A 60,948-nucleotide genomic window follows, 5' to 3' on the forward strand; every position below is an offset into this window, starting at 1 on the left:
CAATGGAAGCTCTGTGGGATAACCTGACTCACCTAGGGTCAAGGCAAGCAGTTCCAGAACTCAACCCAGTGCTCCTGACGCCAAGCCCCTTGATGCCACCAGCATCCAGAATTCTCAAAGACTCTCCTTCTGACTCCATCACCAAAAAAGCTACAGAGAAAATCGGCATGTCAAAATATCTAGATGACACATTTAGAAAAACTAGAAAGTCAAGCTCAACTTTTATTTTTTTTAAAGATTTTATTTATTTATTTGACAGAGAGAGACACAGCGAGAGAGGGAACACAAGCAGGGAGTGGGAGAGGGAGAAGCAGGTCCCCCGCGGAGCAGGGAGCCCGATGTGGGGCTCGATCCCAGGACCCCGGGATCATGACCTGAGCTGAAGGCAGACGCTTAATGACTGAGCCACCCAGGCGCCCCTCAAGCTCAACTTTTAAACAGTAAAAGGCTGCTTTGAATAATTTTGATTTTTCCCTCGACCCTAATTGTAACTCTTCTGATGAAAAGACTAATCAATTATGAAACATCACCTTTGACAAATGACAAGACATCATCCAAGTCTGTATCTGACGACAAAAAGCCAACTAACTCTAGATGCTGGCCACTCAACCATATCCTAGGCCCAAATGAATAAACGCTGTTAGATGAAGGAACAAATGATATGTTAAAAACACACAAAGAGTATAAATTTCACCTTCCCTTTCTAATAAAGGTTACTTCTAGGAAACAGATGATCAGAATCTATTTTGTAAGCAATAAGTGAATAGAGAAAATGGGATCCCCTGCACCTGCAATCTTCTACCTGCAGGGAAATTAACTAACTCCTGCACCAAATGGAGAATGCTGACAGCTACTGAAGTTTTACTTCGTGGCTCAACTAGAGAAAAGAGGAAAGCCCAGGAGGTTTGGGGTTCACGAGAGGTTTTACCTCCTGTCCTGACATGAAGATGACACTGTGCCAAATGGACCTGCTGCTTTCTCTGAACGCTGACGTCCTGTGACAAGCTGCATCACTGACTCACATGCTGATGTTCAGAACTTCGGGTCTCCTGGAGCCAGAGCAGAGAAGTGCTGTCAGGTGGGGATGAGAAGGCACCTCCGACCTTTGGCCTGCACACCTGCTCCGGTTTCTGGGAGGAGGGGAAACTCATGCTTGTTTTTTAAGTAGTCATTATCTTCATTCTAAAGTAGACCAATGACTTTGACATTTTTGGAAAAGCGAAATTACTCTTCCAAATGAACACCTCAACTCATCTGTTCCTCATGCAACTTGAGTGGGGTCTGGTTTGCTCCAGCCTCCAGGCCCCCACCTGGAAGACCCTCCTGCACCATCCTGTCAGCCCATTACCACCATCCCCGGGGGACAAGGGGCACAATGCTGAAGTTGGGGGATGACTCTGGGGCTTGTTGCCACCGCACCTGTGCCTGGGGGAGCAGGAACACGGAGGGCCCTCCCAGACGATCATAAGGGGCCATTACCACCATCCCCCTGAGGACATGGGGCACAATGCGGAAGTTGGGGGATGACTCTGGGGCTTGTTGCCACCGCACCTGTGCCTGGGGGAGCAGGAACATGGAGGACCCTCCCAGACGATCATAAGGGGCCATTACCACCATCCCCCTGAGGACACGGGGCACAATGCTGAAGTTGGGGGACGGCTCTGGGGCTTGTTACCACCACACCTGTGCCTGGGGGAACAGGGGACACCCTGCTGAACTCGGGGTGCTGCTCAAGGTCCATTACCTGCACTGTGCCAGGGGACAGGGGGCACCCCACTGAAGTTGGGGACTGTGTGCGGTCCTTACGTGCACTCTTCCAGGGGAACGAGGCAAACCCTGAAATGTCCGCAACCCATCCCCCAAAAACTCGGGTGAGCGGGGCCCTGGAGTTCACGGGGCTGGGGGATACCGCCAGTTGAAGGGCTTTCAAGGGAAAAAGAAAACTCATCTGAGTTCGCGGGATTAGCTCGCTCCCCGCCGCCTTCGAGAACCCCCAACTCCCACCCAGGGCGCACCCTGCCCCCGGGACCCCCACCCCAGCCCACAGCGCGCTCTCACCCAGCCGCGAACGCCACAGGTGTACTCTCTGGGAGCGGGCCCAGCTGCCCGACCTCTGCAACCCCCGGGGCAGCTCCCGATCCTCCCGCAGAGGTATCTCCACCCCCACGCGGTGACTGGTCGGGGAGGGTGGTGCCCCGAGCCCATTGGATGCCGCGCCTGCCTCTACCGGCCAACCCGCCCTCACGCCCGGGGCTCCCCGCGACCGCAGGTGGTCCAGGAGGCCCCTCCTCAAGCCAGCACCTGGCTCGGCGGCGCAGGCATGGGCGGGGGTTATGGGCGGGGTCCGCCCCAGGCACACACCCGGCCCATTCCGCGGACGCCTCGGGCTTCAGACCACCCCCAGAGCCCTGCCCCTTCCCTTCCTGCACCAACCCTGCCTGCAGAGCTGTTCCTGGCCCCCCGCAAGGTCAGCCCCACTCGGACCTTCCGAGGCTTTGGGCTTTAGGAAATGCAATGGTTTCACGCATTTCCAAGGCAGTTTTAAACCCAAAAAGTAATTCTCTAAGCGGGAAGAGCTTCACTTTCTGGTCTCACCCATGGAGTGGATAGTGCTTCTTGGACCTTCAAAGCATCCTTGTAGGATGAGCTCTTTTATGCTGGAATATATATATACATATGCTTGGTTCTGCAGGGAAGCTCCAGGATGAAGAACAGCCGCCCTTCTGTGCTGTTGGAGTCGTGAACCAGGAACATTTATTTTTCACTTAAAAAGAAAACGTATTGTTATTGTTGACACTGAATGAGCAAACCCTTTTAAACAGCTGAGAGAGGAAGGAAGAGAGTTTTATTCAAACCCACCGCAGGACAGCTGCCTGGGAGACACAATCTTCAGAAAGAAGGGAGTGCTCCGGGGAAGGAGCATCTGGGGCAGGTTTATATATTTGTTCTGTGCTGTTTTACATACAGAGTTACACATCGTCATGAGGGAGAACGTTCCAGAAACTTATAGACTTTTTCCTATGCTTTCCGTTTGTGCAAGTCGGTATGACTTTAATCTTATGGGAGCCAGAGAGGTTCTTCCGTTTTTCTTATCTTTATGTTTGCAATGGCATTTTGGGTTATCTTTCTCTTCTCAAACCAGATGTACAATATGTGCTCGGGACAGAAATAGGACACACGCTCTGAGGTTTTGCCCATTCGGAGCTTGGTAAAATGTTAAAGGATAGCTTCTCTGGGAGCCCAGGATCCGGGCCCATGGATGGTAAAAGATAAAAATTTCCATTATCATTAGAACTACTACTCAAGGGAGGAACTTGAGACATAAGTACCTTTAACGATAGTACCAAGAAATCAAAATGATGCCTACAGAAGTTTACCTGTTCCATGGTCCACACAGGTAACAGAGGGGTTCAGAGACGCTGGGCTCCTCCCCTTCTCCTGCCCAAATCTCTGAAGCACACAGATAACTTAAAGTCAGAATTTTAGAACGACTAGACATCTTAGGGATGTCTGGCACCATTCCCTTAGACTACAGAATAAAACAGAGTAGCTCATTTTCACAGCACTAATGGAAACATGAAGTGCTCCTAAAGCTTGGATACACTGTCTCAGTTCTTTCCTTGTTGATTTCGACTAATGTAAGTCTTAGTCATACCATATAAACACTACGATGGTTGGGAAGGAAATAATCGTAGCTAAGGGACTATTTCAGCTGTGTTTATAAGCACTGTCTCACTTTGTAGAAGAGGCTGAGCTGAGTGTTTTTAAATACTATTTCAGACCTGTCTTACGGTACACTCTGATCATACCAGAGCCTGAATCAACTAAAAAAAGATAGTTCTTTCAGTAACTGTAATATTAGAAAAATATTATAATGTCTCTATTCCTAGAGATCGTGGAGTATCTCACTCAAAGATCCTTCAATTACGATGGGCAGAGGTTAAAAGGCCAACTGAATTCATTCCAGTTGGCCACACAACATAAAATTCCTGATCCTTGATATGTTTCCAGATAGAGAAGACCAGAGATAAGAGGGAAGTATCAGGGCACCTGGGTGGCTCAGTTGGTGAAGCGACTGCCCTCGGCTCAGGTCATGATCCTAGAGTCCCAGGATCGAGTCCCACATCGGGCTCCCTGCTCGGCGGGGAGTCTGCTTCTCCCTCTGACCCTCCCGCTCTTGTGCTCTGTCATTCTCTCTCTCTCTCAAATAAATAAATAAAACCTTAAAAAAAAAAAAAGAGGGAAATAGTACCGTGTATGGAATAACAAGGGATTTGGAGTCAGTTTGGAGATCCCACTTAGGTCTCTGACACTCAAATCCTCTGTGACTCGTATCGTTTCTGAGCCCCTGACTAACCATCTAGAAAATGTGACTAATAATACCTACCTCATAGTTTAGAAGTTCAAGAGGGAGAATTCCACAAAGAGCCAGTGTGACGGCACTCAACGGCAGGTGCTCAGGAAGCCATAATTACTATCTGGATCTATTTCTTTTCCAGATAAATGAACACGTGTTGAAACCCTATTTCTAATAGATGACTTACAAGATGATTTTCAAACCTTAAGAAGGTCAAGAAGCTGCTATTGTGTCGTATTTCACTCAGAAATCATGTTGTTGGACTGGTGAGGACAATACAATAGCACCATCGTCACTAGGAGTGTGGAGCTTCCCATTTCCATATGGCCATGTTGTCCCCCTTAGCTCAGGGCCGCCAGAAAGGGCAGCTTGGGTGGAGACACCATCATCACTAGGAGTGTGGAGCTTCCCATTTCCACATGGCCATGTTGTCCCCCTTAGATCAGGGCCACCAGAAAGGGCAGCTTGGTGGGAGACACCATCATCACTAGGAGTGTGGAGCTTCCCATTTCCACATGGCCATGTTGTCCCCCTTAGCTCAGGGCCGCCAGAAAGGGCAGCCGGGGGCGACCACATACCAAGGCTGCCAGGTGTGGCTGAGGCAGGCAGAACTCGGACTTAAGCCTCAACTCCTGTCTACCTTATTTATAGTGCTCTTCATGGATAGAATGCCGTTGTCTGTGAGCTCTGATGTAGGAAAGATCGAGAATTTCCATTATGATTCCCTCTCTGACCCTTAGGATATGTAGCAAAGTTACATTTAAGTTTTAAACATTGAGGGACTTCCTGGTTTTCTTGTCATTATGACTATGGCTGAATTCCCTATGGTCTAAGAATATACGTAGTTAATTTCAGGCTTTTAAAATGTGTAGACTTGATTCATGGCCCAACATATCGTCTATTTGGATAAATATTCTAGGACCATTTGAAAATAATGTATTCTGCACTTACTATGTAATGTTCCATATATGTCAATTGGGTCACATTTCTTACCAATGTTTTGTCTGCTTTTCTATCAGATATTGAGAAAGGTATATTAAAATCTTCAAACAATGCTACTCTAGTCAACATTACTTTGGAGAATCTCCCAAGTGTTATAAGCCAAGAGAAACAAAAAGAATACCCATTGAGGAGATGATTGTGACTATTCACAGATAAGATGATGGTGTACATAGAAAATCCAAAGTAGTCTATAAATACACTATTAGAATTAAAAATGGAAGACTTGCAAATCTTAGAACCAAGGAAGCAATACAGAAAGCAGCCAGGGGGAAGAGATTTCTTACGTACGGAGGGAGGAATATCAGAATAACGTCAGAATAATACCAGGGAACTGGCAAGCCAGAAAGGGCTGGAAAGACATGTTCACGGTACTAAATGAGAACATGCAGCCAAGGATACAGAGCCAGGGAAATGTTGCAAAAGAAAACCAAACTTGGGGCATCACAATGCCTGACTTCAATCTATATTACAAATCTGTGACAGGATGGTATTGGCACAAAAACACAGACATCAATGGAACAGAATAGAGATCCCAGAAATGGACCGTCAACTCTATGGTCAACCAATCTTTGACAGATCAGGAATGAATGTCCAATGGAAAAAAGACAGTCTCTCCAATAAATGCTGCTGGGAAAAGTGGATAGCCACATGCAGAAGATTGAAACTCGACCATTCTCTTACATCATTCACAAAGATAAACTCAAAATGGATGAAAGACCTCAAAGTGAGACAGGAGTCCATCAAACTCCTAGAGGAGAACAGAGGCAGTAACCTCTTCGACATCGGCCACAGCAACTTCTTTCAAGACATGTCTATAAAGGCAAGGGAAACAGAAGCAAAAATGAACTTTTGGGACGTCATCAAGATAAAAAGCTTCTGCACAGCAAATGAAACAGTCAACAAAACTAAGAGACGACCCATGGAATGGGAGAAGATATTTGCAAATGACATTACAGTTGAAGGGCTGGTATCCGAGATCTATAAAGAACCTCTCAAACTCAACACCCCAACAACAACAAAATAATAATAATAATCCAATGAAGAAATGGGCAGAAGACATGAACAGACATTTCTCCAAAAAAGACATAAAAATGACTAATGTTTACCATCACTAGCCATCATGGAAATTCAAATCAAAACCACAATGAGATACCACCTCACACCAGTCAGAATGGCTAAAATTAACAAGTCAGAAAACAACAGATGTTGTGAGGATGTGGAGAAAGAGGAACACTCCTTACACTGTTGGTGGGAATGCAAGCTGGTGCAGTCACTCTGGAAAACAGTATGGAGGTTCCTCAAAATGTTAAAAATAGAACTACCCTACTAACTAACAATTGCAGTACTGGGTATTTCCCCAAAGATACAGACGTAGTGAAAAGAAGGGGCGCCTGAACCCCAATGTTCATAGCAGCAATGTCTGCAATAGCCAAACTGTGGAAGGAGCCGAAATGCCCTTCAACAGATGAATGGATAAAGATGTGGTCCATATATACAAGGGAAGATTACTCAGCCATCAGAAAGGATACATACCTACAATTTGCACTGACATGATTGAACTGGAGGGGATTATGCTAAGTGAAATAAGTCAAGCAGAGAAAGACAGCTATCATATGGTTTCACTCATATATGGAACATAAGGAATAGTGTGGAGGACCACAGCGGAAAGGAAGGAAAACTGAGTGGGAAGAAATCAGAGAGGGAGACAAACCACGAGAGACTCTGGACTCCGGGAACCTAACTGAGAGTTACAGAAAGGAGGGGGGTGGGGAGATGGAGTATCTGGGGGTGATGGGTATTAAGGAGAGCACATGTTGTGATGAGCACTGGGTTATATGCAAATAATGAGTCATTGAACACTACATAAAAAACCAAAGATGTACTATATGTTGGCTAACTGAACGTAATTAAATAAATAAATAAATAAATAAATATGCTTTCTACATGAAAAACAAATAATAATGAGTACAGAATTTCAGATTTGGAAATGGAATGTTCTAAAGATATGTATCACAGCAGTGTAAATAGACTTCACACTACCGGACTTTATACTGAAAATGTTTAAAATGGCAAAATCAATGTTATGATTTTTTACAATTTTTTTCCTTTTTTTATTATGTTATGTTAATCACCATACATTACATCATTTTTCCCTTCCTACTATCTTCTTCTTTCTTAACATATATTCTATTATTTGTTTCAGAGGTACAGGTCTGTGATTCAACTGTCTTACACGATTCACAGCGCTCACCGTAGCACATACCCTCCCCAATGTCTATCACGCAGCCACCCCATCCCTCCCACCCCACCCCCACTCCAGCAACCCTCAGTTGGTTTCCTGAGATTAAGAATTCCTCATATCAGTGAGATCTTATGATAGATTTTTTTACCATTTTTAAAAGTACATTCTGTATGATTCCATTTTTTTAAAGATTTTAATAATTTATTTTAGAGAGAGAGCATGGCACGACAGCGGTAGTAGACACAGGAGGTGGAAGAGAGAATCGTGAGCCCGCGCTGCCCTGAACACAGACCCTACGTGGGGCTCGATCCCACACCATGAGATCACATCCTGAGCCGAAATCAAGAGTCGGCGGCTTAACGGACTGAGCCACCACCCATCTCCTTGGGCATTAGTACTGGTGCATTCACTGCTCTCTCCACCACCGCTGTGCTGAACACTCCTGAAAACACATCTGTGAAAAACCGGCCAGAGTTTCCGGGGGGGAGTCTGAGGCCAAGCACTGCCAGGTGATGGGTGCACCTGCGGCCTGGGATGGGTGCTGCTCACTGTTTTCCAGGCCTGGGGTGCCCAACACACTTCTTTCCAGGGGACCTGCAGGGGACTCCCATGTCCTCAGGTACCTGAGGGCAACCCGGCCCAGGAATTCACTTTCTCTAGCAGAGGACAGATGGGACTTCTTTCTCTGGCCAGGAGTGTGAACCCTGATCCCGGGAAAGGAGAGCTCTCCTGGACTCCTCGCCCAGCCAGGCAGCTGTGGCCATGATGTATGTGACGGAGCCAGAGCGGCTGGGACTTGGAGGGAATGAGTGCCTTAAACCAGCCTTGTGCGGGGCATGCGGGAGCAACAGCCCCTGCTTCTTGGGGAGCAGTGATGTGTGCGGAAGGAGGCTGGGGTGGAGCCTTCCAAGCCACACCACAGTCTCTCCCTTGGTTCTGAAACCAGCAGGAAGGGACCTCCAAGGGCAGAGACCAGACTCCAGGAGGATGCCTATCCAGGGAAAGGGGGTCCGCTGGAGGGCACTGAAGCAGCCAGCCCCACCGACCCACAGGTCATTTGCACAGGATCACCTCCCGCACTTCCTCAAAACGTTGTCCGTCTTCGTGTGTGGACAGTGACTGGCCCACTCAGGGCTGGTGCACTTCCAGAGGAGGACTAGAGACTTTTCAGGGCTTGCTCATGGGTCAGAGGACCACCGCCAAAGAAGCAGAGGATATCCCTCTTCCTCCAGAGCTGAGGAAGGCAGCCACCGTCCTGGGGCGGGACCGGGTCCAGGAGTGTGTTCTTTCTGAAGCCCCTGCCTTCCGTGGGCGTTGCTATGCCCCCTCAGCCCCAGAGTCAGGAGCAGTGAGGAGCTGTCTCCAACCCTGGCCCAGGATCACGACCCGAAACCATCCTGTCTTTGGGAGGACAGGTCTCCTGCAGGAGCCAGGGAGGGGACTGGCCCCTCTCCCCTCCCCAGGTCCAGGACTCCCGGGACCTGCAAGAGCTCTTCATCTGAGGAGGAGTCATGGAGAGCAAGTGTGTCTCGTCAGCCCAGCAAGTGAAAGAACCAAACCCCAATGCTCAGGTTCTAACAGAAGCAGAATTTCAATGTACTGTTTGGGGGCAGCCTCTTCCCTTCTTACGTGGCCTTGGGGGTCCCCAAGGAAAGTCTTCTTTGTTCTCCTTCCCTCAGAGAGAGAAGCTGGCCCCAAGTCCCGCGGTCCCCACCGTGTCCCAGTGCTGAGGAAGAGCCACACGCAGGGGCCTGGTGTCAGGAGTGTGGTCGGCCACTGCTCCTGGGCTCCCAGCCAGGGGCCTGGTGGCTGCATCAAAGAGCTAAATTGTTTTTGGGGGAAGGAGTGCTCACTGCCCACACCGCTCACCATCCCCCTCTGCACTCTGCAATCCAGGCTCTCTGCCCAGCTTACGTCGATCACCAGCACTCCACATGTTCCTGCCATGGGAGGGATCATTCAGCATCACCCCATTGCACAGAGGAGGAGAGCGAGGCCCAGAGAGGGGAGGTAAATGGCTCCAGTCCCAGAGCTGGTCAGCAGAGAAGCTGGAAAGCAGGCCTCTGGAGCCCCTGCTAGACCAGCCAGAGACTCCCTGAGTTGAAAGTGAGCCCTCCCCTGCCTGACCAGCCACGCACTGGCCCCTGACCTTCATGATGGCCTGTTCTTGACCGTGAAGGTGAGCTGGCCGACTAGGAGGGGGAGTTCAGCTGGTGGGACAGGCTGTAGCTAGAGGACAGAGTGACACATCTGAGCTAGCAGGAGCCACACTCTGGTCTCCCTCCGGAGCCTGACCAGGAGCTGGAATCTGGGTGCCCTAGGGGCCAGCACACAACAGGGTCTGCACTGACCAGGGATCCATGGCCCCCAGGGAGAATCCACTCTGCCCTCTCCCCGCTCCTGCCTGGCTTCACCTCTCCTCACTGTGGGGCTGCAGGACTCGGAACCAGGCCCAATAGGGATGGCTCGGTTCCAGCTTCTAATGATTTCGCAGCCCGTGGAGCCCCTGGGGTCGGAGGGAGGACTGGCTGTGGACCAGGACTGGGCTGGGGAGGATGCAGGGCCTTGTGGAGAGTGAAGGATGGGGCAGGGGCCGAGTCCTGGGGCCACTGCTCATGTCTAAAGAGGGCTGAAATCCCTGAATGCCCATGGGGTCCCTCATTACAGTAACGACCCCCTTCACACTCGGGCATCCTGCTGGTGGGCCCCTCCACCCCGGCCTCCATCCCGCCCCTCTGACTCCAGCCGGGGCTGCCGCCAAGGACAGGCTGGACCTCTGTCCCGGCTCCTGCCAGGAAGACAAGGCAGAAGGAGGAGAGGAGAAGGGGAAGGGGCAGACTGATCTTCTCCCTGTCCTGAGTTGGCCTCCACTGATGCCTCCAGGTCCTCTGGCCCAGCCCTGCACTTAGCTGGACCCTGAGAGGGAGTCTGCATTCCAGCCCAGCTGGGTGGGGGGTATTCAATGACCTGTGTATCCCCAGGTGTCCTACCCACCTGGCCTTGCACCCTAAGGCCTGCCGCCCAGGGTGGGTGTGATTGCAGGGCCCAGCGGACTTTGGGGCCACAGAGCAGTTGGCTGTGGTGAGGAAATGTGGGGGACCAGTCAGGTGCAGAGCCATGGGTCTCATGTACATCTGCTGCAGGGCTGGTTCACCATACAGGTGCTGCGTGCAGGTCCCCTTTGCACACCTGGCCATCACACACCTGTCTGGCCCTCTCGGTGGGGAGGCCTGGGTGGCTGGTGCACCTGTCCCCCACCTACCCCTGGAGGACCAGCCACGTTCAAGCCTTCCCATGTCCAACCCTCAGGGACAGTTGGGAACCTGGGTCAAGAGAGGCAGGGACTGGCCCAAGACAAATGAGGGGTGCAGAGCCCAAGGAACAGGGCTGCTCTCCAGTCGTAGACCAGCCCCAACCCTCCTCTGAGGTTCGCTTTGGGGGTGAGAGCCCCTCAGATCCTCGGGGAGAGCTACCCACCATGTCCCATGTGGGGACATGACCTTGGCATCCCCAGGCATGTAGAGGCATGTGCACCTGCAAACCCACCCACACGCACCACTCTGACTGCCCAGCTGGGGGTCAGAAGGGGAGGACACCCCGGGAGCGAGGTGGGGGACAACGGGGAAAGAAGAAAGAGGTTGGAGACAGCTGGGCCATGGGGCAGGGCATCAGGACTCCTGGCAAGGACCCGGATCCAGAGCATGGAGAGGGGAGACAGGCCAGGCTGATGGTCAGGGGTCCCCAAGGGCCCCAGGGGGTTGCCAGGGCACTGGGAAAAGACAGGGTCTAGGTTCCGGTGACCACCACCACCCTGGGCACTTGGGAGTAGGAAGAGATACCCACGCCCAAGTCCAGAGGGCTATAGCACAAAAGGCCTCAGCTTACTCTGCTGTCACTTGGGCTGCAGAGATGCAGTGTCCCAAGGGTCCCACAGGCTTGTAGAAGAGCCTGTTGGCCTTGGATCTCCATCCCCGACCCCCTGTGATCCCAGTCTGGGGAAAATGTTTTCTACCCCCTCAAGGTCCTTCTCAGCAGAGGACAGACTCGGGGCTTGGGAGGCTGAGGACCTGGCTACGCAGAACGGGGCAGAGCACAGGGCCACCAGTCTGGATACCAAGGTCAGGGCCCTCCTTGTTGCAGCCTCAGGGTCCCCATGTGGAAGAGGATCCAGAATCACTGCTCTGGTCAGGGTGAGCAGGCCTTAGGAAGGACTGGAGCACCGGGACCGGAGAGGGAAACGGGGACAAGGGAGGCTTCAGAGGTTTCTCACATCGCCCATGGAACCCACAGATCCTGCTCCTGGGAGAGACACAGACACAGAGACAGAGAAGGAGACAGAGAATGAACACAGGACAGAGGGAACCAGGAGAAGTCACAGACTTTCCTCCACCAGCTTGGAAATGACATCCCGGCATTTTGTGCCATTCTATTCCGGAGAGCGCCGTCACATAGGCCATCCACCCTGGAGGGGAGGGGATTCCACAGGGATGTGTGACCAGGATTCAGGGGTATTAGGGGCCACTGTGGGGACTGCCCAGCACACGGGCACAGACGAGGCCCTGGGATCTGAGCCTAACCCTAATGGGAGCCCCTGGAAGTCTGTGTTGTGAGAGGACAAGGTCAGAATCAGTTCATTCCTACCTTCCCACGGGGGCTGGGACACAGGCAGGAGGGGGGTGGCTTTGCCTGGACCCCAGAGCACACCCAAGCCCCACTGAGCTGTGCCCCATGCCAAGCCCAGCTACTTGGCTCATCCTTGCATTGCCAAGTATGCACCAGCCTCCTGTGATAGCAGGCACGGAACATGTGTAGAGGTCCTACCCCTGATGGCATCCCTAGAACTAGAAGCCAGAATACCCCGATGTGCAGATGGGGAGCCTGGGGAGGCCCTGAGAGGCACGGGGTCTGTCCAGGGTCATAGCCCTGGGCATGCGCAGGAGTCTGGTCTGAACCCAGCTCTGTGTCCTCACAGCAGGGACACCGGCTGCACCCAGGCCTCCCGGGGGCTGTGAGGGTGTCACTGTATGGATGGGGCATGGGGGGAGGGTGAGCATTCCGCAGCGGGGGAGGGGGCCCCTCGGGGGGCTCTTGTGTGAGGAGGAAGTTGGGTAAGGGGACCCCAGGCAGTGGTGACCTCACTTCCCTGACAACAGAGCCCAACAGAATTTGGAACCCCGGTAACCAGGCACCCACATTCCACAGACAGCCCCCTGCCCAGCTCATTTCATTGGAGATCTTAATGGCAAAATGTTCACGTGTTGCCTGCCGAGGTCCCGAGGCTGCAGGTGGAAGACGGCGCGCCTTGAGGATGCTGTCCCCCGCTGGGGATTTCATGTCAGGACTCCCCACCGCCTCTGGCCATTTGGTCGGAAGGACAGAAAGGTGACAGCAGGAGGCCCAGAGCCGGCCACCCAGCCCCACTTGCTCTGATGACCTGTGTAGCCCCAGGTGCCCTCCCTGTGTGTGTGTGTGAGTGTGCACATGTGTGTGTGCGTGTGTATGTGAGTGTGTGTGTAAAGAGGGGTCATGGGGGTGGGGACTGGGCAGGAGGACAGTGCGGATGGCCGGGCAGGGCTGTGATGCCTTGGGGCCGGCTACCGGTCCCTGTCTTTGCAGAAGGCCACGGAGGACACGGAGAGGCAGCTGGCGGACGTGCCCTCCTCCCTGACAGAGGGGGTGACCCCAAAGGCATCCCAAGAAACAGGTGCTGGGGATTGCGAGGCAAGACCTCCGACACCACGCGGACCACCGTCCCAGGTGGTCGTCCACTGGACAGTGGTCCAGGAGCCGGAGCCCATGGAGGCCGAGGCCGAGGGTGAGAAGGCTGGGGCTGGGTGTTTGGGGTGTGTGGGGACGGGTCGGTGCGGCCCCACAAGGGAGGAGCTCCCAGAGGCTGGTGTGGGGCCACGAGCAACGACTGGGCACAGAGCACACAGCGGGTGGACTGCAGTTGGGGAGACGTCCCTGTGAAGGTTCCTTCCCGGCTGTGGCTTCTCTGGGAGGCCCTGGGCTGGGCTCTGTCTCTGCAAAGGCCCATGGAGAGTAAGCACGGGGGTGAGCTTTTCTCCTCTCACAGCTGCTCCACCACCTGAGGAGCTAGAGCCCGATCTGGAGGGAGGGCTGGTGCCTGCAGTGACTTCAGGAGGAGACCAGGAGCCGGCAGGTGACCCGGCACCTGCCCACGGAGAGCCTGGCGCTGTCCAGGAAGAACTGGCACCTGCTCCTGCCCCAGCCCCTGCCCCTGCCCCTGCTACAGTTCCTGCCACTCCCCCTTCCCCCACCCCAGCCCCTGCCCCTGCCTCGGACCTAGATCCTGACCTGGCTCCTGCCCCTTCCCTTACCCCTGCCTCTGCCCCTGCCCCAGCCCCTGCCCCTGCCTGTGCTCTTGTTCCTGCCCCTGCCCCTGTTCCTGCTCCTGCCCCTGCCAGAGCCACTGTCCCTGACCCAGATCCTACCCTTGCTCCTGCCCCTGTCCGTACTCCTGCCAGAGCCACTGCCCCTTCCCCTGCCCCTGCCAGGGGTCCTGTTCCTCCCCCTGAGCCAGATCCTGTCCCTGCTCCTGCCCTGGATCCTGCGCCTGCCACTACTGCTGACCCTGTCCCTCCCCTTGCCCCTGCCCCTGTCCCTGCCCCTATCCTGAGCCCTGCCCCTACTCCTGCTCCTGCAGGGCTCCCACAGCCACATCCAGAGCCCACAGCCCTGCAGGGAGAGCTCCTTGTACAATCACCCTTAGTTCCATCCCTGGAACCCGAGAGCCCGCCCGATTGTTTCATCCCCTCCCCCTGTGTTCTTTCTCTCTGGTACATATTAACTGTTATTTTATCCTTCCATGTCCTATATACTGTTTATTATTTGTTTTAAATAAAATTACTTGTTTTCAATTGAACACGTCTTGAGCATTAAGTACATGCCCAACGCTGTGCCACCACAGCCCAGAACATTGCTGCAGAATATCTCATTCCCCAAAGGAGTCCCCGAACCAGAAGCCCTCCCTGCCCATTTCTCCTGCAGCCCAGACCCCGGTGACCCCTAAGCTGCTTTCTCTCTCTGTTCCTTTACCTATTCCTGATGTTTCTGTAAGTGGAATCACACAATAGGGGCCTTTGTGTCTGCCCCCCTATTTTCAAAGGGGACTCGTTTTCTTCTGTGTTTATTTGTCATAAAATTTCCCTTATTTGATATTGAAATCCCCGCTGGATGACACATCAGATGTAATCAAAGAGGCCACTTTAGGAATTATGGGCACAATCTCGGGGCCGAGACCCCTGGTCCTGCTGGGACACCACAGCCTGAACCCAGACAGGACAGGGCTGGTTCCTCCTGAGACCCACACAGAAACCAGGGAAATGCAGAAAGCTGGAAGACACACCACAAAGGGCAAAAGCATTGCTCACAACCCAAGGCCAGAGAAAGGTTTCACCTGACTCTGGTCCAAACCATGCTCCAAGTCACTGGGTTCCACAGGGACGGAGACCAAACACATGCAAGTCCAAGGTGGAAGGATAGGCACGCAGGGAATATGGGTCAGAGATGCGGGAGCTCCTGGGCAAGGACTCCGGCAAAGGAAACCCTATGGAGGCAGCGCTGCTCACCCTCAGACTGGCAGGTGTCTGGTCTGGGGACCAGCAGCCCTGGGGAGAATGTGAGGAAGTAGAGGTCCCCTGGAGAGAAGGGTGACAGGCACCCCTGTCTGGGAGAACAGTGAGCAGCACCCATCCCAGGCCACAGGTGCACCCATCCTCAGCCTCGGACTCAGCCCCGGAAACTCTGGCTCGGTTTTTCACACACCTATTGTCAGGAGTGTTCATCACAGCGGTGCTGGAGAGACCAGGGAATGGAACAGCACTAATGCCCAAGGAGATGGATGGGATCCACTGTCCCAGTTCTCATGATAGAATGCCCTGCAGCTACTGTCCCGGTGTCATCCGGGGCACAGGATCCGGGAAGCCCCTCCTAAGACCCAACCATCCTACCACCCTGCCCTTGGGAACATTGGGAATTGTTTGAGGAGGAGGGGGAGAGGATCCAGGATGACAGCGGGTCCAAGCAGAAGGAAGGTCAGCACTGGGAGGACAGATGGACGTGCCCTGAGCCACCATCCAGGGCCCGGGTGGGCTGTGATGCCCTCGGACTTCACCCCAAATAAGGACTCCTGACTTATGGACCCAGCTTCTGTGGTTTTACTCCCTCCCTCATTCATTCTCTCCCTCATTCATTCCCCACCTCCAACCCTCCCCTCCCTCCCCCTCCCTCCCTCCCTCCTTCCTCCCTCATTCAGCAGAGGATCTGGGGTCCCTGCTGTGTACTGAGCACTGGGGCTTCATCAGTGAGCACCCCCCAACCCACATGGTCACGTCCACTGTGGGAGGTGACGGGGGCAGTCCTCAGGGCTAGCACTGGTGATGAGCACCAGGAATCTGCTCCTGAAAACACCGGCCAGTTGCACAAAGAATGGAGAGACCCATGCTTAGCACTTCCTCTAGAAAAATCTAGTCCTGAAAAGTGATGAAAAGTAAGTATATCCTAGACTTCATGCGATGTGAGTTCTAATGGCAGGTACCTACTGATTCCTAGAACCAACAAAGAGTAAATCATCCAGTGTCGACTGGGGTGTTGTGACCCAACTTTTCTGACCAAATGACACGTTTCAGCCAACATCTCCAGGGCCTCTGAGTTTTCCCAAGGGTCTCTGCGATTCTCTGATCCTTTCATCAACCTCCTTGGGAAGCTCTGTCCTGTCGTCTCCCTTGTCTCCTGCCTCTTCTGGGACCCTTCCATGGCCTCCCCACCAGGATTCCCTGTGCCCCCTGCCTGATGCCCACATCCCATGCTGGGTCCCGTGAGCCTGGTGCTTTTTGCAAGGACTGTGTGCTCCCTCTGGGGTCACTTGCCATCTCCCTTGCAGTGGCCTGCGTCTTCCTGCTCTGGGTCTCCTCTGAGCAGTCTGTGAGGCCGGACTGTACCCATGTCACGGGCATGGAAGCGAGAGTCCAGAAGGTCCAGACGACCTGCTCCCAGTCCCAGCGTGTGGAGCATGGGTCAAGGATGGTCCGCGAGCAGAGGAAGACTTGGGCCCAGGGAGACTGAGGGAGGATGTGGCACAGTGAGCCTGCAGGAGGAGAGTGAGCACTATGTGGGCCTGGTGCTCAGACCTGCTGGGAGACCGCATCTCACCCACAGCAGCTCTGTCCCCAGGGCTGGAGGGTGTCAGGGTAGCCACCCTCCGAGGCTGTAGGCTGACAGTGACTGGCAGGAGAGGAGGTGCACCTGATGCAGGAGAGAACCCTCAGGCAGAGAGGACAGGGCAGGTGCTCCCCCAGCAGCTGGAGGATCTCGGGGTAGCCACCCTCCCAGCTTGCAGGATGGCAGTGGCTGACAGGGGAGGAGGCACCTGGTGCAGGAGAGAGCCCTCAGGCAGAGAGGAGGGGGCAGGCTCTCCCCCAGCAGCAGGTGCACTGGGGCAGGCTGAGGGGGCCTCCGTGGACAGCGGTGCCTGCAGCTGGGGTCTCCAAACAGACCCCCTCCTCAGGCTCAGCACAAGCTTGTCTGGATGGCCTTTGTCCCCCAAATACAAAGTCTGGCCCAGGACCCACCTCAAGCCCCGACACCCAGTCCTTTGACCTCAGCTCAAGTGACAAGAAATGGCCAATAGTTTAGGTGGGGTTGGGTGCACAGGGACATTTGCTTTTCTGGCCCATGCTGTAACATTGCTGGCATTTTAAAGATCTCAGGGCTTTGATTCAAAAACGGTAGGATGCCGGGGACCCCAGTCGGCTTTCGGGAAACCTGCCTCTGGGCCTTGCAGCCCTCCCATCCCACCAGTTCTGCTCAGAATCCCTCCAGGTCACAGACCCACAGTCTTGGCTCCTCAGATGGCCCGGACGATGCACCTTCACAAAGCGATCCCGGTGGGGCAGCAGGACACACTGTGGATTCCAGCAAATACACCTCCCAGAAACTGAGGGTGCTGCTGGACGAGCTGTCTGAGAACAGCCATGTCAGGGTTCCAGGAAGATACCAGAGGCACAGGAGTAACTGAGGAGCATCTGAAGGTCAGGTAGGGGCAGTCAGAGCTTCCAGACCCTTCTTCCCTAAAGCTCCTCATTCCTCAGCCTTTCTTCCGGTGATTCTGCCTGGTTTCTATTTGCCCCAACTGTTATCCATTGCCTTAGGCAGCAGAGACTCACGTATGCCTTTAAATGTTTTGGACATTGAATGTCCTCCAGTAGCCACTTCACTGCTGGGAAAGTTGGTAGCAAGCAAGAAGTCCCAGAGGACTCCAAGGGTCTGGACTTGGTGTTTCCCTCTCCTGAGATGGGGACACCTGTGGGAGGTGCAGGTGGTCAGCTGGGGGAGGGGGCAGGCACCTGACGTGGACAGATGGGGCATAGGTGAGGCCCGAGGCCCCCGGGGTATGTGCCTGGCATGCGGACTGAACAGGTCTTCAGAGCTGCAGACTGGCTGGGATCATCTTCAGGCTGAGGAGGAAGGTGAGGGGAGCAGAGGGGACTGAGGAGGTTCGGCTCAGACAGGAGAGGGCTGAGCCACACTTTTGGGGGGAAAGTGGGTCAGGTTCAGGCTCACAGGGACAGACCTTGAGGCCATTATGCCATGTGAAATAAGCCAGTCCCTAAAGGACGGACACCGAAGGACCCCACTTGGGAGGGATGGAGAGCACTCCCATCACAGAGGTGGAAGGAGCTGCTGGGTGCTGGGGCTGGGGAAGGGGAATGGGGGGTTAGGGTCTCGTGGGTAGAGGTTCAGTTTGGGATGATGAAAACGTTGTGGCGATGGACAGAGGTAGCCGGTGCAGAACAGGGAATATACTTATTGCCACTGAAACGCGCTTCATGGTATCAACTGTATGTCCATTATACCACAATACAAAAGAAGTGAGTCAGGACGTCGGGGCCGTCACAAATCCCTGGAGGGCCCAGGAGCAGGGAGCCTGGATCTTAGTTCTCGCTCTCACGCTCTGCCCCTTGTTGGGTGACTGAGCTCAGTAAGTGCTTGCTAAGACACAGTGCAGGCAGCTGGTCCAGAGAAAGTGCACAAGCGCAAACCCACTGGTGGGCACTGAGGAATCCCAAGGGGACGTGCATCCAGACGGAGCGAGTGCCCACATTTCACAAACACCAGCACAGAAATAGCCATTTAAAACTAAGGCAGGAACCTTATATAGCCCAGAGGGCTCCACGCTCCTGGAGGCCGAGCTAGTGGCCACAGCCAAGGCCTCTGGTGGTGAGGGCACTGGGGGTCTGAGAGGTGACTCGGCGCACCCTGACCCTGAAGCCCCATGGCCGCGGTGAGGTGTAAGGACTGGGAGGGAAGACCCGGCCAGCACCTGTTCTGGCTCCATGGCTGCTACAGGACTGCTCCCAGCCCCAACAGGAGATGTCTGTTTAGAACCATGGAGAAAAATTTTTCCCTCAAGTGTTCTTTTTAAAGATGGTTGCTCAGCATTGACACAGAAAAACATCCGACATAAAACTGGAGCCGTTCACAGTTGCAAATGACCCCGAAATGATCAAAATGTAGTGACCACAAAGAGAGGAACGTGTGCCCCCAGGCAGGCCTCCTGTGCACAGGGGTGCCTGGGGCGTTGGCGTGCCCATGCAAGCAGTGCTGGGCTCCACAGTTTCCCTCAAGGGGACAGAAGTAGGAATCTGCTCTGACAGCTCCGCTCAAGGCAGCACCCCCTGATGGAGACGGGGGCAGTCCCTCGTGACTTCCAGATGTCCTGGTGATACTTGGGCACAGCCAGGGATCTCAGCTTCTTCATGACCCAGGGAATGATGGGGGGCCAGCCCAGCAGCCGTGGGTCCCACAGGTCCTCCGGGGACAGCACCTTGGTGGGCCTGTGGTCCAGCAGGTACCTGTTCAGGTGGCTCTCATCGGGCCACGAGGCCTCAATCCCACTGGCCCAGTTGACCACCATCGCCTGGTGACAGGCCGAGGTCAGTCGGGGAACTTCCACCACCAATCCCCCAAAAAAGGCCCCCATGTAGTAAAAGTTGCCCTGGTCCCTGGGGATGTGGGTCTGGGACTGTGGCCAGCGTGCGTAGCTTAAGTCCTCATGGGCTGCCCAGTAGAAACCGGGGTGTGGGGTGCCAAAGAGGGGAGGCAGGATCTCCATGCCCACATGGTCCCAGAACTTCATTCCCGCATCCACATCCACGCACACCAGGTCTTCCACGTCACAGAGGAAGCGCTGCTCGCAGAAGCGGCTGATCATCGCTATGTGCCACATGGACACATCCTGCCAGAGCAGGACGCCGAGGACCTCGACGACCACCACCCTCCGGCCCTCCTAGAGTGGCCCACGGGGCACAGCAACCAGCTGGTCGGTGAAGACGTAGTAAGTGACCCTGTGTCCACCATGAGGACCACCACCCTCCGGCCTCCCTGGAGGGGCACACGGGGCCCGGCAGCTGGCTGATTGGTGAAAACCTAGTAGTTGACCCCGTGCCCCACCATGAGGTGCTTCTCTGCTGTCTGCAGGAATAGCTCCAGGAAGACCACGTATCCACAGGGGTAGTGGACAGGGCAGGAAGAGGGTCACAGCCAGAGGCTGGCAGCAGGACCCCAGAGTTGGGGGCCATGGACATGTGCACCTTCTTCAAGGGGGTGGGCCCTGGGCTGCTTTAAGCAACAGCCACCTCCTGACCTTCCTGAGGGAATCTGCCAGCAGGGCCTCCCTAATGTCTGTTCCCAGAGATGGGGGCCATCAGCACCCCGTCTTCCAAAGGGGAGCCTGAGGCTTCGGAGGCTGGAAACCCATGCAGCCCCACAGTCAGCATGCTGGAGCCAGGAACACTCCCCCTGTGCTGAGCTCCTGGGCAAACCCTGCAGGTGCCCTCCACTGGCCGCCCCCCCTGGAGATCCCATCCCCACCTTCCGGGAGGGAAGCACCTTTGGGCACAGCCCTCATTTCTATGTCTTACAGAGTGGGTAGAATCAGCAGGGCCGGACACCTGTCCCACTTTGCTTTGAGTGGGCTGCCGCTGGCCCCCACAGACCTGTCTCCACTTCCTGTAGGGTCCTCCCTGGAAGGCTGCTGGGCATCCTGCTGACAAGGTGCTCAGTAAGCCACTGGTATTCCTAGGAGGGGTCACCCTCAAACTCTGCCACATCAGGAATCAGGTCCAGCCCGTGGACAGGGAAGGCAAAAGACGACACCAGGAAGAAGAGGGGGCTTGCTTAGGCCCCAGGCTCGAATCCAAGGGTGTAAGCTTCCAGGTCCAGGTCTACATCTCCCCAGCCCCAAAGGGTTCAAAGTCTTATCCAACCACGTCCCATGGCTGGTCCCCCTTTAAGGGTACTACCTGCTCCCCCCTGTGAGGACAGCAGCTCCCCCATTATCAGCAAGTGTGCTGAGCCCCTCTGAGACTGATTTTTTTGCATAGGCGCTAAGGCTACTTCCCTGTACCTGCCCCATACCCGGCAGGTTAGTAAATCGCTCACACAGGGAAGGCGGGCACTACATTTAAATAGGGGATAGGCACACTCAACCAGCAGACATAAGTCAGGTCACCAGAGGGCAAGTCCAGACCCAGCCAATGGGGCAACAAGCCCAATATGAAGCAGGGGGATAGAAGAGGGATCCTGACAGGGGGCACAGCAAAAGGAAAGGCCTGTAGTCAGGCCCAGGGCACATGTGGACGACCACACACTTGGGTGGCCCACAGAAGGGGGGGCCGTGGTGGAAGAGGTGAGGCTGGGGAGGTCGGGCAGGAGGGGAGCAGACCACAAAGAGGCCCAAAGGTTATGTTCCGAAAATATCACTCTAGTTACCAGAGGAGAATGGGTTCTGTGCAGCAGAGGACAGGGAGACCCTAATCCCTAACCCTAACATGACCCGTACCCTAACCCGTACCCTAACACATACCCTAACCCTAACCTGCACCCTAACACATACCCTAACCCTAACCCATACCCTAACCCTAACCCCTAACCTGTACCCTAACCCTAACCCGTACCCAAACCCTAACCCATACCATAACCCTAACCTGTACCCTAACCCGTACCCTAACCCTAACCCGTACCTGTACCCAAACCCGTACCCTAACCCTAACCCATACCCTAACCCTAACCCATACCCTAACCCGTACCCAAACCCATACCCTAACCCATACCCTAAACCCTAAACCCCAACCCCAATCCCAACCCGAACCCAAACCCTAACCCAAACCCCTACCCCAGGTCCATAACCCCGAACCCAAATCTGAACTCAAACCCCTAAACCCTAAACCTGAACCCAGAACTCAAACCCCAAATGCTGAACCCGAACCTGAACCCTGAATGTGAACCTGAACTCGAACCCCTAAATCCAAAACCCTAACTCAAACCCTGAACCCGAACTCCCAACCCGAACCCAAACCCTAACCCTAACCTCTAAGCCCTAAGCCCTAGCCCTAGCCCCACCCCAAACCCTAACCCTAACCCCTAACCCCTAAGCACTAAGCCCTAGCCTGAACCCCAACCCTTAGCCCAAATCCCCTCACCCTAGCCTGAACCCCTCACCCCTCGCCCCTCACCCAGGCTCACCTGTGAAGATCACCCTTCTGGCCGATCGCATCTTCCAAGCTTCAGGACCTTAACCCAACCTCAGATATACACATGGGTGAACACATGGACAGACATTTCTCCAAGGATGACATACAATTGACTAACAGACACTTGTATAATGCTCCATATCACTTGGCTTCAGGGAAATACAAATCTAAACCACAATACGGTACCCCAAGACGCCAGGCGGAATGGCTAAAATTAACACAGGAAACAACAAATGTTGGTGGGGTGTGGAGGAAGGGGAACCCTCTTACACTGTTGGTGGGAATGCAAACTGGTACAGCAACTCCGGAAAACGACATTGACGCTCCTCAAGAAATTAAAAATAGAGCTCCCCCATGACCCACCAATTGCACTACTGGGTATTTCCCCAAAAGATACATATCTATAGTGAAAAGAAGGGGCACCTGCCCTGCAATGTTCACAGCAGCAACGTCCACTATAGCCAAACTGTGGAAAGAGCCCAGATGTGCACAGACAGATGAATGCATAAGGAGATGTGTTACATACATACAATGGAATATCATCCAGCCATCAGAAAGGATGAATACTTACCACCCCATCGACCTGGATGCAACTGGACGGTACTATGCTGAGTGAAGTAAATCTATCAGAGAAAGACAACTGTCATATGGTTTCACTCATATGGGAAATAAAAGAAACAGCACAGAGGACCATACAGGAAGGGAGAAATAGCTCAATGGAAAATCATCAGAGAGGAAGAAAATCCATGAGGGACTCTTAACTCTAGCAACAGAAGGAGGGTTGCTGGAGGGGAGGTAGGGGGGGTGGGGGGTGCAATAACTGGGTGACAGGCATGAAGGATGGCACGTGATGCAACGAGCAATGGGTGTTATACACAACTGTTAACTTATTGAACAGCACAACTGAAACTAATGATGTACTGCAAGTTGGCTCACTGAATTTAAACTTAAAAAAAAACTCCAACAATCCTAACATTTTATATGAAACCACAAAAGATAATGAACGGACAATGCAATGTTGAGAAAAAAACAAAGCTGGAAGAGTCACCATTCCAGATTTCAAATTATACTACAAGCTGTAGTCATCCTAACAGTATGGTACTGGCACAAAAATAGACACAGTGACCAAGGGAGCAGGACAGAAGCTCAGACATAAACCCAAAAGGCAGGCAAGAATATCGAAAAGACAAAGGACAGTCTCTACAACAAATGGTGTAGGGAAAACTGGACACCTATGCACAGAAGAATGGAATTAGACCGCTTTCTTACACCATACACACAAACTCAAAATAGTTTCAAGACCTAAATGTGAGTCCTGAAACCATAAAAATCCTACAAGAGGGCGCAAACACTAACTTCTCTGACATAGACCACACCAACATTTTTCTAGACGTGCCTCCTGAGGCAAAGGAGACAAAAGCAAAAATAAGCTACTGGGACTACATCCAAATAAAAAGTTTCCACACAGCACAAGAACAATGAAAATAATAATAAAAAGACAACCTACCGAATGGGAGAAGATATTTGCAAACATCATATGTAATAAAGGGACAGTGCCCAAAATGTATAGAACTGATACAACTCAACATCCAAAAAACAAATAATCCAGTTAAACAATAGGCAGAAGACATGAACAGACATTTCTCCACAGAAGAACTACAGATGGCCAACAGTCACATGAAAAGATGCTCATCATCACCCATCGTCAGGAAAATGCAAATCAAAACTACAATGAGATATTACCTCACAATGTCAGAATGGCTAACAGCAGCAGCACAAGAAACAACAGGTGTTGGAAGGATGTGGAGAAAGGGGAACCCTCGTGCACTGTGGGTGCGAATGCAAACTGTTGCAGCCGCCGTGGAAAACCAGGATGGAGGTTCCTCAAAAAATTAAATCTAGAACTACTCTACAATCCAGCAATCACACTACTGGGTGTTTACCCAACGAATATGAAAATGATAACTCAAAAGGATGCATGCACCCCTGTGCTTCTTGCAACATTACTTACAATATCACAATATGGAAGGAACTAAGTGTCTGTTGATAAACTGATAAATGATAAACTGTTGACAAACTGATAAATGAGATGATAGATGTGTGTATACACACACACACAGTGGAATACTGTTGATAAACTGATAAATGAGATGATAGATGTGTGTATACACACACACACAGTGGAATACTGTTGATAAACTGATAAATGATAAACTGTTGATAAACTGATAAATGAGATGATAGATGTGTATACACACACACACACACATACACACACACAGTGTAATACTTCTCATCCATAAAAAAAGAATGAAATCTTGCCATTTGCAGCCACATGGATGGAGCTAGAGGGTGTTATCCTAAGTGAAATCAGTCCGTCAGAGAAAGACAAATACCATATGATGTCACTCTTATGTGGAATTTAAAAAACAAACATAAATAAATAAAGGAGAAAAGAGACAAACCAAAATGCAGACTCTTAACAATAAACAACTGATGGTGACCAGAGGGGAGGTGGATGGAGGGATGACTGAAACGGGTGAAGGGGATTAAGAGTACACTTTTCTTGATGGGCACTGAGTAATATACAGAATTACTGAATCACTCTATCGTACACCTGAAACTAAGATAGCACTACATGTTAACTCTACTGGAATTAAATTTTCAAAAGATTTTTCTTTCAGGAACCTCTTTGAAAAAGCTTTTGCTACACAATGTTCATAAACCCTACTTGGGACTATTTACTCTACAATAATTATTCACTCTATGCCTCGAATTCAAATTTCACAGAGTTCTTATCCTTTACCTGTTAATCCTAACCCAAGGGAGCCATGGTCCCTTTCTGTCCAGGCTCGGCACCTATGCATTCAAGAGTTTAAGTAGAGACAGATGCCACTTCCCAGTCCAGGAAGCTATTACACTTTCTGTTGTAGTGTGAGATGGTCACAGAGTGTAGGACAGGTTTCAGAGCAGGTTTGTGACGTATCCTGGATCTCTAATTCAATGGTCATTACCTGGATCCATGGGGCAAATAGGTTCCCTGTGGATGGGCTTGCTTCCAAGCCCATACATGGAAGATGCAAAGGTGCGAGAGTTCGGTACGGGACAGGAAGAGGACCAAGTACAGGCAAGGGTATGACCCCTCCCCTGAACCAGGAACTGCCACGGGAGCCGATATGGGAGGCAGAAGTAATGGGAAACCACCAAGATCACCAACTGAAGGCAGGAGGCATAGGTCAAGACTTGGAGACTGCTCTGAGCTACTTCTATGAGGGAGAGGGGGGAGGAATGAGAAGGAGAAACTGCTTGCCCCCGGCCCGTGCCAGCTACCCAACGCTCCCGGCGCACATCAGTCTACACAGCGGACACAGAGCCTGGGCTCAGGATGGGCTCGCTCGGGTCCCTCAACTCTCAGTGGGATAGCTGGCTCCAGGGCTCAGGGACTCATGCTGAGGGAGGTGGGAGGGAAGACTGCCCCTCCCAGATCATCCCCTCTTTGAGCAGACAGCCCTCCGGGACTGCTGAAAACCCACTAACAGGTTGGAAACATATCCCATGGATGAACTAAGGCATTGAGAAATATAAAACAATATTGGTTTTTAAGTTCAGAGCTGTTGGCTCAGAGAGTGGAGAGAGCTTCCCTGAGGAAGACTGAGGGGAGGGCAGGCCAGGCTGAAGAGGGAGACGTGGTTCTCCTGATTGGAGACCTGCAGCCCCCTTCCAGGGCAGGGCATCGTCCTTGCCTCACAGGGGATCCATGGAGGTGTTCCATCAGGGGACTGACAGGGCTGCCTCTCGAGAAGGCTACCCTGGCATTGGGTTGCACAGGGCACCAGGGAGGAGGGCCAGATGGAAGGAGGGCCATACCCCAGAGGCCATGGGGCAAGAGCAGAGGTTCATGACCATGAAGATGATGAAAAGTAGGAGGCGGCAGCATGGGAGCTGGCCCACAAGGAAGTGCCATGGGCACAGTGCCCATAGCTACAGTGACTGGGTGCCTTCTGTGCCAGGCGTGGCTGACTTCAGTGGTGTCCAGACTAGTCCTGACCACAACCCTAGAAAGTGGGCACCACACCGCCCTCCTCTCCCCATGCGGCTGCTAGGAATCACAATCACCAGACCCCCGTCAGTTATGGAAACCAAACAGTAGCTCCCGCCGCACACTGCTACTGAACGACCAACAGTCAAAGAAGAAATCAAAAGAAATTTTAAAAGTACCTTGAGACAGACGAAAAAGAGAACCTACAAAAACGTATGGGATGCAGCAAAAGTAACTCTAAGGGGGAAGTTCATACAAATTCATGTCTTCGTCAATCCACAAGAAAGCTCTCCAATAAACAACCTAATTTTACATGGGAAAAAGAAGTAGAAAAACTACCAAGCAAAGCCCCAAATTAGTAGACATAAGGAAATAACAAAAAGGAATGTGGAAATAAATCCAGTGGAAACTAAAAACACAAAAGATCAATGAAAATAAGAGCTGCCCTTTTTGGAAAAATAAACAAAACTGACAAACTTTTAGCTAGACTCACCAAGAAAGACAGAGGGCTCAACCACAATCAGGAAAGAAAGATGATTGATTCCTGTCTCACATCAAAATCATAGAGGAGAACACAGGCAGCAACCTCTTCGACCTTGGAACAGCAATTTCTTACAAGACACTATCTCTAAAGGCAAGGGAAACAAAAGGAAAAATGGACTTTGGGACTTCATCAACATAAAAAGCTTCTGGCGGCACCTGGGTGGCTCACTCATTAAGCGTCTGCCTTAGGCTCAGGTCATGATCCCAGCGTCCTGGGATCGAGTCACGCATCGAGCCCCACATTGGGCTCCCTGCTCTGTGAGAAGCCTGCTTCTCCTTCTCCCACTCCCCCTGCTTGTGTTCCCTCTCTCGCTGTGTCTCTCTCTGTCAAATAAATAAATAAATAAATAAATAAATAAATAAATAAATAAATAAATAAATAAATAAAATCTTCAAAAAAAAAAGATAAAAAGCTTCTACAAATCAAAGGAAATAGTCAACAAACTAAGAGGCAATCCACGGAATGGGAGAAGATATTTGCAAATGACATATCAGATAAAGGGCTGGTATCCAAGATCTATAAAGAACTTCTCAAACTCAACACCCAAAAAACAGATAAACCAGTCAAGAAATGGGGAGAAGACATGAACAGACACTTCTCCAAAGAAGACACACAAAGAACCAACAGACACATGAAAAAATTTTCAACATCACTTGTCATCAGGGAAATACAAATCAAAACCACAATGAGATACCACCTTACACCAGTTAGAATGACTAAAATTAACAAGACAAGGAACAACAAATGTTGGCAAGGATGTGGAGAAAGGGAACCCTCTTACACTGTTGGCGGGAATGCAAGCTAGTGCAGCCACTCTGGAAAACAGTATAGAGTTTCCTCAAGACGTTATAAATAGAGATACCCTATGACCCAGCAATTGCATTACTGGGTATTTACCCCATAAACACAGAGGTAGCGAAGAGAAGGGGCACCTGCACCCCAATGATCATAGCAGTAATGTCCACAATAGCCAAACTGTGGAAGGAGCCGAGATGCCCTTCAACAGAGGAATGGATAAAGAAGATGTGGTTCATATACACAATGGAATATTACTCAGCCATCAGAATGATGAATACCCACCATTTGCATCGACATGGATGGAACTGGAGGGGATTATGCTGGGTGAAATAAGTCAATCAGAGAAACACAATTATCATATGGTTTTACTCACATATGGAACATAAAGAACAGTGCAGAGGACAATAGGGGAATTAAAGGAAAACTGAATGGCAAGAAATCAGAGAGGGAGACAAACCATGAGAGACTCTGGACTCCGGGAAACAACCTGAGGTTTGCGGAAAGGGGTGGGGGTAGAGGGATGGGGAAACTGGGTGATGGGGATTAAAGAGGGCACGTGATGGGCCCTGGGTAATGAACACTGGGTGTTATACTCAACTAGTCAACCATTGAACATTATATTAAAAACTAATGATGTAGTATACCTTGGCTAATTTAAATCAAAAAAATGTGAAAAACTTTAGAAAAAAGGAAACAAAGATGAGCCATTACAATGAATACCACAAAAATAAAAGACTCATAAGAGCGTACTATTAGCAATTGGAGGCCAACACATTGGACGACCTAGAAGAAATGGGTTAGTTCCTACCAACAGCCTAGAAAGACTGAACCATGAAAGAAAATTACCTGAACAGACCGATCACTAGTAAAAACATCGATTCGATAATCAAAAACCTCCCACCCTATAAACAAATGTCCAAGACCAGACAGTTTCACTGAGGAGTTCAACAAGACAGTAGAAGAATTAATACCAACCCTTCTCAAACTCTTTAAAAATAGGAAAGGAAGACACACGTCCAAACTCATTTTAAGAAGCCAGCATTACCCTGCTACCAGAACAAGACAAGGACACGACAAGAAAAGGAAAGGCCAATATCCCTCAGGAACACAGATGGCAAAATGCTCAACAAATTATCAGCAAAATGAATTCAACAAAAATCAGGAGAATCACACAACACGATCAAATGAGATTTATTCCAGGGATGCAAGGATGATTCCTTGATTTGCACATCAAACAAGAGGATACATATCTTAACAAAATAAAAGATAAAAATCATATGATTGTTACAATACATGCAGAAAGAACATTTAACAACACTCAATGTGCATTTATTATAAAAACGCTAAACCATCTGGGTATAGAGGGAACATACCTCAACACAACAAAGGCCCTATATGAAAAGCCCACAGCTGACATCATACTCAAGAATGAAAAGCTAAAAACTTTTCCACTGAGATCAAGAACAACACAAAGATGCCCACTTTCATTCAACATAGTATTGAAAGCCCTAGCCAAATCATTTAGACAAAAAAAAGAAAGATATGAAATCCTACTAGGAAAAGAAAACTGTCACTATTTGCAGATGACATGATACTATATATAGAAATTCCTAAAGATTCCACTGAAAACCTATTAGAATAAACAAATTCAGTAAAGCTGCACGATACGGCTTTACTCTCATATACAGAGACCTGTTGCATTTCTTTTTTTAAAAGATTTTATTTATTTATTTATGTAACGGAGAGAGACACACAAACAGGGGGAGCGGCAGAGGGAGAGGGAGAAGCAGGCTCCATATTGAACAGGGAGCCTGATGCCGGGCTCCATCCCACGACCCCAGAATCATGACCTGAGCTGAAGGCAGACACCTCACCGATGGAGCCACCCAGGTGCCATAACTTGTTGCATTTCTCTGTCCTGATGACGAACTTCCACAAAGAGAAACTAAGAAAGCAATGCTATTTATAATTCCATCAAGAAAAAATATCTAGGAATAGAAGTAACGAAGAATGAGAAAGACCTGGTACACTGAACACATGGTAGAAAAGAAAGGAAAATGTGTGTTGGGGTGGTGGGGGGATGTATGGGTCAAGGAAATGGAAGATGACACAAATAAATGGAAGCATGGGTGCCTGGATGGCTCAGACTGTTAAGCATCTGCCTTCAGCTCAGGTCATGATCCCAGGGTCCTGGGATCGAGTCCTGCGTCGGGCTCCCTGCTCCTTGGGAGCCTGCTTCTCCCTCTGCCTCTCTCTCTCTCTCTGTGTGTGTGTGTGAGTGTTTCATGAATAAATAAATAAATAAAATCTTTTAAAAAAATAAAAATAAAAAATAAAAAATAAATGGAAGCATACGCCATACTCATTAACTGGAAGAGTTAATCATGTTAACATGTCCATATTACCCAAAGCAGTCTACAGGTGTGATGAAATCCCTATCTGAATTCCAATCGCATTATTCAAAGAGATAGAAGACAGTTCTAAAATTCATATGGAATCACAAAACACCCCAAATACACAAGGTAATCAGGAGAAAGAAAGCTGCAGTCACCACATTTCCGGATTTCAAGCTAGATTACAAAGCTATAATCATCAAAACAATATGCTACTGGCATAAAAACAGACACACAGGTCAATGGAACAAAATGGAAAGCTCAGAAACTGACCCACACATATATGGTCTTAACTGATGACACAGCAGCAGAAAATATACAATGGGGAAAGGACCGTCTCTTCAGTGAACGGTACTGGGAAAACTGCACACTACATGCAGAAAAATGTAACTGGATCACTTTCTTACACCGCACACAAAATTTTTAAATGGATGAATAACTTGAACACAAGACCTGAATCCATAAACCTCCAAGAAGAAAACACAGGTAGTAAGGTTCTCGACACTGGTTTTGGCAAAGAGTCTTTAGGTCGGACACCAAAAGCAAAGGCAACAAAAGCAAAAAAAGTGGAAGACATTAAACTGAAATTTCTACATGGCAAAAGAAACCATCAAAAACTTAAAAGGTGATCTACCTAATGAGAAAAAAAATCTGCAAATCATATCTGTGAGAAGAGGCTAATATCCAAAATACATAAAACACTCATACAAATCAAAACAAACAAAAACCTGTATTAAAAATGGGGAGAATATGTGAACAGATACTTTCCAAAGATGGCACACAGGTGGCCGACACAGAAAAAGTTGTTCAACGTCACTAATCATCGTCAGGGAAACCTAAGTCAAAACCACAATTAGCTATCTCCTCACAACTGTTGGAACGGCAATTGTCCCAGAGACAGACACCAGGTGTGGTCAAGGGTGTGTAGAAAAGGGGACCCTGTGCACTGTTGGTGGGAATGTAAATTGGTGCAGCCACTGTGACAAACAGTATGGAGGTTCCTGAAAAAAATGAATACAACTACCACATGACCCAGGAATTGCTCTACTGAGTATTTATCTAGAGAACACAAAAACACTACCGCCAAAAGACAGATGCACTTGCATGTTCACTGCAACATTATTTGCAGTAACCAGACATAGAAACATAGACCTTGGGAGCATTATGCTAAGTAATTCAGACACAGAAAGACAAATACCAGATGCTCTCATGGACATTCCACATGGAAAAATATACTGAACGCATAGATACTGAGAAGAGACTGGTTGTCGCCAGATTCGGGGATAGGGGGGCAAGGAAGGTGGTCAAAGGCACAATGTTTGAGTGATAAAATCCGTAAGTCATGGAACATTCTGTGCAGCACGGAGACTAAAGCTCACCCTGCAGGATGGGGTACAGGTTCCCCCGCTATTTGAAAGGACAGTGTTCCTAGGAAACCTTTCACAGCAGGAATGGTGTAGACCAAATGAGGAATTACCATTCATTTATACAGAAAAATTAGTGAGCGTGCTCAGATTCCAAAAATGACTTCTTTGGCTTTTCCTAGGCCTCGGGACACAACTTCCTAAGGGATGCCCAAAATAAATGGAGATGAAGCACAGCAGATGCTCACAGACACAATTCAAAGCGCTGGGGGCTGGACACGGAGAGCGGTTCCCAGGAAGGAGCTGGTTCGGGTGCTCGCCGCCTCTGTAATGGCTCCCAGCAAAACAGATGCTGAACGCGATGCTCACTTTTTGACATGTTTCATAAGAAGGAAATGCTCTTCAGGTTTCCTCCTGTTACTGAAGCTGGGTAATGATGTAGATCTTTCAAAAAAAAAAGCCAAATGTCTTATCATGAACTTTTAAAAAGTGGGGGATACTTGTACTTGAAAGTTGCTGAGGGAGTAGATGTTAACTGTTCTCCTGGACACGCACATCAGCAGATCCACCGTGAAAGGCCCCTTACTCAGCATGGGGAACACAGACGACCTCCTACCCCCAGAAACCTCCTCCTTCCCGTCGCTCAGGACAACCAACCACAGCTGGGAGTTACTCCAATTCCTCCTTTCTCCCATTCCCAATATCTAACCCATTGGTAAATCCTGTGAGGTCCATCTTCAATATGTACCCAGAATAGGACTAACCATTTCTTCCAAGGCCACCTGTCTGGTCCACACTGGAGCCCATCTCTTTCCTGAGTTCCTGGAAAAGCTTCATCATGGACCTCCTTTGCACATCCTCAACCTCTGTCATCGGTTCTCAACACTGTAGCCAGGAAGGCCCAGTGAAACGGTCCCATGGGGTCACAGCCCTGCAATGGCTTTCTATCTCCCTCTGTCACCTCCCTGAGGTCATGTCCTAAGCTGTCTTCTGTGGCCACAGGGCCTTCTTGCTGCTCCTGGAAATACCTGGTATGCTACTGCCCCAGGGCCTTTGCACATTCTTTATCTTCCGTTTAGAATGCTCTTGATGTGATATCACTCACCTTTGTTAGATCTTGGCTCAAGGATCACCTTCCTAGTGAAGTCCCACCTCGCCCCTGTGTGAATAGCAAGCACCACCCCCACCTCCCCTTCAGCGCCGCAGCCCTGTCTCCTGCTCTGTATTTCCATAGCATTTATCACAGTCACCAGTCCACCTCGACAGGGGAGAAATGGAGGCCTACATTGATGGTTTCACCACTGACTCCCTCTGATTTCCTGGTCCAAAGCCCTGGGGCTCCTTTTCCCTTGCACAGCCAGGATGCCCAGGACCAGGGGGTCCACCTACTGCACCCTGAACACCATCAGGAAAATGAGCCATATGAGGAATCCACCTGCAATTGAAACCTGAAACCAGACACCTTCCTCAATTACAGGTGAGCACACATACTTTCTTCCCTTGCCCAGGGAGCTCATCCGAGAAAGTTGAGCAGAGACCCATCCCAGGATCCAAATCTCCCTCTGGCCAAGGTCCTGGGAAACAGACATCTCTCCTCCCTGCACCAATCACCTGTGATTGACGTCCAGAATCCTCCTATTGTCAGGCAGAGTGCTGCACCTGTCCCTCTTTCCTGTGACGTCATCAAAAACCAGGCTTTGCTGCACAGTTTTCAGGAAGGAGCCTGCAGGAGGGTCAGCAGGTACCCAGGTTCGCCCTCAGTCTCACACATCAGGTTCCACTTGGAACTAGACCTTCATGGAGACTGGTGTCCTGTGTGGCCTCAGATCCAAACAGAGGAGCTAAGATTTCAGTTCCCAAATGAAAAGTGACCTCTTCCACGCAGCACAGGAACATGGAGAGAGGATTTCTCAGGGGTGTGGTTCTAAGAAGTGCTTCAGCTGTCTGAATTCACAGACACCAGGCAGAGGACATCTGTTGTGCCTCCTCCGAGGAAGCAGGGGGCACACTGGGCAAGAATCGATAATGCTGCCTGTGGGCTGCTTCCCACCAACCACCCTGCTGAGCCGAGGGCTCGAGAACCAAACAGGAAACAACTCTCTTATCACATCTGCAGCAGGAGGGCTGGCCAGGGAGTACAGCCCAGTCCCTGTCCCTGTAGCAAGCTGGCCTGCCCATCATGAGCGACGGTCCACCACCACGGCATCACAACCTCCCAGCTATCTGATCCGACTACCCAGCCAGGCTCAGACCTGCTGACGCAGTGAGTCATAAGACCCAGCGACGTCTTTCCACTCCAGCTCAATGCTTCTCACAGAGAAGCAAACACCAGCCTCACAAATGTGCTCACCATTAGCTCTGGAATTCCCTGGGTGGTGTCTACACTGGCCCACACAGGTGTCCCATCCAGACCACTCCACAAATGCCCTAGGGTTTCAAGCCACTTCCAAGCTGCCCTTAGAAAGGCAGGAACTGGCCCGATTAGGCACACCAGCCAAGTGACTCGATGTGCTGGAAACTCGGACAACATCCTCGCTGAACACCAACGCTTCCAAGTCCGAGCTTCAAACCTTTGCTCACTGGGCATTGAGCACCATGTGAGCATCAACACTGCTCTTACAATTCACTTATCTCCCATTCCTTAAAATCAGAAACCAAGCTCCAGTCACCACTCCATTTTCCCTTCAGAGAAATAAGGCAAATGATAGAATAAAACACTACGTGTGCACAGCACACTTCTATCAAAATATAATTCCTTGGTCTTTCTCATACGGGCAGCCCTACATTACCCATGCTAATGAGAAATAACACAAGTTCAATCATTATATACATATTTGACCTTGTGCTTTTCCTTTTGATATTTGTATCTCGAAGTCAATGTCTATATTGCTTTCTTCAAATAATAATAATAATAATAATAATGACATGGTCACATAAGGCTCTGGATCTCCATAGCTACACAACATGGCTCTGGTCCAGATAAGGATGAAGACACTACCTCAGCCCAGGAAGCGAAGCCCACATCCTCAGGGATCCGGACACACCTCACAGGTGAAGAGTTCCTTTGCTACATGGAGTTGTCTGAGTACAAAGGATGCAGGCACCCTCCAGGATTCCTTCTGTTTTCTTCATAAATTACCCTGTTCAAGTTGCAAGTGACTCACGGGGTCAAGCCTTCCAGAGCCCAGGATGGGCCACCAGGTAAACAGCCCCCTTGGCGAAGGCTAACAGGGGGCTCGATTTCCTTTGGGAGCACAATGAGCCACTCCCCAAGCTCCTGAAGAACCTACACTCCTCCATGTGTCCCTCTCACAAAGGCCACCGCACCCTGTATCAGCTCTGAGGCTGTGTTTACCTTAAACATAATTTCTAATATCGGAATGTGGTTCATGGAAGAGGAAAACATGAACACTCACAAAGGATTCTTATAATATTTCAGAAGATTGCTTTCTCATTGTTTAATTAAAATGGGAAATAAAAACACACAGATAGTCCCTTCCACTAGCAGGCATGATTCACTTTGGTGATTGAAAGAAGAGCAGGAAATTAAAAAGTAACAGATGTTCTGATGACCTGTCATTTCCATCATCTAAGTTTTTAAACTTCACACATATGCAAAGAAAGAAGCACAAACAAGTATCTCAGCCTGGCTACTCTGAGAAGTCCTGAATTGGAGTGACAGGGACAGACGATGAGGTGGTGTGTGTTGGGTGAGGCTGGTGGCACAGAAGAAGGTGCATGGCCAGCTCTCCAACTGCGACTCACAGGTCCTCAGCCAGGAACCTGCTCACGGCCCTCACCTATCACAACTGTCACACAGGAGACCCACAGCCACCCCTGGAGCCAACCCTGCCCACGCCCTCCTGCAGAATGCACTCAACTCTCCTCCGGGACCCGTGTCAGCTTTCCCCAGACCTGGAACACCCCCATCTGCTGCAGAGCTCCAGGACTCCCCCTCTTCTTCCAAAAGGACACTGGCCCAAGGCTTTCATGAGAAAGGTGGAAGGCTACCTAATGAATGGTTCACACCTACTTTCCCCTTCTGTCGTATTTCTCTCCACTTACCTTCCTACCTGGGCAAACTGTAAGTAAAAGATCAATGGAACATGAACATGCTCTGAGATCTAAATCTTTCATCGCAGCCTTCCAAGGACTCCTTGTGCAATAAGAAACTAGTGTATCCTAAAACAGGGTGTTTTAAAACTATCATCTACAGAATAGTACAGCCAAAATCACTACATTTTTACCTCACTCTTCATGAAGCAGAACATTATCTTTCTCTTTTCTTCTTTTACTTAAATTCCAGTTATTTAACATGCAGTGTAATATTCACTTCAGGTGTAGGATCTAGTGAATCCTCACCTGCATACAACACCTGGTGTTCATCCCAACAAATGCCCTCCCTAATACCCATCACCCATATAACCTTCTCCCCACACATCTGCCCTCCAGCAACCCTCAGTTTGTTCTCTAAGGTTGAGTCTGTTTCCTCGTTTGCCTCTCCCCAACCCCATGTTCATCTGTTTTCTTTCTGAAATTCGATATGAGTGAAATCATAGGGTATTTGTCTTTCTCTGCCTTACTGATTTTGCTTAGCTTACTACACTCTAGATCCATCCACATCCTTGCAAATGGTAAGATTTAATTCTTTTTGAAGCTAGGTCATATTTCATTATATATATATATGTACCCCGCATCTTCTTTATCCATTCATCAGTGCATGGACTTTGGGATTCTCTCCATAGTTTGGCTATTGTTGATAACGCTGCTATCAACATCACAGTACTGTACCCCTTCAAATCTGCATTTTTGTATCCTTTGGGTAAATACCTAATAGTGCAATTGCTGGATCATACGGTTGTTCAATTTTCAACTTTTTGAGGAATCTCCACACTGTTTTCCAGAGTGGCTGTACCAGCCTGCATTCCCACCAACAGGGTGGGAGGGTTCCCCTTTAAGCAGAACATTATCTGCCAGCAATTTCATAAGAAGGCAACAGAAACTCTGTGGGATGACCTGACTGACCCAGCATCAGGCAAGCAGTTCCAAAATTCACCCCAGGGCTCCTGATGCCAAGCCCCTTGAAGCCACCAGCATGCCTCTACCCAGAAGAATTCCCAAAGACCCTCCTTCTGACTCCACCACCAAAGAAACTACAGAGAAAATATGGCACCTCAAAATATCTAGATGATACATTTAGTAAAACTTGAAAGTCAAGTTCAACTTTAAAATGGTAAAAGGCTACTTTGAATAATTTTGAATTTTCCCTCTACCCTAACTGTAATTCTTTTGATGAAAAGACTAATCAATTATGAACATCACCTTTGATAAATGACAAGACACCATCCAAGTCTGTATCCGACGACAAAAAGCCACCTAACTCCATATATTGGACACTAAACCAATATCCTAGGCCCAGTTGAATAAACGCTATTAATGAACAAATTAAATGTAAAGAGGCACAAAGAGTAAATTTCATCTTCCCTTTCTAATAAGTTATTTCTAGGAAACAGATATTCAGAATACATTTTCTAAGCAATAAATGAACAGATAAAATGTTATACCTTGCAATGCTCTACCTGCAGGGAAATTAAGTAACTCTTGCACCAAATTCAGAAGGCTAACAGCTACTTAAGTTTTGCTTTGTGGCTCAAGAAGAGAAAAGAGGAAAGCCCAGGAGGTTTGGGTTTCATGAGAAGTTTTACCTCCAGTCCTGACATGAAGATGACATTGTGCCAAATGCACCTGCTGCTTTCTCTGAACGCTGATGTCCTGTGAAATGCTGCATCACTGACTCACAGGCTGATGTTCAAAACATTGAGTCTCCTGGAGCCAGAGCAGAGAAGTGCTGTCAGGTGGGGATGAGAAGGCACCTCCGACCTATGGCCTGCACACCTGCTTCGGTTTCTGGGGGAAGGGGAAACACATACTTGTTTCTTAAGTAGTAATTATCTTGATTCTAAAGTAGACCAATGACTTTGTCTTTTTTGGAAAAGCGAAATTACTCTTCCAAATGAACACCTCTACTCATCTGTTCCTCATGCAACTTGAGTGGGGTCTGGTTTACTCCAGCCGCCAGGCCCCCACCTGGAGGACCCTCATGCATGATCCTGACAGCCCATTACCACCATCCCCCGGGGACGTGGGGCACAATGCTGAAGTTGGGGGACGGCTCTGGGGCTTGTTAGCGCCACACCTGTACCTGGGGGAACAGGGGACACCCTGCTTAACTTGGGGAGCTGCTCAAGGTCCATTACCTGCACTCTCTGTGCCAGGGGACGGGAGCACCGCGCTGAAGTTGGGGACTGTGTGCGGTCCTTACGTGCACTCTTCCTGGGGAACACGGGAAACCCTGAAATGTCTGCAACCCATCCCACAAAAGTTCGGGTGAGCGGGTCCCTGGAGTTCACGGGTCTGGGGGTACAGCCAGTTGACCAACATCGGGCAGAAGAGACTTTCAAGGGAAAAAGAAAACTCATCTGAGTCGCCACGCCCTTCGAGGACCCCGTCTCCCACCCAGGGCGCACCTTATCCCCGGGACCCCCACACTGGCCCACAGTGCTCTCACCCAGCCGGGAACTCCACAGGGTCAACTCTGTCAGAGCGCCTCTTCACCTGCCCCACCTCTGCATCCCGGGGCAGCTCCGGGTCCGCCCGCAGAGGTAGCTCCACCCCCACGCGGTGATTGGTCGGGGGAGGGTGGTGCCCCGAGCCCATTGGATGCCGCCTCTACCGGGCAACCCGCCCTCACGCCCGCGGCTCCCTGCGACTGCAGGTGGTCCAGGAGGCCCCTCCTCAAGCCAACACCCGGCTTGGCGGCTCAGGCATGGGCGGGGTTGTGACCAGGCCTACCCCCAAAGACAGCCGGACTCTTCCGCAGAGCCTCTAGCTGCAGACCACCCCCAGAGCCCTGCCCCTTCCCTTCCTGCACCAACCCTGCCTGCAGAGCTGTTCCTGGCCCCCCCGCGAGGTCAGCCGCACTCGGACCTTCCGAGGCTTGGGCTTTAGGAAATGCAATGGTTTCCCACATTTCCAAGGCAGTTTTAAACCCAAAAAGTAATGCTCAAAGCGGGAAGAGCTTCACCTTCCTTTCTCACCCATGGAGTGGATAGTGCTTCTTGGACCTTCAAAGCATCCTTCTAGGATGAGCCCGTTTATGCTGGAATATATATATACATATGCTTGGTTCTGCAGGGAGGCTCCAGGATGAAGAACAGCCGCCCTTCTGTGCCCTGGGAGTTGTGAACCAGGAACATTTATTTTTCACTTAAAAAGAAAACACATTGTTATTGTCGACACTGAATGAACAAAACTTTTTAAATACTTTAGAGAGAAAGGAAGAGGGTTTTATTCAAACCCAAGTCAGGACAGCAGCCTGGGAGACACAATCTTCACAAAGAAGGGAGTTCTCTGGGGAAGGAACATTTGGGTCGGGTTTATATATTTGTTCTGTTTTGTTTTACATACAGAGTTACACATCATCATGAGGAAGAACATTCCAGAAAGTTACAGAGTTCTTATGTTTTCAGTGTGTGCAAGTTGATATGACTTTAACCTTAGGGAAGCCAAAGAGGTTCTTTCGTTTTTCTTATCTTTATGTTTACCATGGCTTTTCTTAAGTTATCTTTTTGTTCTTGAAGCAGATGTACAATATGTGCTTGGGGCATAAATAAAGCCTGTGCTTTGAGGTTTTGCCCAGTCATTTTGAGCTTGGTAAAATGTAGGTGGACGTGCCATAGAACAGGGAGACCACTGTGATGTGGGACCCACATGTCCCAAAACTTTCCTCTGCCCTGCAGCTGACCTTCTTAAGACAATCTGACTGTAGGAGAATGTCATTAATGCCATGGGTATAAGGAGAATGATTACAGTGACAAAGAAGATATCTGACTCATAAACAGTGGTGCCAACACAGGCAAGCCTGAGTAGCCAGGGGACCTTACAAAAAAAGTGATCTAGTTTATTTCTCCCACAAAGTGGTACAAGGAAGATGAGCACTGTCTGCAGTGAGGAGTTGGCAAAACCAAGGAACCAGGATGCAGAAGCCATGAGGGCACAGAGATGGGGGTTCATCATCACCGTGTACTGCAGAGGCTTGCAGTTGGCTCTGTAGCGGTCCAATGCCATGACCCCTAAGAGAATGCATTCTGTGCCTCCCAACGTTAGAGAGAGGAACAGCTGAACTACGCACCCACCAAAGGAGATAGATTTGTCTGCTCCCCTGAGCTGAACCAGGAGCTGCAGGACAGTGCTGGTCGTGTAACACAGGTCCAGAAAGCTTAGGTTGGAGAGAAAAAGTACATGGAGTCTGAAGACGTGGGTCTAGTTGGGAAAATGCAATGACGGTGGTGTTTCCCAGCACAGTGAATACATAGAAGATCAGAAGAACCACAAAGAACACTAGCTCCAGTTGAGGCCACTCAGAGAAACCCAGCGGGATAAACCCAGTGAAAGAGTGTCATTTTTCTGTTCCATCCTCTGTTAGCACATGTTTCCTGTCAAGACCAAATATTTAGCTCCTTTCTCCTTTTTGCTACCATCCTGGTGTGTGTGGTTGACTGTTCCTCGCATGTCTTCTCACAAGACTAGCAGGATCAAGTGATTCCTGGCCAAGAAACAAAAGCAGAATTGTCCCATTCCCCAGTGGATTTGGATGAAAACTGGTAATAAAATCAGGCACAACTCCAGGAGGAGGCACTGGAGAACCAGGCTGGGTCTATAAGGCATCGCACATCATGAGATGACACACATCATTGGCACACATATTTAAGCTGCATGAAGTTCACGTGTTCCTATCTTATCACTCTGTAAACATCCCTCCTACCTGGCCAATAGACATGTTTTGTCAGGGAAATGATATTTGTCTGTTACTGTGCCTCTACACCAGTAGGTTGGTTCAGTAATAAATGTGAGAACTTTTGGCCGAATAGCTGCTGTGTTCTGATTTGTGAAGTACTGAATTCCCCCTCATATCAGAGCTCACATATCACCGTCCCATAGAACTTTCTGCAGTGATAGAAATGTCCCTTGACAACCAAGTACTTAAAGTGTAGTTGGGGGCGCCTGGGTGGCTCAGTTGGTTAAGTGTCTGCCTTCAGCTCAGGTCACGATCTCGGGGTCCTGGGACCGGGCTCCTTGCTCAGCGGTTGTCTGCTTGTCCCTGTCCCTCTGCCCCTCCCCCTGGCTCATGCTCTCTCTTTGTTTCTATCAAATAAACAAAATCTTAAAAAAAAACACACACAAAAATCAAGCATTTTGGGGCGCCTCGGTAGCTCAGTCGTTAAGTGTCTGCCTCAGCTCAGGTCATGGTCCCAGGGTCCTGGGATCGAGCCCCGCATCGGGCTCCCTGCTCCGCGGGAAGCCTGCTTCTCCCTCTCCCACTCCCCCTGCTTGTGTTCCCTCTCTCACTGTGTCTCTCTCTGTCAAATAAATAAATAAAATCAAGAGTTGGATGCTTAGTCAACTGAGCCACTTAGGCGCTCTGGGTTTTTTTTTTTTTTTAATTAAAAAATGAAAAAAAAAACTTTAAAAAACCCAAACATTTAGCAATTTTTTTCTAAAGATTTATTGATTTATTTTAGATAGACAGCACATAAGCAGGGGATGGGGCAGAAGCAGAGGGAGAGAATCTCAAGCAAGCTCTGACTCCCTGCTGAGCACAGAGCCCAACACGGGGCTCGGTCTCACCGCCCAGAGATCACAACCTGTGCCGAGATCGAGAGTTGGACGCTTCACCGCCTGAGCCAAGCAAGAGTCCCAAGCATTTAGCAATTTTTAAAAGAAATCTTCAAAAAAAAAAATTGGTGGGGGGGTGTGGATTTATCATAAGACATGGCCATGGGATTTCATCAATAACTATTGAATAAATGATGTACTCATTGAAATTACATAGCTTATACTAATTTAGTTCCATGTTATCATAAAAAGGAAATCATTATGGTTTAATATACAAAAAATCAAATAATGGACTTTGTGTTGGCATCAGTCATAGGTATAAAAGACCTTTCAGTCTGAGCTTAACAGGACTTAAAGTGCTATAAAAACACACATACATTTTAGAGAGAATGGGGGTGAGGGAAAAAGAGGCAGAGCAATCAGGAAGAATCAGACAGAGATACCGACAGAGGGAGAGACTTTATCGTAAATATGTATGTCATGATTCTACACAACTGGATTTGCACATACCTCACATGCAATAAAACAGAATACAACATAATCTTGAAGAAAATACATTCAGAGATAGGAAGTTATGACCTAGAATGTACTTATACAAATAATTCAATTACGGGTAAAATATCATCACTAGTTCTTTATATAAACATTGTGTCAGAATTACCTCTAATGTATTTTTGAAAGCTACATGTTTGGTTTTTGTGTTTTTGTGTGGCAGTAAAACAATTAAATACTTGATCAGAGAGAACCTGAAAACAACACCATTCAATCACAGTGCTTGACTTTTGCCCAAAAGATGCTTAAAATTACCATACCAATTTATCAGGAACTGCGAAAATTCATTGGCCCTGCACCCTCAGTTGGAATTAGAACTTTCAAATGCAGTGGCCAACACTTTCCTCTTCCTTTTGCAGATTTCTGTTTCACACATTACCAAAGTAAAGTGCATAAAATTCCTGAGTTTGGATTATTCACTATTAACATTTTTTTTATTTTATTGTGTTAGTCACCATACAATACATCATTAGTTTCTGATGTAGTGATCCACGATTCATTGTTTTCATATAACACCCAGTGATCCATGCAGTACATGCCCTCCTTAATACCCATCACCGGGCTAACCCATCCCCCTACCCCCTCCCCTCTAGAACCCTCAGTTTGTTTCTCAGAGTCCACAGTCTCTCATGGTTCATCTCTCCCTCCGATTCCCCCCCTTCAGTTTCCCCTTCCTTCTCCTAATGTCCTCCATGGTATTCCTTATGTTCCACAAATAAGTGAAACCAAAGGATAACTGACTTTCTCTGCTTGACTTATTTCACTTAGCATCATCTCCTCCAGTCCCATCCACATTGATGTAAAAGTTGGGTATTCATCCTTTCTGATGGCTGAGTGATATTCCATTGTATATACGGACCACATCTTTATCCATTCATCTGTTGAAGGGCATCTCGGCTCTTTCCACTATTAACATTTTAATCAGAATAAACACTTTAACAAGTTACCCAATTGAGTAATCTATGTACAAAGTGTAATATTGACATCACTCTCTATGATACAATAGTTAAAATGGATAAGAACTTGGAAATAAAGACAGATACAGTCTCAAAGCAATGACAGGTCAAAGCGCTATAATGCAAACTTTAAAGTACTATAAGGAAAGGTATAAAGAAAAGGATATTTTGGTATTATATAAATCTCAGACATCCATCAGCATTAGGTTAATCATCACGTTTCTGAAAGCTATCTTGAAGAGTTAGTGACACTGGACTCAACACATTGTCAGCTCTCAGGCGAGTCTGATGACCATTTTCATCCAGCTGCTTAGTGCTGAAGAAGCATAGTCATATACCAACCAAAGAGACGTCAGAGAATTAGCATTTTAAGTATTCTAAGACTTCCAAAATCTGAATTGGGTTTGGGTGTAGACCCACTGATGTATGAAAGAAATTGGTACAAAACTGGCATAAAATAAATGTTCATAAAATGTGAATAGGAGATGTAGTATTTCACACTCTTTTATACCTCCTTTGATTTCCTCTAAGGATGTGCTCTCTGGTATCCACAACAAAAATCTATGCTCAGAAAATTTCTTAATGGGATTAATTATAAAATATCTGAGACTGTCTAAATGTGCAACAACAGGGTATATCCCCTGACTCACACCTGCTCGGTTCAGTGTCACGCACACACACACACACACACATACAGAGATACTTGTTGAAATAACTTGCTGACAGATTTTTAAATGTGCCTCATAAAGGAAGCATTCACCAAAGTGAAGGAGGGCAAAAATAAAATGCTAACTCTCCCAAGGAAAACAACAATATCATAATGCACCATTAGAATAAAGCAATGATATATTTTAACATTATCCTATCAGGAAGAAATAAGAAGGTGGTTGAGAAAAGATAAAATCCTGGTGAAAGGAATTTGTACAAATGTTTTGCTGCTTTACAGGATTGTGCCCACTAAAAGAGAAAAACGAATGCAATTGTCTCCCTATGTTACAATTGCTTCCAGGGCCCTGCTGGCGAGCCCACTGGGAGGGAACTACCATACTCATGTCGTAGGCTACAACCTTACTTTTTTTTTTTTCTCATCACATTCAGGAAAATTATTATCCTTTAGTAATGCTGGATATATGAGAAAGATCAGGCTGCGAATGGCATTTTCCCATCACTTCTCAAGAGTATGTTCTGCTGATCCAGGTCACTTTGCTCCCTTCCTCCTCCCCAACTAGTCATGCATCCCTCTTCAATCTCTGTGCACCACACAGAACGCAATCTTCCCAGAGAAAGGATAAGGCTTGAATGAGATTAAATGAGAAATTTCATTTCATTTCCTTCTTACCATACTTAAAGAATTGCGTGATTACAATGAGATGCAACCTCAAACCGGTCAGAATGTCTAAAATGAACAAGTCAGGAAACAACAGATGTTGGCGAGGACGCGGAGAAAGGGGAACCCTCGTGCACTGTTGGTGGGAATGCAAGCTGGTGCAGCCAGTGTGGAAAACATATGGAGGTTCCTCAAAAAGTTGAAAATAGAGCTACCGTATGACCCAGCAATTGCACTACTAGGTATTTATCCAAAGGATATAAACATAGTGATCCGAAGGGACACATGCACCCCAATGTTTATAGCAGCAATGTTCACAATAGCCAAAACATGAAAGGAGCCCAGATGTCCATTGACAGATGAATGGATAAAGAAGAGGTGGTGTATATACAATGGAATACTACTCAGGCACCAAAAAGAATGAAATCTTGCCATTTGCAATGACATGGATGGAACTAGAGGGGATTATGCTAATCAAAATAAGTCAGTCAGAGAAAGACAAATACCATATGATTTCACTCACATGTGGAATTTAAGAAACAAAATAGAGGATCATAGGGGAAGGCAGGGAAAAAAAAAATAAGATGAAATCAGAGAGGGAGACAAACCACAGAGATTCTTAACTCTAGGAAACAAACGGAGGGTTGCTGGAGGGAAAGTGGGGGGGATGGGGTGATGGGTGATGGGCATTAAGGAGGGCACCTGGTATAATGAGCACTGGGTATTATATGCAACTGATCAATCACTGAACTCTACCCCTGAAACTAATAATACACTGTATGTTAACTAAATTGAATTTAAGTAAAAAATTTCCAAAATGGGCGCACAAATATCTCTTATATACCCTGATTTTAATTATTATGGGTATATACCCAGAAGTGGAATTGCTGGATCATGTGGTGATTCTGTTTTTAAGTTTTTACAAACCCCCCTACTATCTTCCACAATGGCTGTGCCAGTTTACATTTCCTCCAAAAGTGCACGGATTCCAGTGTCTCCACATCCTCTCCAACACTTTTTATCTTCTGGGGTTTTGTGCTTAACTTTATTGTTATTTTTGTGGGTTTTTTGGTAGTAGCCGTTCTGATGGATGTGAGTTGATGGCAAATTGATTGTTGGCAAAGGTGCAAAAAGCAATTCAAAGAGAATTTGCTGAGTGGTCTTGTTCTCCACCTTTCTCTTCTTGTTGCTGAGGCTGTTCTGCTCTTGTCAGCCTCTGGCCTGCAGCCTCCTTGAGAAGGAGCATCATGCCTTCAATTAAGCTGCAGAGTTCTGATGGAGAGATATTGGAAGTTGATGTTGAAATTGCCAAACAGTCTGTGATTATCAAGACCATTTTGGAAGATTTGGGGATGGATGAGGGAGGAGATGATGACCCAGTTCCTCTACCAAATGTCAACACAGCAATATTACAAAAGATCAATTCAGTGGTGCACCCACCACAAGGACGAAACTCCTCCTCCTGAGGATGATGAGAACAAAGAAAAGCAAACAGATGATATCCTTGTTTGGGACCCAGAATTCCTGAAAGTTGACCCAGAAACACTTTTTTAACTTATTCTGGCTGCGAGCTACTTAGACATCAAAGGTTTGCATAATGTTCCATGCAAGACTGATGTCAATATGATCAAGGGGAAAACTTCTGAGGAGGTTCACGAGACCTTCAATATCAAGAATGACTTGACTGAAGAAGAGGAAGCTGAGGTAAAAAAGAGAACCAGTGGTGAGAAGGGAAGTGAAGTGTGGGGCCTGACACGTAACACTGTAAGGATAGTTCCAATTACTAGTTGCACCGCTCTGCTTAAAATTGTTAATATTAGACAAATGGTAGACAAATGGTAGACAAATGCAGCAGAAAATCAGTTGTTTGAGCAGAATACTGTCTTCCTTGCATGTGTAGTTTGAATAGATTCCAAATTTATGGCTGAGTTTCTTCCAGTATGATCAAAAGTTTCTTTTTTCTTTGCTCTGAATAAAACTGAACTGTGGATTCTCTATAGAAGGTGGCATTTGGGGCTTTCCCTCTCTTTGTAGAGTGATTTCTGCCTTGTTTATTGTGTAGTTAACTTTAGTTTAATGATCTTTTTAAAGTTGGCTTTGTAAATAAAACATGTTGCAAAACGTTTTCTGAAATAGAATTAACAATGTATCATCTTTATTCATGAGTTGGAAACTGGAAGAAGGCTACTTGAGGTAAATGTTTTGAGTGGGGTTATTAGGTTGTCTTCCAGCTTTCTATGGTTAAGGAGTACCAGCAGAATCGATTAGCCTGTTATGTAACAAGTCTCCCTTAATTGAATCTAAGGACTTTTTTCATTTTTAATCTTCAGCTTTGAATATGTTGCCTGGAGACTCAGTGACTACTCAGTTTGTGGTTTGGAAGGAAATATAACTAGATAGTCTGTTAGCTTTTCAATTAAAAAAGATAGGGGCACTTGGGTGGCACAGTCGATTAAGCGTCTGACTCTTGGTTTCCACTCAGGTCATGATCTCAGGGTCCTGGGATCCAGCCCTGCATTGGGCTCCACGATCAGTGTGGAGTCTGCTGGAGACTCTCTCTCTCCCCCTGCCCCTCTCCATCCAAAATAAAAATAAATCTTAAAAAAAAAAAAGACAAATATCCCTTTCCCCCTGCCAAAAAATGAATTTGCCTTTGTAAAAATAGTGTTGCAGCACAGGTCATCCTGGAACACAAATGAACCTTGACCTAAACCTCACTTTATACAAAAATCAACTAAAAATTTATCATAAATGTAAATGTAAGAAGTAAAATTACAATATTTTTCAAAGAAAACAGAGAAGAAAATCTTCATTACCTGAGTTTAGGCAAGAAGTCCTTGAATATGATCTGAAAAGCCTGATCCATTCAATAATTGATAAATAGAACTTCATAAAATTAAAAACCTTTGCTCTGCACAATACACTGTTAGGAGAATAAAAAGACAAGCCACAGACTAGGGAAAATATTTGCAAATCCCTTATCTGATAGAAACTAGTATCCAGAGTATGTAAAAACCTCTCCAAAATACAACATTGGACAACAAAGACTTCAAGTAAAAAAATATGCAAAAGACTTGAACAGACACTTCTTCAAAGAGGATATACTGAAGGCAAATGAGCACATGAAAAGATTATCAACATCATCAGCCATCAGGGAAGTGCAAATAAAAACCATACTGAGACCACACAATACTAGAAGGACCAAAGTAGAAAACACTGACATTTCCAAGGGCTGTCAAGAATGTAGAGCGACTGGAATTGGCAAGAATTGCCGGTGTGAAGGCAAAACGGTACAGCCACTCTAGAAAATGTTTCACTACTTTTTAAATAAAGGTAAACATACACATACCATATGATCCAGAATCTTACTCCTAGGTAACTACCCAGGAAAAATGAAAACATATGTTTACAAAAAACCTTGCACAGGAATGTTTCGTAGCAGCTTTACTTATAATATCCAAAAATAGGAAACAACTGAGAGCCCTTTGTGGGGAGAATGGATGAACAAATTGTGGTGTAGCTGTAAGGGGGTTGCAGGGTTCTTGTCTCACCAAGTCCAAGAATGAATCTCTCAGACACAAAAGGCTGAAGTGCAGTGAAAGTTTGTTGAGTGAAGGTGAGAGCAGAAAGGAAAGGAAAAGCTCTCTAGAGTGAGCGGGGTCCCGAATGGGTGGCCACTGAGGGCTGTCACCGGCGGTCTTTACTGAGAACTGACCGGGAAGCTTGTGGCCTTGAGATTCTGAGATTCTGGTGCCACCTTGGTCTGAGGACTGTTGAAAACACCCTTATGCCTTACTTCTTTGGGGTCTGGGCATTTTCTGTGGTTACAATGTAGCCACCAAAGAAAAATACTCCTTGACATCCAGGGCCAGGGTGGTCTGGTCTTTCCCTTATCTCTTGTCTTAGCGCTTTTGCTGCCAGGGATAGTTTCAGAGTCTAGTAAGCACGCCCCCCACCCCAAGTCTCCCTGCCTATACCTTAACCCTTTCCTTACTCATAGCCATCCAACGAATGGAATATGACTCAACAATAAAAGGAACCAACAACTTGACTGGATCTCAAAGACATGATGTTGATTGGAAAAAGCCAGTCTCAACGGTTACATGCTACATGATTTCATTTACATGACAATCTCAAAAAGACAAAACTATAATGATGGAGAACTGATCTGTGGTTGTCAGGACTTAGGGGGAGAGTTTGCAGGAAGGGTGTGACTACAAAGGAGCAGTACCAGGGAATTTCTTAGGGTGATGGATCTGTATCCTGATTATGGTGGCGACTATATAAATCTATATTTTAAAAAACCTATGGCACTGCACACCCCCCAAAAAGTTCAGTTTTACTGTAAGTTAACTTTAAAAAATTAAATTATAGAACACAAAATAACAATAATAAATCTATTACATGTTAATATAAATAACAGTTTGTGGAAAGTAGTTATATTATAACAAGGAGAAACTTGGCATGTCTGACTCCGTTTGTTTCTATTTCCCTTGCTACTGTGACCTATAGCTTAGAAACCTCTGCTTAGCCCTGCACGTAGGCATGGTGTCATCAAAGGAATTTTCCTTACAGCCATGAATTACAAAGTTGATCTTACCCAAAACCTACCTCATCCAAGGAGGTAAGAAATTACACACAGAAATGACTATGCTATGTTTAAGATTTACGGGAATGACATGACCAGAATCCTGTAACAAAAATCAACTGACCAAGACAAAGAAGATACAAACCCTCCCTCAGATGTCAACAGACATCAGTCACCCTTTGACTCCCACCCCCCCCCCCACTTCCTTGCTCAAATCTCATGCTCAGGGAGATGGTTTTTTGGGACAATAGTCTGCCATCTCCTTGGTTTGCTAGCTTTCCAATTACAGTCTCTTTCCCTGCCCCAACATCTTGCCTCTCAACAGATTGGTGTGTTGTGTGGCAAGTAAAAAAGATTTGGGCTTGGTTACAATATTCCCAAAAGAAAAAAAAAATGCAGCAAGAAAGTTGGCATTGTCTTACAATTTTGCAAATTTCTTTAATGTCTGCCTTGATAGATGACAATTGGATTCTCATATCTGCTTCTGCATTCAATTTCTTTTGGTTTGGCACATCATGTAGTCTCAGAAAAATTCAATTGTACACTCATAAGAGTAAACTAGACAAATATTAGTATTATTCTGAGAAGAGTCTGACCTCATGTCCCCCCAGAAAAGTGTTGGGGACCCTTTGACTTCCCTAGAGCACACTTTGAAAACCACTGGCCTATGTTATAACTTTGCACCAGAGGAAGTGCTTTTCTTTGTATGATTAATTTTCTGAAAAATATTCATCATTTAACATATTTATTGTGTGATTATGATATACAGTCATAATCTTTAAAGTCAAACTTTGATGTTTATTGTAGTTAGAGGACCACTTTGATTTATGATTTCCAGCAATTAATTGCCCAGAAACATGCCAAAGATGTTATTTTCATCTTATGGGATTAAGAATATTAATTATCTGCCATCAAAACATTAACACTGTCATTTCTTTATTTGAATAAGTAATATTTGTTGTAAAAAGAAATACTTGTAAGAAATAACTCACCTTGGTTGAAAAGATGTTTCCATGACTGCAGGTCATAACTGCAATGTTATGTGGGCAGAACTGTTCAGCTTAGAACCCATTTACAGTCTGTAACTCAGAAAGCTTTACCTCCTCAGAAACTGTGAAATCAATAAGCAGCTTATATGAGAATGGCCTTAGGTAATCTGCATATATGTAAATTGGGACTGACTGCAGCATCAGAAAGAGCAGATTTCCCTGCCTCTGTGAGTGTTGGGCAATGCAAAGTTAGGGCAGGTGCCAGCACCCTGGGGCTCTGACTCATCTGGTTTGCCTGGGTTTCAGCTCTGAAAGTTCACACCACTGTCTCACGTAACAAAGACTGTAACAAGATAATTTGACATAGTCTAAACTATGTTTGGAGTTATGTTTCCCTGGGAACCAGGCTCATTATCCAGGATTGGAAACCTACCATCTAGCTAACATTTACGGATGGTTCGACTGCATTTCCAGTCAGTCTCACAAGAAGTCCAGGCAACCAGGCCTTCAGCAGGAAAGGACAGAGGAGAAGACTAGGCTAGCAAGACTCTCCTTTGTCCTGGAATACAGAGAATGAAGGGGAAGTTTTCTTCTCTAACCAGGCCTTGTTGAAACCCTTGAGAGTCTAGACTCCCCCAGAAGACCCCATGGCCCAAGATCTCCTTTAGAGGAAATCCTGGGTCTAGTATGCAGGATATGTCAAGAACTCTCACCGAATAGAATGGTAGTTGCCAGGGTAGCCAGATTGTGTGGGTGGTACAGGAAGCGGGAAGAGTTGGTGAAAAGGCACAAACCGCAAGAGATGAGATGACTAAGTTCTGGGGATGTACTATAGAGACAGTGACCACAGCTAGCAGTGCTGTATTATATACTTGAAAGTTGCTAAGAGTAAATCTTAAATGTTTCACCATACACCAAACAATGGTAATTACGTGAGGTGATGGAAGTGTTAGCTAACCTGATTGTGGTCATCATTTTGCAATATATACATGTATCAGGTTGATGCAGGCCGGCTGGGTCCAAGGACCACAGGGCGTCCCACAGGACCCGCCAAGAGGGTGCTTGGCTTTATGCAGGATAGAAATAAAATGTGAGCTGAGAGGAGGTGAGAGCAGAGTTTATGGAAGCTCTAGAAAGAGAGTAGATACAGACAGAGGGGTCGGGGAGACTCAGAAAGGAAAGAAGAGTGAGTCTTATCTTCGCTTGGTGTCTAGGGTTTCTATTGAGGGTTGTGGTCTGATGCACGTGTCCTCTCGCATCCAGCGGCAAAGACGAGTGTTTAGGTGTCCTCCATAAGATCCCTGGAGCCAGGGGTCTGGTGAGTCAGTGGTCTTGGCATGATGACCCCGCCTTGTCACTCCTTAGGTGTTCTCTATTGTGCTGGGAGACTTCAAAGAAATCATTAACTCTTTGACCTTTACAAGGAGGACACACATTATCTGCCCTATAAGGCATGTGTAAGGTGGGGGTGCAGGTCCTGGCAAGGGAAGAAGCAGGAAAGGGAGCAAAAAAGCAGCCATTCATGGGGTCCCTTTAGTTTCCCCGCCTCAAAATCTCCTGCTGTACACCTTAAATGATAGTATATATCAACTATATCTTTTTTTTTTAAAGATTTTATTTATTTGACAGAGAGAGACAGCAAGAGAGAGAACACAAGCAGGGGGAGTGGGAGAGGGAGAAGCAGGCTTCCCGCCGAGCAGGGAGCCCGATGCGGGGCTTGATCCCAGGACCCCGGGATCATGACCTGAGCTGAAGGCAGACGCCCAGTGACTGAGCCACCCAGGCACTCCATATATCAACTATATCTTAATAAATCTGGGAAAAATCATCTTTCAAGAATTAAAATAAAAGAACCCCTACAACTCAACAATAAAAAGACAAAGAACCCAATTAAGATGTGAACATAGACTTGAATGGACACTTCTCTGAAGAAGGCCTACAAACACTCTACAACCCCATGAAAAGTTGTACAGCATCAATAATTGTTAGGAAAATGCAAATCAAAGCCACAGTGAGGTACCACTTCACACACATAATAAGTGTTCACATTAAAAATAAAAGAGCCGGCTACCACACTAGCAAAATGAGTTTATTCAGTAATAGCAGAGAAATTGCGATTTGGGACAAGCAAACTATGTAAACTGTGGGCAAGCCTGGAGAGCAAAGGGAAGGTCAACTTTTTTAAAAAGATTTATTTATTTATTTATTTGAGGGGGGAGGGGAAGGGGAAGAGAGAATCATAGGCACAGTCCACGCTGAGTAGGGAACCCACCACAGGGTTTGATCTCACGACCCTGAGATCATGACCTGAGCTGAAACCAAGAGTCGCACGCTTAAACGACTGCACCACCCAGGTGCCCCAGGAAGGTAAACTTTAACGAGGTTTTGTTTTTTTTTTTAAAGATTTTTTATTTATTTATCTGACAGATAGAGAGACACAGCGAGAGAGGGAACGCAAGCAGGGGGAGTGGGAGAGGGAGAAGCAGGCTTCCCGCCAAGCAGGGAGCCCGATGCGGGGCTCGATCCCAGGACCCTGGGATCATGACCTGAGCCAAAGGCAGACAGACGCCTAGCGACTGAGCCACCCAGGCGCCCCTTTAACGAGGTTTTAAGAGGAAGTTGGGGAAACTTGTTTTGAACAAAAGTTTATTTGAGAAGAATAAGACTCTGAGGTTGTAGTGGTTTCTTATCAGCAAGCAGTGGTTGGTTAGTGTGCTGCTGCTGGGGCAAAGGGAGAGCCTCCTTCTTTTTTTATGAAATTCCTACCTGTGTCCTCGGTTGTCAAGAAAAGAATTCTCTTCCTTCTTGCAGCTGGTTACGCAGGCAGCAGTGAGTGGGCCCCACCCAGGGCTTCCCAGCTCCGTTCTTAACTGAGCCCTTGTTACCTGTTTTCACACAACCATAACAAAAATAAGAAAAACAGAAAATAGGTATTAGAGAGAGTGTGGAGAAATTGGAATCGTCTTAGATGGCTGGCAGAAATGTAAAATGGTGTAGCCAGTGTGGAAAACAGTTTGGAGGTTTCCCAAAAAGTTAAGCATAGAATTATGAACCAGCAATTGCATTCCTAGGTATATACCTAAAAGAACTGAAAAAATTTTGTACACAAATGTTCAACGTAGCACTATCAATGACATTCGAAAGGTAGAAAAATCCCAAGCACCCATCACATGATGCACGAATAAATAAATGTTGTATGTAAATACAATAGAATGTTATTTAGTTTTAAAAAAGAATGAAAATTCTGCGATATGCTACAGTCTGAATGAAACTTGAAAACATTGTGCTAAGTGAAATAGGCCATTCACACACATACACATACACTACTACATATTTCCAATTTATGAGCTTCCTAGAGTAGTCAGATTCACAGAGACAGACAATAGAATGCTGGTTGTCACAGGCTGGGGGACAGAGAAGTGAGCCGTCACTGCTGGGGAGTGATTGCTTGATGGGAACTCAGTCACCTTTGGTGTAATACAAATGATGTGGAGCTGGGTAGAGGGGATGGTTGCACAGCCTTCTGAATGTACTACATGCCACTGAACCCTGTGCTTTATCTTTTTAAAGATTTATTTCTTTATTTCATAGAGATAGAGACAGAGCGAGTGTGAGAGCACGAGCGGGGGAGGGGCAGAAGAAGAGGGAGAGAGAATCCCGAGCAGACTCCCCACTGAATGTGGAGCCAGATGTAGGGCTTGATCCCACAAACCTGAAATCATGACCTGAGCCAAAATCAAGAGTCAGATGCTCAATCAACTGAGCCACCCAGTCGCCCCTGAACTGTATACCTTAAAATGGCTCATTTTATGTTCCATAAATTTCACCTCAACTTTAAAAAGGGGGGGGGCAGGACAGGCTCCGTCATGGTGAGGAAGGGCCTGGAGATCAGTGCACAGATCATGAAAAAGAAAAGAAAAGAAAAAAAAGAAAAGAAAAGAAAAGAAAAGAAAAGAAAAGAAAAGAAAAAAGAGATCTTTGGCACAATATGGGTGTGCAGGCTAGGAGCTGAGAAGAGGTCCCTCAACCAGCCGGCCTCCCTTACTGAGCAGTCATTGACCTTTGTCATCCTTATCTGAAACTCAGGTTTTATTTTGTTATTTTCTTATCATAAGTACCCAGTGTTATCCCCAAGTCTGTACTGCTTTCTTCATTGTTGCAATCAATATCTTATCTTGAGAACAGAGATGCTTGGAAAACCAAGAAAAGGAATTGTGTATTGCAAACAGCTTTGGCCTAGAGAAGAGATGATACGCAGAAAATGGAGCAAGAGTTGAAAGTAAGGATGCAAACAGCCTTCCGGAAAACCTGTGGGACAAGCACACGTTCAGAGGCCTGAGAAAAGGCTAGACTCCCAGCATTCACTCAGGTGGGCTAGATAGACTCTTATTATGTGGAAATCTAGAGAACTTGGGGACATCTGGTTTATACTGAGATGCACACACATATGGCAGAAATCTGCCTGTGGAGTCGAATTCTGGAAAGGCTCATGGCCCAGAATACAAGTGCATGCCTCCAGGTACAGCACCTGCCAATCCCGAGAAGACTGACAATTCTCTAGGCAACCACTCTCCCATCAGATTTAGGGAGAGGAATTCACACAAAGGTCACACCAGCATCTCAAAATCTGGCTCACAACCCTTGCCTTTGAAATCCCAAAAGTTTCAGGAGAGATCATATGAAAAGCGCCACAGTAGGAGTTTCCTGGGAAGGCTGGAGCTTGGTAGAAACTCATTAGTTCTGGTTGGTGGCAGCCTGCCCTAGCACCATGCACGTGGACTCTCTGGAGTATCCAGGATTGTTGGTGATGACACCAAAGTCCAGCTGGGAAGACCCGTGGCACACAGGCTCCACGTGGATAGGATGTTGGCTAATACCAAGAACACTATCTGGCACGTAGGAGGTAATAAAAATACTGATATGTATCTGAGTGAGTGAGAGATAGAGAAGAGGGCTTGATCCCAGCTGCAAAGGAAGAGACCTTTTTGAACCCTCACATGCACGTCACTAGGGAGCACGGAAAAGAAAGCTGCTGAGTCAGAGCCCAATCCCATCTAAACCCAGAGTGGGGAGCATCACTGCAATTCCTTCACTATAATCCATTCAAATTGTTGTTGTTCTTTGGGGTTTTTTGGTAGGCTCCCCACCCAGCATAGCTCCCGATGTAGAGTCCAACGTGGGCTTGAACACATGACCTTGAGATCAAAAGCTGAGCAGAGATCAATAGTCAGAGGCTTAACCCACTGAGCCATCCAGGCGCCCCTGTTTTGGTTTGGTTTTAATCTTCCTATTTTCAGATACTAGTTTGTTACTTATTGGTCCATAAAAATTCTCTTCACAAAAAAATTTAAAAAGGAGTCAGAAAAACATGGCTTACGGAGTTTTTTGTGTCTTCTTCTGGTAGTTTCTTGTACACTCCACAACAGTTTCACTTTTAGTATTGGATAAGTACCAGCTGTGGGAATTGACTCCTATGTGCCTTACTGCCCACACCTGGTGAAGGCCAAAATACTGAAATAGAATGTACTCCAGAGGTGCCAAATGCTAGGAGCTCACCGAGACCTCACATGATTAGCCCTAATTAATGGGACCATCAGAAGCTTGCTAAATTCCTTTACAAAGTAGTGAAGGAAGCCTAAGATCAAGGACCAAACCCTTTAAGAAAAAAAGACTTATTTATTTATTTGTTTGTTTATTTATTTATTTATTTGCGAGAGCGCAAGAGAGCAGAAGCAGAGGGAGGGGCAGAGGCAGAGGGTGAAGGAGAAGCAGGCTCCCCACTGAGCGAAGAGCCCCATCCCAGGACCCTGAGATCATGACTGGAGCTGACACTTAACCGACTGAGCCACCTAGGTGCTCATTTGGTCCCCCACCAGGGAACAAATTCTTATCCAACAGACTATCAGTTGCCAGTTACTAGCATCCAGTGATGTACAATCCTGTGTAGTCTTAGGCTCTAAAACATCCTCTGCTCCCTTCTCAGCCAAAACATCTATATTTCATTATAAACATTGTGCACAGAACATCAGTAAGCCCGTAAGATTTTCATGACTACATTTTTGGGAAGGCAACTTGACACTATTAATTAATTATAATTGACAACACACGTTTACACCCAGGCACCCATTTCAGGCACTATAAAAATGTAGGTACACACTGACTAATGATGTGTCCACCCCCACAAAAAACACTCAAAAAATAACAAATTGAAAATAAATTAGAAACAAGTTAATGCCTACCCACAGGAGAAAGATGAGTTAAGTAAGGATGTATGCAGACTGAGATACGTGGATGCTCACGAGAGGGTCAGGGCCATGCCGGCTGCCCGGGGTTGGTTCTCTAGAGAATAACAATACCACCAGGGCATCGTACAACTTGGCAGTTGCTTCCTTGCTGAGACCGATGAGCTCTGACCCCCTTTGTCACAGCAGAGGATACCAGCATCCTTATATAGTGAAGATCCACACACTCTGCCTTGATTGGACTTGGCGTCACAGCCTAATATCAGACGTTTCCTCTGAAACACTTTAGAATTCAGCAGCTTACCATCTCTACGGTCATTTATCACCTAGACCCTGGTAACAGTCTCCTAACCAGTCCCCTTTTGTCCACTCTGCCCCTATATCCTATTTGCCACATGAGTATTGAAGAGGTCGTTTCACAACGCAAATTATTGTGTCATTCTTGAAAACTCTGATGGACTCCACCGCATTTGGAGAGAAGTTGACGTTGCCTCATGGAGGCCACACCTCTTGGCTTTATCTTCCTCTCTGTTGCTCTCAGTAGTCTCTCGGTCACCCCAAACTAATTCCCTTTCTGGGCCTTACACAGGCTGTTCTTTGTGTTCCCAACACTCATCTTTCAGATCTCCCCAGAGCTGCTTCCTCATCATCATTCAGATCTTAAAGGATCTGCTTTTCAGAGAGGCCATCTCAAACATCAGATAAAAAGCACTTTCACAAATTCTTATCTTTCCCGTGGTAATTAGCAGTGCCCTACAAGAGCTTATATTTTTGTTTAAATGTTTATTCCTTATCTTTTCAGAAGAATATAAGCTCCTGTGGGCAGGACTCTGGCTTGTGATTAGAACAATGCCCTGCCCACAATAGGGAATCAAAACATGGAGGAAGAGAAAAAAGTAACACAACAAATTGCTCACACTGGTTTCCCTGAGCATGGGGAAGGCAAGAGATATGAGAAAAAAATAAGATCGTAAAATTTCTGTAAATGTCCATGATAAGAATGAATGTATAGGGATAAGTTTTGCACATTCATAAAACTGAGCATGTGTGAAATAAATACAACAGCAAAAATGTTCTGATAGGAAATGAGAGAGAACATTTCATTATGTTATTAATGAAAAATTACTTATGACTTTTGTTAAAGATAGTAAGGAAGACTTTATTTAAGGTGGCTACTACAACAGGGTTGTATTGTTGGGGGAGAGAGAGAGGGTTGACTCAGAATACAACAGAGAAAAATGGGAACTTACAGCTCCGCAAGTCAGTAGATAGAAGACTAAGAGGAAACATCAAGGGCAGAGGGGATTCTGGCCAAACAGGATCCTGCTAAATCCTAACAGGATTCCTGCTGAAAGCAAGCTAGGTGATCGGATATAACCTCAACACCCCTGAAGAGGTTGTTGGCATAATTGTCAACGAGCTAAAAGCATGCTGAGAGCAAGTAGTCCCTGTAGGGGAGTGTCTGTGGGCCTGAGTCAAGGAAATATATGCGGGGGCCCTGCTGGGGGTAGGAGCCAAGGCTGTCGACAGTGAAGGCAAGAGTATCAAAGACAAAAGTCGCCCAGGAGAGCCCTGCCCCAACTGCCCAGCAGCCTCTGCCTGCCCTCATGAAGCAAGATCACCTGGAGTTATGATTCCAATGAGGAGGTGGATGCCCCAGAGGTGTGACTGATTCCTTAGCCCTCTCCACCATGCAGCTCTATGACTGCCTGAGAGAACCTTACATGCAAGCATAAAAGTCTCAGGACAAATATGTATGAATCTTCCATACATTTTAAAAAATATTTTTACTTATTTGACAAAGAGAGAGAGAGAGTGCGTGTGCACAAGCAAGGGGAGCAGCAGAGGGAGAGCGAGAAGCAGACTCCCCGCTGAGCAGGGAGCCCCATGCGGGGCTTGATCCCAAGACTCCGGGATTATGACCTGAGCCAAAGGCAGCTGCTTAACCGACTGAGACACTGAGGCACCCCGAAACCACATCACTCTTTGAAAATTTGATAAAATCCCTGATAATTTCCCTGGCCATTCAATATTTTATTATCTATAATCTTTCTACACATCTATTTGGATGAAGTGTATTCAGTAATCAATGGATGGCATATACGTCCATTTTGGGAATTTATTTTATTTTTATTTTTTTTCATTTTGGCAATTTAGATTGTACTTTCCTCTGAGTTTCTCGTCTCTGTTTTATGGGTTTCAATAGGGCCAATGGCTTTTAAGTTGGATTATAAGAAACCCTAGCTTTCTATACAGGGTACAATTGGCCATTGGTCTTAATTCAGATCATGGTAGTTATTTATTTACTTCCATTATAATAAACATACAGTGTTATGTTGGTGTCAGGTGTATATAGTTGCATTTTTAGGGAAACAAAGCTAAACTTGGGATTGCACTCTAACCAAAGGCTCACTAACAACAAATCATAACCTGTTAAGTAATGTCTTAAAGGCCAAAATACTGTAGTAATCCACCTTGAACATTCACGTTGGTCATGATCCCTGTCATTGTCTTTGAGATTATGAAAGAATAGTAGAATACAGATCATCCTTGTTTAATAGATAAGAACACTGTGTTTTATGGATATGAAGTAACTTGGTCAAAGTGACACTGGTTTTACTGGCTGAACTTTGAGAACTGGAAAATAATCAGAGCATTTTTGGAGATTTACAATGGTTTTGTGATCCAGTTTCAAGCTGTTAAGTCAATGTATGAGTGTGAGGACTTCATAAATACAACAGCAAAAATGTTCTGATAGGAAATGAGAGAGAACTTTATTCAGCACTTTTTTTTGCAAAAGATTTAAAATAAGTATAAATGAGGTTGATGCCCTCAGAGAACTATGGAATACTTTCATGATTTCTTAAGGAATTGTAGTGAAAACAGTATCCCAAGATTTCCCAGCTGTTAGTAACACAGTGCTCCCATGTGAATATGAATGCCAATTTCACAGCTCTGAGCACCCTACCACCACAAACACCTGCTCACATCTGGATTCGATGTAAGCCCACTGTACTCTAGGGCCTCTCTCGGGTGGTGGTACTTTTCACTGTGATGCTCTCATGCCCTTGAAGCCCTGGATGCAAGGCCAATGGTAGAGGCTCAGCTTCCTTGTTGCCCCACAGCTCTCAGATGAGATGAATGTTCCTCTCTTAATTCAGGTCACGGTGGGTCATCTGAGCCACAATCTTCCCAAAGCCTGTTGAAACCATATCTGTAACATGGAGCTGTTTTGTTCATTACTTATCCACTTTGACAAATCCAATTTGTGAGATAATATCAAATTGTGGTAAGGAACTCTGGGGTCATTCTACCCCAGTTTGAGCCCTGGCAGCACCCCTCATTATTGGTGGGATGGCCTTAAGTGTCATAACTAATCTATTTCTGTTTTCCTGCATTTTAAGTGCAGACATTGTCCCCAGGTTTCTCCTGATGCACCGACTGTGTATTAATGGGTTAGTACAGGCTTAACATTCAGTCAACTCTCAGTAAATGTGCTATTATTCTTTCTGTATATTGACACTGGTACAAATTGCGAATAAGACACAGACTTGTTCCAATCAGAGAAAGACATGTATCATATGACCTCACTGATATGAGGAATTCTTAATCTCAGGAACAAACTGAGTGTTACTGGAGTGGTTGGGGGTGGGAGGGATGGGGTGGCTGGGTGATAGACATTGGGGAGGGTATGTGCTACAGTGAGCGCTGTGAATTGTGCAAGACTGTTGAATCACAGATCTGTACTTCTGAAACAAATAACGCAACATATTTTAAGAAAAAAGAAAAAGAAGAAGATAGCAGGAGAGGAAGAATGAAGGGGAGTAAGTCAGAGGGGGAGACGAACCAGGAGAGATGATGGACTCTGAAAAACAAACTGAGGGTTCTAGAGGGGAGGAGGGTAGGGGGATGGGTTAGCCTGGTGGTGGGTATTAAAGAGGGCACGTTCTGCATGGAGCACTGGGTGTTATGCACAAACAATGAATCATGGAACACTACACCAAAACAAATGATATAATATATGGTGATTAACATAACAATAAAAAATTAAAAAAAAAGACACAGGCTTGTTCTTAAGATGTTTCTAGTTCAGTTCAGCTTGTTTGGGTCAGTTGAGTTCATTTCAATTCAATTATTTGTCAATGGATAATTATAAAATGTATTTTTCTCAAAAAGATGAGAGTCTACAAAGAAATACAGGCTGTTTGATAAACAAATAGTTCTAATGAGTACAATAAAAAAGAAGTGTGCACAAGGTAAAAGGTAGCAGCCACAGAGAAAGACACCAGGAACTTTAAATTTTATTGTAATGTTAACCTTAAAACTGTCAGTTATTTTACCAGCAAAATGGTTTTATTTGGGAATAAAAGAATTGCAATTCAGAACACGCAAGCTATAGCAAAACCAAAGGCAAGTCCAACAAACAAAAAGAGAACTATGATTTCATGAAGAAGATGGAGGAAGTTGGGAGAGGTTGTTTTGAATGAACATCCATTGAAGAAAAGCAAGAGTTTAAGGTGGTGAGTTTCTCACTGGCTGAGTTGCAGTGATAGTTGATTTCTTGGGGAGATGCACTCAACATCTTTTCCTTTTGGGGCCTGAAATGACAATTCTTTCCTGCTGAAGATTCTTCTGCTGGAGCCTGTAATTGACATTTCTTCCTATAATTAATGTTGAATAGTACTGCTCTCCCCTTGGAGCTTCCCCTTCCAGCCTCTCAAGTCTACTTTAGTGAGGTTTCCCTTTATTGATTTCCACAGTAATATGGGCCAGGCTATATTGTTTGACCTGCCCTTCCCAACCACACTCCACAGAAAGCCAGAATGGGATCAAGTCCTAGGAGCATTCTACTGTTCAACCAGAGACAGTGATAAATGGGGACAGAAAGGTGAGCTTTGAACCAACATTCAGAGTGCTAAAGTCACATTGGTGGAGCTAAGATCAGCTGACCAGGCTGAGGGGAGAAGTAGCACTAAACAAAGAAAGCACCACAGTGCTCAGTGAGTCAACGGCAGAAAGATGAGGGTGTTGGCTATGGCTTCAGATGGAGTTTGGAGTTCTTGAATTTTCTTCCCAGGCAACTGGCTTCAGGGTTCTGATGGTTGCTCCTTAAAAGAATGTTAAATAACAAGCAAACAAACAACCTATTCAACACCACACACATTTTTAGGTTATTTAAATGGCCTTATCCTTAGTTTACAAATACAAAGAATTTATTTGCCAGGTATTGCAGACAGGCTTTTAACATAGTATTGTCAAACTCTTGGAACCAATTTGACTCGTCTGCTTTACAGAAAATAACCACACTTTGACCTACTTGCTAAA

At 47.1% G+C, this 60,948-nt stretch overlaps 3 pseudogenes; 1 reads left to right on the forward strand and 2 right to left on the reverse strand.

The window, feature by feature from the left end:
- Positions 1 to 19,102: 19,102 nt before the first annotated feature.
- Positions 19,103 to 38,011, reverse strand: LOC114202363 (histo-blood group ABO system transferase pseudogene; annotated as a pseudogene).
- A 982-nt stretch (positions 38,012 to 38,993) lies between these two features.
- Positions 38,994 to 39,769, reverse strand: LOC148162353 (olfactory receptor 2B8-like; annotated as a pseudogene).
- A 5,282-nt stretch (positions 39,770 to 45,051) lies between these two features.
- On the forward strand, positions 45,052 to 45,531 carry LOC114200766 (S-phase kinase-associated protein 1 pseudogene; annotated as a pseudogene).
- The last annotated feature ends 15,417 nt before the right edge of the window (positions 45,532 to 60,948 follow it).

Source organism: Eumetopias jubatus, unplaced genomic scaffold (genome assembly GCF_037043125.1).
Source record: "Eumetopias jubatus isolate StellerSeaLion01/CBP00866 unplaced genomic scaffold, mEumJub1_p1.0 scaffold_15, whole genome shotgun sequence".
Lineage (NCBI taxonomy): Eukaryota > Metazoa > Chordata > Mammalia > Carnivora > Otariidae > Eumetopias > Eumetopias jubatus.